Source organism: Coregonus lavaretus (assembly GCF_964263955.1).
Source record: "Coregonus lavaretus genome assembly, chromosome: 24".
Classification (NCBI taxonomy): Eukaryota; Metazoa; Chordata; class Actinopteri; order Salmoniformes; family Salmonidae; genus Coregonus; species Coregonus lavaretus.
The window spans coordinates 28,453,130-28,525,218 of record NC_140011.1 but is presented as its reverse complement, the minus strand read 5'-3'; the positions used below and the strand labels follow the sequence as shown (position 1 = coordinate 28,525,218).

General features: G+C 44.7%; 1 protein-coding gene across 1 annotated transcript; it reads left to right on the top strand.

Annotated features, from left to right (window-relative positions):
* Nucleotides 1–31,906: 31,906 nt before the first annotated feature.
* LOC311099814 (leucine-rich repeat transmembrane neuronal protein 4-like) lies at nucleotides 31,907–69,275 on the top strand (the record flags this gene model as incomplete). Its single annotated transcript, XM_084140561.1, has 3 exons — nucleotides 31,907–31,940; nucleotides 40,116–41,764; nucleotides 69,210–69,275. The coding sequence occupies 3 exons, from the start codon at nucleotides 31,907–31,909 to the stop codon at nucleotides 69,273–69,275; spliced, it is 1,749 nt and encodes a 582-aa protein (XP_083996687.1).
* Nucleotides 69,276–72,089: the final 2,814 nt, after the last annotated feature.

Here is a 72,089-nt window from a genome sequence, read left to right as displayed (position 1 = left end):
ACTGTGTTAACAAACCTCCAAACGAGCTTCAATGCCATACAGCACTCCTTCCGTAGCCTCCAACTGCTCTTAAACGCTAGTAAAACTAAATGCATGCTCTTAAATCGGACGCTGCTTGCACCCGCCCGCCCGACTAGAATCACTACTCTTGGCGGGTCTTACTTAGAATATGTGGACAACTACAAATACCTAGGTGTCTGGTTAGACCAAAAACTCTCCTTCCAGACTCACATTAAGCATCTCCAATCCAAAGTTAAATCTAGAATCGACTTCCTATTTCACAACAAAGCCTCCTTCACTCATGCTGCCAAACATGCCCTCGTAAAACTGAGTAGCCTACCGATCCTTGACTTCGGCGATGTCATTTACAAAATAGCCTCCAATCCCAGCCTTATTTTAGCTCATTGGTCACCATAGCAACATATGCACTCCAGTAGGTATATCTCACTGGTCATCCCCAAAGCCAACACCTCCTTTGGCCGCCATTCCTTCCAGTTCTCTGCTGGAGACTCTTATCTCCCTCACTAACTTTAAGGATCAGTTGTCAGAGCAGCTTACCGATCACTGCACCTGTACACAGCCCATCTGTAATTACCCCACCCAACTACCTCATCCCCATATAGTTATTTATTTTGCTCATTTGCACACCAGTATCTCTATTTGCACATCATCTTCTGCACATCTATCATTCCAGTGTTAATACTAAATTGTAATTGTTTTGCGCTATGGCCTATTTATTGCCTTACCTCCATAACTTACTACATTTGCACAAACTGTATATAGATTTTCTATTGTGTTATTGACTGTACATTTTGTTTATCCCATATGTAACTCTGTGTTTTTGTTGTTTCTATCTCACTGCTTTGCTTTATCTTGGCCAGGTCGCAGTTGTAAATGAGAACTTGTTCTCAACTGGCTTACCTGGTTAAATAAAGGTGAAATAAAAAATTAATAAAAATGTGAAATCCATAGATTAGGGCCTAATGAATTTATTTCAATTGACAGATTTCCTTATATGAACTGTAACTCAGCATAATCTTTGAAATTGTTGCTTGTTGCATTAATATTTTTGTTCAGTATATATAGAGTACCATTCAAAAGTTTGGACACACCTACTCATTCAAGTTTCTTTCGTTTTTTTATATATATTTTCTACGTTGTAGAATAATAGTGAAGACGTCAAAGTTATGAAATAACACATATGGAATCATGTAGTAACCCAAAAAGTGTTAAACAAATCAAAATATATTTGAGATTCTTCAAATAACCACCCTTGATGACAGCTATGCACACTCTTGGAATTATCTCAACCAGATTCACCTGGAATGCTTTTCCAACAGACTTGAAGGAGTTCCCACACATGCTGAGCACTCGTTGGCTGCTTTTCCTTCACTCTGCCGTCCGACTCATCCCAAACCATGGTCAAGGGAAGTGGATGATAAACTTCATCTCCTTTAGTGTTTGGCACCAGACAACTGCTCTGGGGAGCTGAAGTGCATCATGCTCAGTTAGACATTGGATTACATGCAGGATCTTGGTGAAAGGCCAAGATGCCCCAGAGGCACAGCAGCCACAACACCATAGCCAACATTTAGTTGACCATAATGCATATTGTGAGATCAAGCCGAAACATTCAATACAGTTTAGATTCAATGGCCATAATAGATTCATATGATATCATTAAAGGTATTTGACATGACAAGATGTATATTACTATATATACAGTATATGGTTATATAGGCAATAGACAGCATTGCACAAACCATTGCCAAGAGTGCATTAGACACACTCAGTGGTGGCTCCTCAGAGGAGGAAGGGGAGGACCATCCTCTCCAGTGAATTTCATAAAAATTAAAAATTAAAAACATTTTATAATTTATCCTTTTTAGATAAAACTACTAAATATATTCACATGTAACCAAATAATTGATTAAAACACACTGTTTTGCAATGAAGGTCTACAGTAGCCTCAACAGCACTCTGTAGGGTAGCAACATGGTGTAGCTGGAGGACAGCTAGCTTCCGTCCTCCTCTGGGTACATTGACTTCAAAATAAAACGTAGGAGGCTCATGGTTCTCACCCCCTTCCATAGACTTACACAGTAATTATGACAACATTCGGAGGACATCCTCCAACCTATCAGAGCTCTTGCAGCATGAACTGACATGTTGTCTACCCAATCAAAGGATCAGAGAATGAATCTAGTACTGAAAGCATAAGCTACAGCTAGTTAGCACCGCAGTGCATAAAATGTGGTGAGTGGTTGACACAAAGAGAGAGAAAGACAATAGTTGAACAGTTTTGAATAAATTATTTTTTTTCTAAAATGAAGGAGAAGCAAGAGAAAGTAGAGAGAAAGTTCACAATTTTTTTTCACTTTCAGTTTCACTTACTTAGCTAGCAAATGCAGCTAGCTAGTTTAGCCTACTCAAACACCCTACTCAAACAGAGGGATGCTATGTTAGCTAGCTGGCTATGACTATCCAACACAACACTGGAACTCTTCCAAGTCAAGGTAAGCTTTTGGTTTTACTAATTTATTGCCACCGGGCCGCCGGTGTAACTGCTAAACTGCTTACTGACTACACACTGTAACGTTACTGCATGATTGTAGCGGGTTTAGTAACGTGTTAGTTCTATTAGCTATGTTGACTATGACGTTACTTTAGCTAATGTAGGCCGTGTGCAGCGGTTATGATATGGTTTGGCTTGGAAAGGTTTTTTCGCCTGGTCACATACAGCTGATGTGTTGTGCATTGAAGTCCACAAACGAAGGGAAAAGGTGAGAGGAGGAGAGTGCATAGATGCAAGAAGGAATACAATGTGGCTGCTATGAAAGTGAACTGTGTTTACACATAATCAGGGGTGTATTCATTCTGCAAATTCAAAAATAAATAAATCGTAAACAGAAACAAACGGAACGAAACAGGGATAAACATACTTGAATTTCTCAAATAGAAACTCTCGTTTGCAACTGTTGGACTAATGATTACACCTTAGATCAGCTAGATGCAGGCAAGAGTGTGCAAGGCGGTACTGAATGTGTCACTGTCTGTCCATGTGTCACTGTCTGTCACCTCCAATTTTTCTATCGACCTGTGTGCACCAACATTGTAAACTTTAATTCATAGGCTTGGTTGTAGCAACCTCATGATGGGTATAGGGAAAATTTGAGTATCATGTAGTAGCCTAAACCTATCAATGTTACATTGAACTGGATAAATGGAATATGAATGACCAATATGCTGTAATAGAAATAAGGCCATGCTCATGAAAATAACAAAATCATCCTCCCTCATTTTAAACGGCACCGACCATCACTGGACGCACTCTAGCATTGTATCACTAGAAATAGCCTCATACAGCCTCCAGGCAGGAGGCAGTACACATGCAGTACCCTAATCCCTACTTATACCTGCAGTGGTACTGTAAATAACCCCATGCAATACAAACCTGTATTTATGTTCGACAGCCATATGTACTGTACCACTCCACAGTGGCTCATGTTGCCATGGGTACAATCTGCCGACCACTGGGATCCAATCCGCCCAGAAACAGAAGTGAATGCATGTGCAATTTAATTGTTTCTCAAATTATTCATGAAAGCAGGTGGTGATCTATACTGAAACAATGGGGAGGCCTATCTATGGCGATATGATGTACTCAGGAGATGGATATATACAGTGCTCTGAGACTGAGAATGCAGTCGCAGACTCTGGTATGGTTGAAACAAGTTCATGCTCTGACAGTCGAAAATAAGTGTCCTTTTCTTTTTAGGACCAGGTTGAGGTGGAATTGTCCAGAACATCTGTAAACAACAAGCAATTAGCAGCAAGCATGCACGGTTCAAACCCTCCAATCACAGATTATATGATTATATGATGTAACCAATCATTTTGCCACCCATATCCACCTTAGTCAACACCTCTTAGTAGGCCACCATCTGTAGTGAACACTTTCTGCAGGGTCTCTTCTACATCTCACAATGAAAATGAGTTCTGCAGCTCAACATCTGTTTGCCTAGGAGCAAGAGACAGAGGGCTGAGTAGAGTGTAGTTCAGGGTGTGGGGTCAGGTCAACCTGTTCTGTTTGTGTTGCACTGTGCTCTGTGCTATCAACACGCAATTCCCTTCCTTTTCGACGCACATATTCCCTTCGACAGCAGCAAGGTCAGGCTCCAACCCTGTTATCTCAGAGCATGATTCTGCTCTTAGCCATAGTCAAGGGCTGAGAAATCAATGCCGGCTACCCCTTGTCTCTTGTCTCTTGCTGTGTGTCTGACTGAAATGAATCCCCTTCGGATGTGTGCTGTGCTTCTCTCCTCAGATACCGAGGCAGGCAAGCAGACTGGATGTCAGAGCTACCAGGAGGATACCTCCCCCAGGGAGTCATTTAGCCCCTGCAACATCTCCCAGATGACGGGTCAGACTGGTTTCACTGCCATTCCCAGTCTTAATCTCATTCTGTAGAAGGAGACTTGGCTCTAAGGCACAAACACACACAGAGGATTTGCATGAAGGCAGTAGGGAGAAACAGGGATTACAGCATTGGTCCTGAGGACTGTAAGTACATTATGTATTGGGCAGGAACCGGGTCAGGGCGGAGCCTATGGGTCCTGATATTAATCAAATGCAATGTCTCTACACAAGGCTCCTTTACCAGTAATCAGTACAAATAGTTGAACAAGTCTAGTACTAATGTGCACACTTTAGGTTGTATTCACATTGCCATCAGTAAACCAAGGTATGAGCAAAGTGCACATACTGTACAAACACAGTCTGTCACTAATACACAGAATAAGACACATTTCCACAAATGATCCAGGCAGTAAGAGTCATACATGTATGACCTTAGGTCATCAAAGTTTACTCTGATGTGCTCATGTCAGCAATGTACAGTTAATAATTAGTCATTTAGCAGACTTATCCAGAGTGACTTACAGGAGCAATTAGGGCTGAGTGCCTTGCTCAAGGGCACATCGACAGATTTATCACCTAGTCGGCTCGGGGATTAGAACCAGCGACCTTTCGGTTACTGGCACAACACTCTTAACCACTAAACTACCTGCCACCAGTTGAAGTCGGAAGTTTACATACAACTTAGCCAAATACATTTAAACTCAGTTTTTCACAATTCATTACATTTAATCCTAGTACAAATTCACTGTCTTAGGTCAGTTAGGATCACCACTTTATTTTAAGAATGTGCAATGTTTCGGGTAGCCTTCCACAAGCTTCCCACAATAAGTTTAGTCATTTAGCAGACGCTCTTATCCAGAGCGACTTACAGTTAGTGAGTGCATACATTTTCATACTGGCCCCCGTGGGAATCAAACCCACAACCCTGGCGTTGCAAGCGCCATGCTCTACCAACTGAGCTACACAGGGTGTTCTTCGGCTTGCAAGCACTCCCTTTTTCCTCCAAACATAACGATGGTCATTATGGCCAAACAGTTCTATTTTTGCTTCATCAGAACAGAGGACATTTCTCCAAAAAGTACGATATTTGTCCCCATGTGCAGTTGCAAACCGTAATCTGGCTATTTTATGGCGGTTTTGGAGCAGTGGCTTCTTCCTTGCTGAGTGGCCTTTCAGGTTATGTCGATATAGGACTCGTTTTACTGTGGATATAGATACTTTTGTACCTGTTTCCTCCAGCATCTTCATAAGGTCCTTTGCTGTTGTTCTGGGATTGATTTGCACTTTTCGCACCAAAGTACGTTCATCTCTCGGAGACAGAACGCGTCTCTTTCCTGAGCGGTATGATGGCTGCGTGGTCCCATGGTGTTTATACTTGTGTACTATTGTTTGTACAGATGAATGTGGTACCTTCAGGCGTTTGGAAATTGCTCCCAAGGATGAACCAGTCTTATGGAGGTCTACAATTAGATTTTCTGAGGTCTTGGCTGATTTCTTTTGATTTTCCCATGATGTCAAGCAAAGAGGCACTGAGTTTGAAGGTAGGCCTTGAAATACATCCACAGGTTCACCTCCAACTGACTCAAATGATGTCAATTAGCCTATCAGAAGCATCTAAAGCCATGACATCATTTTCTGGAATTTTCCAAGCTGTTTAAAGGCACAGTCAACTTAGTGTATGTAAACTTCTGACCCACTGCAATTGTGATACAGTGAATTATAAGTGAAATAATCTGTCTGTAAACAATTGTTGGAAAAATTACTTGTGTCATGCACAAAGTAGATGTCATAACCGACTTGCCAAAGCTATAGTTTGTTAACAAGAAATTTGTGGAGTGGTTGAAAAATGAGTTTTAATGACTCCAACCTAAGTGTATGTAAACTTCCGACTTCAACTGTAGGCCATTTACTGTACTACAGTTAAGTGCTCTCCAACCAACACTATCCGGTGCCTCTGACCATGGCTTGACCAAAGAGGTTTTATGAATGTCAAGATGGACAGGCTAAGAGGGCCAGTAGATTCCCCTGTATCCTGTATCATTATGTTCCTTTTGTTAACTTCCCTGTATATCTCCTGTCCCTCAAGTATTTCTGGTGAAATTAAGAGCATAGCAGCAGTTATTACATTTGATTTGTTTTGCTCCTCGGTGAGTGAGTGCATGTGTACTAGAATCAGAGCAGGTGGTCAGTCCAGTTCAAGAGTTCAGCAGTCTGATGGCTTGTAGATAGAAACAGTCTCTGAGCCTGTTGGTATCAAACGGAGTAAACAGCTTGTGGCTGGGGTGTGTGAGGACCTTGATGATGCTGCGTGCCATCCTCATGCACCATTTCGAGTAGATGTCGTGGATGGGTGGGAGCACAGTCCCAGTGATGTACTGGGCCATCTTCATCACCCGCTGTGGGGCGTTGCGATCGTGGACGAAGCAATTCCCGTACCAGGTCGTGATGCAACCAGTCAGGATGCTCTCGGTGGCGCAGCAGTAGTATTTGGAGAGGACTCGGGGTGGCATGACACATTTCTTCAGCCGCCTTAGGAAGTAGAGACGCTGTTGAGCCCTCTTGACAAGAGTGGTGGTGTTGTTGGTCAATGACAAGTCCTCTGTGATGTGCACGCAGAGGAACTTCAAACTGCTGACTCTCTCTACTGCAGTCCCATTGATGTGAATCAGGCATGTTCCCTCCTCTGCTTCCTGGAGTCAACAGTCAACTCCTTTGTTTTGCTGACGTCGAGAGAGGGGTTGTTGTCCTGGCACCACAACGCCAGTTCACTTACCTCCTCCCTATAGGCTGACACGTCGTTGTTGGTTAGAGAGCCATGTTGTCAAGGAGACAGGAGAGATGTGTTAAATGGAATTACAGTACGTTTGCCTCCCTCTTTCTTTACTAATTCATGAGTTTACAAGGCCCATATAAGTCTGAACACCGTAGGGAGGTGTAAAACCATCAGACTCAGTGTAAAAGAAGTGAACGCATGAGAAACACACAGGCTCAGAGGAGAGAGAATCAGGGCCGTCCACAACAGAAGACATTGTTTACATTCCTCCTTCATCAACTTACCTTCATCTGAACTCCATCAATACAATCACACTGTAGCGCTGAACTTCAGCGATATGGATTGAATAGAGCTCTTAGATAATGTGCTCTGCTGCTGTGGGGGAACAGTAGAGCGATAGGTTGGCTGGCACACAGTGGTTTATTCATATCAAAAGTAATTATGCTCTACTCTCAATTAATAATAGATTAGTAAACAAACGTTTGACTACTTATTGTGTTCATCAGGACTCAATAATGTTCAGTCATTTTGAAACCATGGCATGTCAATAAACTACTAATTAGATTCAACAGCAGATGTACTGTTGCAATGCAGATAAACAGTGTACAGGATGTTGTTCAGTAAAGTACAGTACTGTGCCATAAGACAAACCAAATTAATTATTTTATGTTATTCTTTGCTGCAGAGATTTTGACCTTGAACAATAAGAGTGAGAAATTCAGGTGTAGGATCTTAATTTGATCACCCTTTTGTTGCTGAGAATTTTATGATGAAATGCAGATGAGCTTCGTGATTTACATAAATTCACTGAAAACACACACTAACAGACAGTTATATTAACAGTATTGCACTTTTCATTTTCTGCTTTAACTTTACAATTTTATGGGTAGTATCAACTCTTATCTATTATCGATTTAACTGTGACGTTCATGATTTCTAATCACAAAACTCTTCAGCAGAGAGAATAGTTCCTAAAGTCACACATCCAAATTCCGAAAGAAAGAAAGAAAGAAAGAAAGAAAGAAAGAAAGAAAGAAAGAAAGAAAGAAAGAAAGAAAGAAAGAAAGAAAGAAAGAAAGAAAGAAAGAAAGAAAGAAAGAAAGAAAGAAAGAAAGAAAGAAAGAAAGAAAGTTCACACACACATACACACATGGCACCGCTGAAGTTACTTTTCATGTTAGTCAGGAAAGTTTACTGAGAGGGGAACCCCTTGGGTCTGCTCTGACTTGAGAGCATCTGAACAGGTCACAGCTTCGCCTCTTATATGTAATGCGTTAATACATCATTAGCATTGTCTAGCATTAGTCTTTAATCATGCAAGCATCCAATCTGGCAACCTCGTGTGGAAGCTTCCAATCCGGCAACCCCATGTGGGCCCAAAAGATGTCTGGCTGTCTGACAGGTGATAGTTGTGGTCAGTAGTATTCTCTCATGTCTTCACTCTCATTCCAACCCAATCACCTAATCAATCTGATTCATTCATTGTGTCCTCTCAATCAATACAAAAACAACAGCCACAAGCTGCAATGAAGGAGGTTTTAAAGAACCTCTTATTTTTTCTGTGTGCTTAACAATCTCTTTTTTTGTTGAATATAGAGTGCGCTGACAGTGCCATTGAGGTTGTTGTGAAAAGTGAACATTAGCTGAGTTTCTGATGAAAGAGACTTTATTACATTGTAGAAGACACAAACCTTCTTCTAGCCTTCTCTATCAGTTGTTTCTAGTCATACTCTGTGAATGGTAAACGTCTATGATTTGATGTGCGTTATGCACTGCAAATTAACTATCCTTCAGAGACAGTTATTTGGAAATTAATTAAATTCAGTTGAAACGTATTACATTTCATTTCAGGACACTAGTTGCAGTTATTGCTGTAAATAACAATACATTGCAAGCATGTAAGTCTCCCGAGTGGCGCAGTGGTCTAAGGCACTGCATCGCAGTCCTAGCTGTGCCACTAGAGCTCCTGGTTCGAATCCAGGCTCTGTTGTAGCCGGCCGCGACCGGGAGACCCATGGGGCGGCGCACAATTGGCCCAGCGTCGTCTAGGGTAGGGGAGGGAATGGCCGGCAAGGGATGTAGCTCAGTTTGTAGAGCATGGCGTTTGCAACGCCAGGGTTGTGGGTTTGTTTCCCACGGGGGGTATAAAAAAATAAAATAATAATAATAATAATAATGTATGCACTAACTGTAAGTCGCTCTGGATAAGAGCGTCTGCTAAATGACTTAAATGTAAATGTAAGCATGCGTAAGTAAAGAAAGAAACAAACACTTTCTCCACAATACAACAGACAATATTTAAAGCCATCTCTTTCTCTGTGATGCTTTATGCTGAAATGTGAAAGTAAGGTGAAGAGTGGGAGTAAGCTGCCTGTTTCAGCAAACCTACTCAAAACAAAGCCTAGAGCTAATAATGCTCAATAATGAGAGAATAAGCTAATAACGGGAGACAAAAACCATTGTATTAGACTTCAGTTTTAATGGCTGTGGATAAACCCACTCTGAAGGAAATGGTTGGTGATGATAACAACTGCTAATTATGGTAATTATGACCTTTTGTGCTTGAATGATCCTTGCTCATGTCAAGAGTGTCAGAGAACCTAAGTGCCCATAGATTTACTTATGTAATATGCATGTGACATGTGCCATTTAGCCTCAAAAGTCAATCCTCAAACACAGGCGATTAACCTTTTACTGCAGTGGGCTAAATCAATGTCACACAGAGTGATTCTTGTAGACTTAAACAAATCTACTTTCAAACAAAAGTATACACCTCACACACATGGTTATGGGCTTAAAGAAAATAAGACCCCTGTATCATGGCAGATATAGAGTTGGAATGGATTGAATTTTGAGTTTTCATTCCAATGTTACACTTTATATATATATCACAGAAGTCTGAAATATAACAAAACTGTTTGACATATAACACCGGATTTTCGTTGTTTTATTTGTAGTAATCGTTATTAATTATGACATTTTGAAAAATATTAATAACATTCTCACCCATGAGGCCAAATAGGTCACTTTTGGTAATTGACTGCAGGAAAGGGCTACACCCTGCCTGGCCTGAAAGGAACCATCCACAAATACTGATAGTAAGCTCTCTGTGCACTGCAGTACTGGTACTGTACAGAATGTGATGTACGATGTAACAATGGCCTTGAGCTGAATCAGAGACACTTGAATCAAAGTGGTGTCCCTGTCCCTGATATAACACCTGTTCATGTATATATAGGTTTCGCTGCAGAGTGTTTTGGGAAGAGGAGATAGAAAGAAAAGGGGTGCATTAAACATAAATCTGAAACCATAAGCTGTAAAGGGCAGTTCTTTGACAGAGATATCTGCAGACGAAACTGTTGGTTCCACTGCTGCAGCTCTACCTGACACATACACACACACACACACACACACACACAATGTACAGGGACACCGACAAACTCAGGCGCGCGCGCAATCACGGGCGCACGCTCGCATCAGACTGCACACTACAATGCCAGCCCTGATTCCTCTGCTCTCCCTCAGAATTCGACGCTTTCTCTGGATGTTTGTGGCAAGACTGCTATGAAGGCATCATAAAAGGCTGGTCTTATTCTCTTAGCAAAACGTAGAGAGTTTTATTTAAACTTTTCATCTTGCCTTTAGCATTCTCTTTATTTTGTGTATTCCTGTTGTGGGTAAAACCACATACCACAAAAATAGAGTTCTGTGCGTCGGTCATTTTTTTCCTTAGGCTACCTCGAAAATAACCTAGATTCATGCCTAACTTGAACGAAATTCTGATTATGACTAAAAGTTAACACATCGTGGATAGCCTATGGTCATGGGGGTAAACTTGAATTTGGGGTATATAAACCAATAACGTTTGGATGAATTGTTTAGCATGAGAGCAGGTGAGCCAGTCTTCGTGTTTGTCTAGTGAGGCGACGTGCGCATTTCCCGCTGAAAGAACGAAGCGGAGTATTGGAGAACGGAGGAGAACGGCGCAGTGATCTGTGCTGGGGATTACGCCTCCGAACACCGCAGAAAAGCCAGCCGCACCGATATGGGTGAGTGGATACCGTCCGATTTCGAAACGATTGTGGGGGGGACCCGTTGGTAGCTTACTGTTCAATGTAATATATTAATAGTCAAGCACTATCTTTCAATCAAGAGCGGATGATATGAGTCAGTGCCATTTTTTTCTCTGAAGGGTAGAGTGGCTGCAGTCTGCACAGGTAACAGGAGACTGAGGGGTATGAGATTAATATTTTGTCATTATCAAGATTCGAAGCATAATGGATATAAAATGAACCTTTATACCACTGTTTAAAAAGGCACATGTGTCTCCTGCTTTTAATTGAAAGGCTATAAAAGGTGTGGTTCACTTGTTTACAGATCATTTGATTTTGCTAATTATTTAATGATGTATTTGTTTATATGCATAGGCTATGCACTAATGCGTTATGGACAGTTGTTGAGATATTCTAGTTTCGCCAAAGTGTTGCTTTGCTCTGCCCTGCTCTGTATGAGGATTCCACACTGGTAAGACGTCGGTATGGTCTCATTATTTTATTTTTTTATGAATATATTTAAAACAATTGACCTCTGCCCCCCTTAGTCATCCAGTGTTGACCTAGCTGATGAGCCATCCCTGCCGTGAGGCAGGACCCAACAGGTCAAAGGGGCAGTGCAGTCAAAAACGTGATTTTCTTGTGTTTTATATATATTTCCACACTATGAGGTTGGGATAATACTGTGAAATTGTAAAAATTATGATAATGCACTTTTAGTGTGAGAGTTGTTTGAAAAGACTGCCTGAAATTTCAGCTTCTTTGGCTGGGTGGCATCACCAGGCGGTATACACAAAACATTAGGAACACCTGCTCTTTCCATGACAAAGACTGACCAGGTGAATCCAGGTGAAAGCTATGATACCTTATTGATGACAACTGTTAAATCCACTTCAATCAGTGTAGATAAAGGGGAATAGACCGGTTAAGAAGGATTTTTAAGCCTTGAGACATGAATTGTGTACACTACCGTTCAAAAGTTTGGGGTCACTTAGAAATGTCCTTGTTTTCGAAAGAAAATCACATTTTTTGTCCATTAAAATAACATCTAATTGATCAGAAATACAGTGCAGAAATTGTTAATGTTGTAAATGGCTATTGTAGCTGGAAACGGCTGATTTTTTATGGAATATCTACAAAAGCGTACAGAGGCCCATTATCAGCAACCATCAGTCCTGTGTTCCAATGGCACGTTGTGTTTGCTAATCCAAGTTTATCATTTTAAAAGGATAATTGATCGTTAGAAAACCCTCATGCAATTATGTTAGCACAGCTGAAAACTGTTGTGCTGATTAAAGAAGCAATAAAACTGGCCTTCTTGAGACTAGTTGAGTATCTGGAGCATCAGCAATTGTGTGTTAAAAATATTTAAGTGCCTTTGAACGGGGTATGTTAGTATGTGTCAAGAACTGCAATGTTTTTTCACACTCAGCAGTTTCTCATGTGTATCAAGAATGGTCCACCAGCCAAAGGAGATCCAACTAACTTGCCACAACTGTGGGAAGCATTGGAGTCAGCATTGGCGGCAGAATCTCTGTAGAACGCTTTCGACACCTTGTAGACTCCATGCCCCGACAAATTCAGGCTGTTCTAAGGGCAAAAAGGGTGCAACTCAATATTAGGAAAGTGTTCCTAATGTTTGATATATGGTATACTCAGTGTAAGTTAATAGACGAATAACAAAGAGAGTTTGCCCTCCTCTCTGGTAGGTTAGCGTTTTTTGCTATGAATCCTGTTCTGGAGGCAGCTCTGTGGAGTGGTCACTAGCTAGCACAGCCACAAAGTCATAAAATCATATTTTAATCCTAAACCTAACCTTAACCCTAATCTTAGCCACACTGCTAACCCTAATGCCTAACCCTAACCTTAAATTAAGACCAAAAAGCACATTTTTGTTTTCATGAATTTGTACAATATAGCCAATTTTGACTTTGCAATTGGCCTATCTAAGAGGACATCGCTCAGTTCTGCCTCCAAGACAAGACTCATGACAATAAATGTCAACCTGCTGCCAATAACAGCTAGTTTTCAAGTTACACATCCCTCCCATTAGGCTCCTCCTTCTCTCAGACTACTCCCAGACACCAGACAGTCCTAGCAAATTTCTTGCTTGAGAAATCTTAATTTTCTATAGAGATAAAAGAAAACGGCTGCATTGAACCTTTAAACCCAATTACTGCTTCGCCTATCGACTCCTTTAATCAGTGGCTAGAGATAGATTCCTCATGGAGTTATCAGCTACTGCAGGCCACATCACTGCCCATTAAGTTCACTCTAACTCCTCAGTATGGATAGCAGGGGAGAGAGAGTCTGACAGTGGCTTTAGGCATACATTTCTACCTACCAATGCCATGGCTAGCTTCTCTGATGGGATATGCTATCCCTACTGACACCTGTGCATCAAAATGAAAGCTCCAGTGATCTGTCACTTTTGGAGATACACGCTTAAACGGTCATGCCCTGCCCCCGGTGCCCTGTCCCCCTTCCAGCCCAAATGTCAAGTGCTGGTAAGTTGCATGGCCGGAGGCGGGGGGGTGGGGTGGGGGGGTGGGGCTATTTCATATGACCTGATTTTGGCTGTTGAAGCCTGATCTTAGTACACCTGGCACCTCATGGCAGCACTGTAGTGTTGTGGAAGTCCTAGAAGTTAGGAATTCATGCTCTTTTACAATGGTGACATTTCACATGCCTCATGTGTCATAGCTCATGTGTCAGAGGAGAGTTGGACTGAAATCCAACCAACTAATTGGTTCTCACTAGTAGCACTGGGAAACTTTCATAAATATACTTGCTTTGCTTTGTATGAATTCTGAATGCTTCATACATCTAGGAACCTGCATCACAATGAGACAAATCAATACACACATGAATAACAGCTGATTTTATTTAACCTTTATTTAACCAGGAAGTTCCTTGAGATTAATAATCTTTAAATTTGAGACCTGTATATCAAGCCCTTTTACATTTAACTGTGATGGAACAAATGAAAACAGTTATACTACCTTCTACTTAAAATGTCTTCCCTCCCAATTAATGTACATATCCATTGATGCAGGTTCTGGCATGGTTCTGTCTCTCAAGAGCCTCTTAAGAATTGGTTTGGTGGGAAATTGACATTTAAGGGCTATTAACATTTCATTGGTGGCTCTTACCTACAAATGACTGTTGAACACCATCATAGAAGGATAGGTGATGGAGATCATTGGGGCTATAAGAAGGCATGGTCTAATCGTCAGCTGTCTTTGATGTAGAATGGTTCCTCTATGGCTTTATCTGTCTGCTGCCATGATCATTTACGTGTTCCTTGCTGATTGTGCTTGTTAAACAAAGTGTAGAGTGGATCCATGCTTAATCCCTTCCGCCTTGCATGTTTACTAAAACAAGACATGCAGTAACTGCTCTCAGCTTCATTGAGACCTGGGATCACATATGGCTTAATGTAGCCACCTACTTAATCTCCTCCTAGATAAAGATACTTACATATACTTTCTTTTATGGACATTTCTAACACACTTTGTGGTTGGCATTTCAAAGAAACAATGGAGAGGTCTATTTTTGATTTAGTTGCAATGTATTCCTAATTATTTATTCTAAAGCTTGGTTGAAAAAAGTCAATATGGCTGAACAGGCTATCAAACAGAGTTACTTCCATGGTTAGGCCTTATTTACAGGCTGCACCCGAGCGGTTCGCTGTCCATTGTAATGTGGTGCTGAATTTCAGAATTCTGATTATGTCACTGTCCATGGTGCTGAATCTCCTCCCGCTGCTATTACAGCTTGTTTCCTGTGACAAAGATGCCACACACTTAAAGCAAACAGGTAAAAGCATTATAATGTGGTTATAATGCATTGTAAAACTTGTCATAAGCATGTATGACCCCCTCATAGATGCTTATAACAAGTTATAGGCTTCATACCTGTCTGCTTTAAACAATTAAATAAAGTTGTTGGCTCAGCTGCAAGCCTGTTCATTGATAATGGGCAATGAAACCCTAGAATTATCTATACTCTTTTTATTATTGTGATTATATTAGCTAATCAGCACTTAATGCCCATAATTGTTCAGTTTAATCTTGGCATTAACTCTTAACCCTTGAGTTGTTATCTACTCAGTGTGAAATTCTGGAAAATATCGCTTTGCATACTTTAGAATAAATCATATGGCAAAATAGACCCACTACTATACCATTATATGATATGCACTGGAAAATACTAATAAGCACAGTTAAGGCATAGGAAAATACAAAGTTAAATGCAAGCTAGTTCCCCCCAAAGCCTATCGAAGAGAGCGCATAAGACAGCTCTTGCTCTTCTCTTGAGCCTTCCCCGATATGTTTTTTCTCAAATAATTTATTATGCTGTGCAAATCCCTCCCCCAGCCTCCCACTCTGATTCCAGGGATGTGTGTGTGTTGGCCTCTCTCCCTCAGTTCTGCTTCGGCAGGTCAGAGACGTACCAAATCTGCCTCATTCCAGCCACACAGAATCATTGAGGTTAAGGATGTTTGTCCTCATTTCATTTAAGGCTCTAATTTATGCACTGTAATCCAGGCTGAATTTCTCTCACAATTACTCTGTCTTAGTAACCAGCTCCTATACTATACGGCTACAGCTGTTGCTGTGCTATACACTCTTAGGAAAAAAGGTGCTACCGTATCTAGAACCTAAAATGGTTATTTGGCTGTCCCCATAAGAGAACCCTTTGAGGAACCCTTTTTGGTTCCATGTAGAACCCTTTTTGGTTCCAGGTAGAACCCTTTTGGGTTCCATGAAGAACATTTTCCACAGAGGGTTCTACATGGAACCCAAAAGGGTTCTACCTGGAACCAAAAAGGTCTCTCCCACGGGAACAGCCGAAGAACCCTTTTGGAACCCATTTTTCTAAGAGTGTAGCTTTAGCTCCTCTACCACTGCCTCACCTACCTCTGCCTCCACTACCACTACCTCCACTGCCTCTGCCTCCACTACCTCTACCTCCACTACCTCTGCCTCCACTACCTCTGCCTCCACTACCTCTGCCTCCACTACCTCTACCTCCACTACCTCTGCCTCCACTACCTCTGCCTCCACTACCTCTGCCTCCACTACCTCTGCCTCCTCTACCTCTGCCTCCACTACCTCTTCCTCCACTACCTCTGCCTCAACTACCACTGCCTCCTCTACCTCTTCCTCCACTACCACTGCCTCAACTACCACTGCCTCCTCTACCTCTGCCTCCACTACCACTGCCTCCACTACCTCTTCCTCCACTACCACTGACTCCACTACCTCTGCCTCCACTACCTCTGCCTCCACTACCTCTGCCTCCACTACCTCTGCCTCCACTACCTCTGCCTCCTCTACCTCTGCCTCCACTACCTCTGCCTCCTCTACCTCTGCCTCCACTACCTCTTCCTCCACTACCTCTGCCTCAACTACCACTGCCTCCTCTACCTCTTCCTCCACTACCACTGCCTCAACTACCACTGCCTCCTCTACCTCTGCCTCCACTACCACTGCCTCCACTACCTCTTCCTCCACTACCACTGACTCCACTACCTCTGCCTCCACTACCTCTGCCTCCACTACCTCTGCCTCCACTACCTCTGCCTCCACTACCTCTGCCTCCTCTACCTCTGCCTCCACTACCTCTGCCTCCTCTACCTCTGCCTCCACTACCTCTTCCTCCACTACCTCTGCCTCAACTACCACTGCCTCCTCTACCTCTTCCTCCACTACCACTGCCTCAACTACCACTGCCTCCTCTACCTCTGCCTCCACTACCACTGCCTCCACTACCTCTTCCTCCACTACCACTGACTCCACTACCTCTGCCTCCACTACCTCTGCCTCCACTACCTCTGCCTCCTCTACCTCTTCCTCCACTACCTCTGCCTCAACTACCACTGCCTCCTCTACCTCTTCCTCCACTACCACTGCCTCAACTACCACTGCCTCCTCTACCTCTGCCTCCACTACCACTGCCTCCACTACCTCTTCCTCCACTACCACTGACTCCACTACCTCTGCCTCCACTACCTCTGCCTCCACTACCTCTGCCTCCACTACCTCTGCCTCCACTACCTCTGCCTCCTCTACCTCTGCCTCCACTACCTCTGCCTCCTCTACCTCTGCCTCCACTACCTCTTCCTCCACTACCTCTGCCTCAACTACCACTGCCTCCTCTACCTCTTCCTCCACTACCACTGCCTCAACTACCACTGCCTCCTCTACCTCTGCCTCCACTACCACTGCCTCCACTACCTCTTCCTCCACTACCACTGACTCCACTACCTCTGCCTCCACTACCTCTGCCTCCACTACCTCTGCCTCCTCTACCTCTGCCTCAACTACCACTGCCTCAACTACCACTGCCTCCTCTACCTCTGCCTCCACTACCACTGCCTCCACTACCTCTTCCTCCACTACCACTGACTCCACTACCTCTGCCTCCACTACCTCTGCCTCCACTACCTCTGCCTCCTCTACCTCTGCCTCCTCTACCTCTGCCTCAACTACCACTGCCTCAACTACCACTGCCTCCTCTACCTCTGCCTCCACTACCACTGCCTCCACTACCTCTTCCTCCACTACCACTGCCTCCACTACCTCTGCCTCCACTACCTCTGCCTCCACTACCTCTTCCTCCACTACCACTGCCTCCACTACCTCTGCCTCCACTACCACTACCTCCACTACCACTGCCTCCTCTGCCTCTGCCTCCACTACCACTGCCTCCTCTACCTCTGCCTCCACTACCTCTGCCTCCACTACCGCTGCCTCCACTACCACTGCCTTTGCTGCTACGCTTCTGCTAGCTCTACCTATAAAATATGTTTTATCATAAATCAGTTGATTTTATACTGCTCCCTTGTTCTACTGTGAACTGGAATTACAGCTCTCTCCAATTTCTAAATTAATGGGTGTAAAATAATGGGTTTAAAGTGTGTAAGGGTACTTCATTTCAATATTGCAATTTAAGTTTGACCAATTAATCTGTGTTGCATGATGGCAGTCCTGCATCGGTAATATGTCCCAGACTTATGTGGCCTGAAAGTCTTTTTTTAATTGTATGTGTCTTAAATCTGAGTGAACACACTCACTATTACAGTATATCACATAGTGCTACTAAGCCAGAGCTTGGCTCAGCACTAGTGTTGTCATGATACCTACATTTTGACTTCGATACAGATACTAGGTTTAGTATTACGATACTCGATGCCGAAACAATATCACAGCAAAAAATAAAAGAAAGCTTATTAGCTAAAGTCACAGATTGTTTAAAAAAATTAACATTGCACAATATGTTGATAACTAGTAGAACAACTAAAATAACAAATATAATATATTCTATTCTATATTCAATTTATTTAAAAAATAAAACACCATATTAAATAATAGAACAATATATTACATTTTCCTTATGCAAAACCATATCTGGGACTCAGAGCATACAAAGTATATATATTTTTACATCTAAACTGTTTTAAAATGTTATTTGATACATATCAGGGATAATTTGCTCATCTATGGCCATAATATTGGGTCAAATTACAATTATTAGACCTAAGATTCATTATTCATTACAGCTAAATAATTGTATGTATTAAATGAATAGTTTAGTTCCAAAACAACATAAAAAAAACACTTTGAAGCTAATTTCTGAAGCTTCAATATTGCAATAGTTTACTGTGCAACACTACTCAGCTGTCACGCCCTGACTCTTAGGACTTGTATTTGTTGAGTCAGGGTGTGTATTTTCTGTGTTTGCTATGTCGATGTTCTATGTTTAAGATCTAGAATGTGTAGATCTATGTTGGCCTGTGTGGTTCCCAATCAGAGGCAGCTGTTGCTCGTTGTCTCTGATTGGGGACCATACTTAGGCAGCCTTTTGGCACCTGTTAGTTGTGGGATCTTGTTCCGTGTAAGGTATGTTGTGTGTATGCTACCTTGGACACTTTGTCATGGTTTTTATTCGTTAAATAAACATGTATGCTTATCACGCTGCGCCTTGGTCCTTCTCGTTCGTAAACGATCGTGACAGAAGACCAAGCAGCGTGTTCAGGAGCAAACACTGGGAATTAAACAGGAGGTTACGTTAGTAGATGTCCTCCTCGGTTGGGGGAGAATCACGGAGGAGGCCGTCCGTTACCGGAGGGCGATGAATGAGGATGCCCAGGTAGGAGAGGAGAAACGGCGCCAACAGTGCCGACGACGGAGACCCGAGAGGCAACCCCAATCATTTTTTGGGGGGGCACACGGTGTGGACGACGAGGCAGCAGGAGGCAGCGACAGGGCGAATCTGCAGGTTAGGAGAGGAGGCCACCAGGTTACGGGGGCTATTGGTCCAGAGGGAGCAGGAGTTATTTGGTCAGAGGGAGGAGCTACAGCAGGCTATAAAGGAGAAGGAGAGTGTAGAGGCACGGCGAGAGGAGCTGGTTAGGCAGCAGAAGGAAGTGGTGCGTGTCGCCAGTCCGGTCCGGCCCATTCCTGAGCCCCGCACTAAGCCAGTGGTGCGTGTTCCCAGTACGGCCCGACCCATTCCTGCTTCCCGCACAAGACCAGTGGTGTGTGTTCCCAGTACGGTCCGGCCCGTTCCTGCTCCCCGCACTAAGCCAGTGGTGCGTGTTCCCAGTACGGCCCGACCCATTCCTGCTTCCCGCACAAGGCCAGTGGTGTGTGTTCCCAGTACGGTCCGGCCCGTTCCTGCTCCCCGCACTAAGCCAGTGGTGTGTGTTCCCAGTATGGTCCGGCCCGTTCCTGCTCCTCGCATCAAGCCAGTGGTGCGCGTCGCCAGCCCGGCCCGGCCCGTTCCTGTCCCTCGCACCAAACCAGTGGTGCGCGTCGCCAGCCCGGCCCGGCTTGTTCCTGCCCCTCGCACCAAGCCAGTGGTGCGCGTCACCAGCCCGGTCCGGCCTGTTCCTGTCCCTCGCACCAAGCCAGTGGTGCGCGTCGCCAGCCCGGCCCGGCCTGTTCATGCCCCTCGCACCAAACTAGTGGTGCGCGTCACCAGCCTGGTCCGGCCTGTTCCTGTCCCTCGCACCAAGTCAGTGGTGCGCGTCGCCAGCCCGGTCCGGCCTGTTCCTGTCCCTCGCACCAAGCCAGTGGTGCGCGTCTCCAGCCCGGTCCAGCCTGTTCCTGTCCCTCGCACCAAGCCAGTGGTGCGCGTCGCCAGCCCGGTCCGGCCTGTTCCTGTCCCTCGCACCAAGCCAGTGGTGCGCGTCTCCAGCCCGGTCCGGCCTGTTCCTGCCCCTCGCACCAAGCCAGTGGTGCGCGTCTCCAGCCCGGTCCAGCCTGTTCCTGTCCCTCGCACCAAGCCAGTGGTGCGCGTTGCCAGCCCGGACCGGCCTGTTCCTGCCCCTCGCACCAAACCAGTGGTGCGCGTCGCCAGCCCGGCCTGGCCTGTTCCTGCCCCTCGCACCAAGCCTGTGGTGCGCGTCGCCAGCCCGGCCCGGCCCGGCCTGTTCCTGCCCCTCGTACCAAGCCAGTGGTGCGCGTCGCCAGCCCGGCCCGGCATGTACCTGCCCCTCGCACCAAGCCAGTGGTGCGCGTCGCCAGCCCGGTCCGGCCTGTTCCTGTCCCTCGCACCAAGCCAGTGGGTCCAGTCCGGCACGGCCCGTGCCTGTTCCACCGGTGCCTGGTCCGGCACCGGTCAGCTGCTCCACTCCGGAGCCAGAGCAATCCGCTCCACCGGGGTCTAGTCCAGCTCCGGTCAGCGGCTCCACTCCAGAGCCAGAGCAATCCGCTCCACCGGTGCCTGATCCAGCTCCAGTCAGCGGTTCCAGTCCAGACCCAGACGTCTGCCCCTCTCCAGGTTCGGGGTCTCCCACACCAGGGTCCAGACAGGGCTTGGTACGTCGTGGGAGGAAGGAGAGGGGAAGCTGCGCGCCGAGGTCCAGACCAGACCAGGGGCGCAACAGGGAGGTGGAGAGTAAGTGGTGGTCATGCCCGGAGCCGGATCCGCCTCCGAGGCGGAGTGCCCACCCGGCCCCTACCCTGTTATGTTTATGTGGCGCGGTCGGAGTCCGCACCTTTGGGGGGGGGGTACTGTCACGCCCTGACTCTTAGGACTTGTATTTGTTGAGTCAGGGTGTGTATTTTCTGTGTTGTGTTTGCTATGTCGATGTTCTATGTTTAAGATCTAGAATGTGTAGATCTATGTTGGCCTGTGTGGTCCCCAATCAGGGGCAGCTGTTGCTCGTTGTCTCTGATTGGGGACCATACTTAGGCAGCCTTTTGGCACCTGTTAGTTGTGGGATCTTGTTCCGTGTAAGGTATGTTGTGTGTATGCTACCTTGGACTTCACGTTTCGTTTGTTGTTTTGTCGTGGTGTTTATTCGTTAAATAAACATGTATGCTTATCACGCTGCGCCTTGGTCCTTCTCGTTCGTAAACGATCGTGACATCAACACTAATACATACTTTAAGCTGTCTGCTCCTGTGTCGCAAGGAGACACTAACAATGGTCAGAGTCTAGACTATGGATTCTCTTGCGTCTATCACTTTCCTTATCCACTCACTCACCTTAACACCAGAGACCTTGAGTTAGCCTGGGGTAATGTACTATAAAGGAAGTGTTTGATCTTGCCATTTTATCTTTACAAGGAGGGGGTCAGTCCTCCATTTTGTTCTTCTTTGAAGCCCTTAACCCCTGTAACCCCTGGTAACTACCCACTATAGAGGAGAGCATGTTTCTATGTAGGCAGCAGCTCAGAGTAGAATACCAGAGATGTTCTACTTAAGCAATAAGGCCCAAGGATGTATGGTCTATGGCCAATATACCACAGCAAGGGCTGTTCTTAAGCACGACGCAATACGTAGTGCCTGGAAATAGCCCTTAGCCGTGGTATATTAGCCATATACCACCAACCCCCGAGGTGCCTTATTGCTATTATAAACTGGTTACCAATGTAATTAGAGCAATACAAATAAATGTTTTGTTGTACCCATGGTATACGGTCTGATATACCACGGCTGTCCGCCAATCAGCATTCAGAGCTCGAACCACCCAGTTGATAATGTCTGATATAACACTGCTTTCAGCCAATCAGCATCCAGGACCCAAACTACCCTGTTTATAATCACTGACATTTAAGTGTTTTACGGAGCTCTGACATACTCGAGTTGTATCTTCTTCTTCTTCATTTCAAATACACATTAGAAATAAACAATTTTGAGCCATGTTATCTTAAGACCACATTTTCTTTCCCCATTGCTAGTAGTTCAACGTCCATATTGATTTATACTTATCCAGGAAATCTATTACTGAGTGTGATTGAATAGGATTTTTTTTTACACATCCTATACCGTATCTGACCCATGCTATATGTAATATTTTTTGGTTCTCTGAAGTGCTCCATGGTGCAGCTCTCACGGTGCTGGCCACTCTACTCACATGGGCACTCTGGGAAATAGCCTTTGTGTCAGTGCACAACAAGAGGACTGTGCATTCAAATGAAATATCAACTTGTCGCCCCGCCAAGGAAGACGACAGCTGACTCTGCCATGGCTGCCAGAATCCAACTCAGTCTTATGAAAGAGCCAACCTCTGTTTTAGATGATTTTAAATGAGTTGCTTTTAAATGAACTAACCTTGGAGGAGCTCGGTGCCATCAATGTACAGTATTTTAGTATTTATTATTTTTGAATAGCTTTTTATTTGCAGCTGTCACGATCGTCGGATATAGAGGACCAAGGCGCAGCGTGGAAGGTGAACATACTTATTTATTAAATGATACACGAACAAAACAACAAATCGATACGTGACGTCCACAGGTGCAAAACACAAACCAACACGGAACAAGATCCCACAAACACTGTGGGAAAACCACCTGACTAAATATGGTTCCCAATCAGAGACAACCAGCAACAGCTGATACTCGTTGCCTCTGATTGAGAACCACTCTGGCCAACATAGATATACAAAACTAGACTAGACACAACGAGCACAAAACATAAACTCTACACACCCTGGCTCAACTTAAAAGAGTCCCTAGAGCCAGGGCGTGACAGTACCCCCCCCCTAAAGGCGCGGACTGCGACCGCGCCTAAACATCACCGAACAGGGGAGGGCTGGGTGGGCATTCCTCCTCGGAGGCGGTTCCGGCTCCGGGCTTGACCACCACCCTCTACTAACCCCCCCGTAGTGCCCCTGGTCTGGTCTAGCCCCACTGGCAGGAGCTGGACTGGACTTCGGTGGAGCGGATTGCTCAGGCTCCGGTGTGGAGCAGCTGACCGGTACCTGACCAGGCACCGGTGAAACGGGCACGGGCTGGGGATGCGCACCACAGGTTTGGTGCGGGGAGCAGGAACAGGCCGGACCAGGCTGGCGACGCGCACCATTGGCTTGGTGCGGGGAGCAGGAACAGGCCGGACCGGGCTGGCGACGCGCACCATAGGCTTGGTGCGAGGGGCAGGAACAGGCCGGGCCGGGCTGGCGACGCGCACCATGGGCTTGGCGCGATGGACAGGAACAGGCCGGACCGTACTGGGAACACACACCACTGGCCTTACACGGGGATCAGGAACGGGCCGGACCGGACTGGCAACACACTTCAGTACCTCTCGCCGTGCCTCTACATTTTCCTTCCCTCTATACACCAATGGCTCCCGTAACCCGGTGGCCTTCTCTCCTCGTCCACCAACTCGCCCCTTATCTGCCTCCAGTGGCCCCGTCGTCCCTGCCATGTGCCCCCCCCTAAAAATTTATTGGGGGTGCCCCTCGCCTGTCCGACGACTGCCCGGTTGGCGCCGCTTCTCCTCTCCTGCCTGGGCATGCTGCTTGGTCCTGTATTGGTGGGATCTTCTGTCACGAATCGTCGGATATAGAGGACCAAGGCGCAGCGTGGAAGGTGAACATACTTATTTATTAAATGATACACGAACAAAACAACAAATCGATACGTGACGTCCACAGGTGCAAAACACAAACCAACACGGAACAAGATCCCACAAACACTGTGGGAAAACCACCTGACTAAATATGGTTCCCAATCAGAGACAACCAGCAACAGCTGATACTCGTTGCCTCTGATTGAGAACCACTCTGGCCAACATAGATATACAAAACTAGACTAGACACAACGAGCACAAAACATAAACTCTACACACCCTGGCTCAACTTAAAAGAGTCCCTAGAGCCAGGGCGTGACAGCAGCGCAACCCTGAGGTGGTAGCTATGCTTACACCAGAAGCTCGTTTCATGCCTTTGACTTTGTAAAGAAGGTTCTGTGGAATGTACTAACATTCTGCCACGACCTTAAAGTAGAATGTTGCAAATGAAAATGGCATTAGAATAAATTGAGCTGCCAGTGTTCATCCTTTTATGAGATGTTCCTCTCACTGATGATTGTAGCAGAAGTAGAGCATTGGGAGGCACAAGCTCAATGTGTTCATCCTAAAATGAGATGGAAAAGTAGCCGTAGTCTTTAAGTGTAGCATTACATCATTGGATAGAGAGGGTGCCAGATAAAAACCTGGCTGGGGCTATTTTATGTCATGGTAATGTTAGCTAAGCATTGTGTGTGTGTGCGTGTGTGTGTGCGTGCGTGCGTGTGAGTGCGTGCGTGTCTCTGTGTCTGTAAGTCCTTTGTCATTGCATCTCTCATGTTCTTTCTTAATTCCCCTTGGTATGCCTACAGAGGCAGGCTGGGGCATAACAATTTGTTTTACTCTATTTTATCTAATAGGCTTGTTGATTAATCTCTGTCATGCAAGTGGTTTCTAGAGAGCATTAGCCCCACCTTGGGAAGGCGGACTCCTGGCAGGCCCTATATTATGTCAGATCCATGTGATAAGGGAAAATCAGGTTACGGCTGAACAGGATGTCACGTTTAATGACCAGTAATGACCTGATGATTAATCAGAGACGTCTTTCTGCCTGGCGCTCTTTAAAAGCCCCAGAGGGAGCCCGATAAAGTCACATCCAATGGGTTTTATCGCTCCACGTCCGTTCATAGGTCTATGTTGAGCCGACGTGTGCTAATTAGCGTAGCCGTCATGCGGAGATTTCAATGAGCCTGAAGCATGGGGAAATTATATGTTACATCTGGGGAATTTTCCCGGATGTCCAGGTGTGTCTATTGATTTCCCCACTATGGAGTGGCACATGTTCTCATGCAAGCCACCAAATGGTGTGTAAGTGATCTAAAAGAAGAGAGGGTTCTCTGTAGGCTCACTGGAATGACCGTTTAGGTAAAAGTGATGAGTCTGTAAATTGCAGTGGATGCTTGGCCAGCTCTGTCGGTGCACTCTTAATGAAGGTGAGGGCGGTGGCTATGCATACTGTATTGGTTTAATGACCTCAGGGCTTCATTTACACATAGCAGCTTGAATCATCCTTTCCAATACACAGTTTGAATCATCATTTCATAAACTGGAGGCTGCATGATTTTCTCTCACAGAGGAGTTTTTCCTCCAACTATGAGCCAGAGAATCATGGGAAAAGAGATTATATGAGGAAATTGCCTCTCCTGTAATGGATTTCATTTTGATGCCTTAGAATATCAGGATTATTCGGGGCTGCAATGGGTGACTGATAAAATGCAGCCTCAAATTGGATACTGATCATTTTGTGACCATACTTGTTAGTCAGAGTTTAAACAAGTTTACACGGATGAAAGGCAGCTTAAAGCCAGAACCAAAGGACTGTGAGATGAAAGATAAAACAAGGCATCAGCACATTTATTCATCCAAGACCAAGCAAGAACTCTGAACAGAGTGGTAACATGCTACTAACAGGTTTCTGTTTCTTCATGTCTAGTGCATGTCCAGTTCTGTTACTAACACCACTGGACACGAAGAAACAGAAATAACTTAATAGACACTAAAGCCAATGTACGGCAATAGTCTGGGCTCTCAAACCACCAAGGTCAGAACATGATCAAATACTGAGGGGCCACAGAATGTAAATGCAATTCAAAGGCCAGACACGTACTGCATTTTTAAAAAACATTATTAAATCATGAAAACCATACGTCTTTTCATGAGTGAGCTGTGGCTTTACCAAATAGGTTAGGACATTTTAAATGAGAGATTGATATTCCATTGGAAAAAGGAAAACCTGCACTTACTGGAAATAGTCTTTAGAAGTTTTATTTTCTTAAACAGCAGCAAAGGTTGATATTTCATCGCATGATTTAGGAAAAGAAACGTACTATGACTGTGATATGTGGTTGTCTCACCTAGCTACCTTAATATGAATGCACTAACTGTAAGTTGCTCTGCATAAAAGTGTCCTTTATGTCCTCACGGATATCGAGTGAGAACACTTCCCTAGAGAATTGGCTGCTCTGATCAGGGCCCCCATTAGGCTTGTCATACCTTCATACTGACCTTGTGCCATCTTGCGATATTCAGTAATACCGGCACTGAACACAAGGAATGCTATTTTCAAACCCCACTGAGCCTCTGTAATCTGAAGATTAGCAACGCTAACAAGTACATGTAAAATCTCATAGCGAATGCTAGCTAAATGCTAAAGAGCGCATTGCAAAAATGTTATACAATCTCTGACAAACTCTTTGCAGGACAGACATCCCAGCTCCTAAAGTTATACAAGTAACAAAAAAATGCTGCTCACAGTTTGCTGCACACACAAAAACAAATATTAGACAGCAAGGCTCTTGATCCAGGAGGGGATTCCCTGATGTTACCAAGAGAAGCTTGATTTTGCAAGAAGCTAACCACTTAGCTAGATAACTAGCTACTAAATTAGCAAACCAAATGCAGAACTGCAGAGCATTTAGCACATTTTAGACAGTTAACTTAATACTTATAAGATATATAGCTGGCAAACATTTTGTTGTGAATTCCATACTACAGTGAAGTGACTCAGAAGGATCTGGTCTCTAGTCCTTGTGTGCTTGTAAACAAACACCATGTGACTGGGATTCTAAAGGTAAGCTTCATAATGAAAAAAAAATGTGACAGGTGAAATGAAGAACACGATCTGCTTTATCTCCTAACATATTGCACAAGTTGACTGTAGGAATTTACTTTAAAAGTAGCTACAAATATTCAAATGTATTACATTTTTTTCAAAGAAATAGTTTCAATAGTATATTTTTTAATTTTTTAATTTCACCTTTATTTAACCAGGTAAGCCAGTTGAGAACAAGTTCTCATTTACAACTGCGACCTGGCCAAGATAAAGCAAAGCAGTGCGATAAAAACAACAACACAGAGTTACATATGGGGTAAAACAAAACATAAAGTCAAAAATACAACAGAAAATATATATACAGTGTGTGCAAATGTAGCAAGTTATGGAGGTAAGGCAATAAATAGGCTATAGTGCAAAATAATTACAATTAGTATTAACACTGGAATGATAGATGTGCAAGAGATGATGTGCAAATAGAGATACTGGGGTACAAATGAGCAAAATAAATAACAATATAGGGATGAGGTAGTTGGGCGGGCTAATTTCAGATGGGCTGTGTACAGGTGCAGTGATCGGTAAGGTGCTCTGACAACTGATGCTTAAAGTTAGTGAGGGAGATAAGTGTCTCCAGCTTCAGAGATTTTTGCAATTTGTTCCAGTCATTGGCAGCAGAGAACTGGAAGGAATGGCGGCCAAAGGAGGTATTGGCTTTGGGGATGACCAGTGAGATATACCTGCTGGAGCGCATACTACGGGTGGGTGTTGCTATGGTGACCAATGAGCTAAGATAAGGCGGGGATTTGCCTAGCAGTGATTTATAGATGGCCTGGAGCCAGTGGGTTTGGCGACGAATATGTAGTGAGGACCAGCCAACAAGAGCGTACAGGTCACAGTGGTGGGTAGTATATGGGGCTTTGGAGACAAAACGGATGGCACTGTGATAGACTACATCCAATTTGCTGAGTAGAGTGTTGGAGGCTATTTTGTAAATGACATCGCCAAAGTCAAGGATCGGTAGGATAGTCAGTTTTACGAGGGCATGTTTGGCAGCATGAGTGAAGGAGGCTTTGTTGCGAAATAGGAAACCGATTCTAGATTTAACTTTGGATTGGAGATTCTTAATGTGAGTCTGGAAGGAGAGTTTACAGTCTAACCAGACACCTAGGTATTTGTAGTTGTCCACATACTCTAGGTCAGACCCGTCGAGAGTAGTGATTCTAGTCGGGTGGGCGGGTGCAAGCAGCGTTCGGTTGAAGAGCATGCATTTAGTTTTACTAGTGTTTAAGAGCAGTTGGAGGCTACTGAAGGAGTGTTGTATGGCATTGAAGCTCGTTTGGAGGTTTGTTAACACAGTGTCCAATGAAGGGCCAGATGTATACAAAATGGTGTCGTCTGCATAGAGGTGGATCTGAGAGTCACCAGCAGCAAGAGCGACATCATTGATATACACAGAGAAAAGAGTCGGCCCAAGAATTGAACCCTGTGGCACGCCCATAGAGACTTCCATAGGTCCAGACAACAGGCCCTCCGATTTGACACATTGAACTCTATCTGAGAAGTTATTGGTGAACCAGGCGAGGCAGTCATTTGAGAAACCAAGGCTATTTAGTCTGCCAATAAGAATGCGGTGGTTGACAGAGTCGAAAGCCTTGGCCAGGTCGATGAAGACAGCTGCACAGTACTGTCTATTATCGATCGCGTTTATAATATCGTTTAGGACCTTGAGCGTGGCTGAAGTGCACCCATGACCAGCTCGGAAACCGGATTGCATAGCGGAGAAGGTACGGTGGGATTCGAAATGGTCGGTGATCTGTTTGTTAACTTGGCTTTCAAAAACTTTCGAAAGGCAGGGCAGGATGGATATGGGTCTGTAACAGTTTGGATCTAGAGTGTCACCCCCTTTGAAGAGGGGGATGACCGCGGCAGCTTTCCAATCTCTGGGAATCTCAGACGTTACAAAAGAGAGGTTGAACAGGCTAGTAATAGGGGTTGCGACAATTTCGGCGGCTAGTTTTAGAAAGAAAGGGTCCAGATTGTCTAGCCCAGATGATTTGTAAGGGTCCAGATTTTGCAGCTCTTTCAGAACATCAGCTGTCTGGATTTGTGTGAAGGAGAAGCGGGGGGGGGGGGGGGCATGGGCAAGTTGCAGCGGAGGGTGCAGAGCTGGTGGCCGGGGTAGTGGTAGCCAGGTGGAAAGCATGGCCAGCCGTAGCAAAATGCTTTTTGAAATTCTCGATTATTGTAGATTTATCGGTGGTGATAGTGTTTCCTAGCCTCAGTGCAGTGGGAAGCTGGGAGGAAGTCCATGGACTTTACAGTGTCCCAAAACTTTTTGGAGTTAGTGCTACAGGATGCAAATTTCTGTTTGAAAAAGTTAGCCTTTGCTTTCCTAACTGCTTCTGTATATTGGTTCCTAACTTCCCTGAAAAGTTGCATATCGCGGGGGCTATTTGATGCTAATGCAGTACGCCACAGGATGTTTTTGTGCTGGTCAAGGGCAGTCAAGTCTGAGGAGAACCAGGGGCTATATCTGTTCTTAGTTCTGTATTTTTTGAATGGGGCATGTTTATTTAAGATTGAGAGGAAATTACTTTTAAAGAACAACCAGGCATCCTCTACTGACGGAATGAGATCTATATCCATCCAGGATACCTGGGCCAGGTCAATTACGAAGGCCTGCTCGCTGAAGTGTTTTAGGGAGCGTTTGACAGTGATGAGGGGTGGTCGTTTGACCGCGGACCCGTTACGGACGCAGGCAATAAGGCAGTGATCGCTGAGATCCTGGTTGAAGACAGCAGAGGTGTATTTAGAGGGTAAGTTAGTCAGGATGATATCTATGAGGGTACCCATGTTTACGGATTTAGGGTTGTACCTGGTAGGTTCGTTGATAATTTGTGTGAGATTGAGGGCATCTAGCTTAGATTGTAGGACGGCCGGGGTGTTAAGCATATCCCAATTCAGGTCACCAAGCAGTACGAACTCTGAGGATAGATGGGGGGCAATCAATTCACATATGGTGTCCAGGGCACAGCTGGGGGCTGAGGGGGGTCTGTAGCAAGCAGCAACAGTGAGAGATTTATTTCTGGAAAGGTGGATTTTTAGAAGGTATAGAAAACGGTATAGAAGGTATAGAAAACGGTATAGAAAAACCATCCCATTGCTATTTCCAAATGCACCGCTATACAGTATATACAGTATACTGCCCAAGCCTAGGCACCATGTCAATGTACTGTATGGAGCATCTGATCTACACACAGTCATCCATCCGTAGCCTACAGACCTCCTTGATAACTGAAGAAGCAATCCAGCTGAAGGGGCCACTTCATGGACACACATCAGTGCTCAAGGGAATCCAATGACTTATCTGAGGTCAGGAGGTCAGGAGTCTCCTGGTTTACATTTAAAGCTAGAATTCTTAATTTAATCACAAAACGGGCACCCCGCCTCTGTTTTGGTATAAAGCTGAAGGATGGGCCTAGAGAAATGTAACGACTTTCAAATTCATAGACAGAGCTATGGATGCAAGAACTGTAATATCACAAGATGGTGCTGACAGACACAGTTGCCATGTTTCTAGCTCCTAGACAACTGCAGGATTTATGTGTGTGTTTTTCCTACATTATTTGCTCAGAACGTTTCTTGTATTATTACCTACAGCTGAAAATAACTTTGGGATATTCGATCGGTGGTCACGCACCAGAAATTCGAGCAGAAATTTGCCCTACTTCTTCTTCCCGAGGCAGATATATTAATCCCGGGGCCTGCAACAAAATCTGACGCCGGAGAAGAGGAAGAAGAAGTAGGGCCCTAGTCAGACTCAAGTTGCGTGCATACCATCCACCGCTTCTAAGTATATTACTCGCTAACATTCAGTCCCTGGACACTAAAGTAGATGAGCTCAGGGCGAGGATCTCCTTACAGAGAGACAGACATCAGGGACTGTAACATAATCTGTTTTACGGAATCATGGCTCTCTCCAGATATAATGTCCCCGGGAACAGGAAGAAACAACATTCTGGGATAAAGAAAGGAAGAGGGGTTTGTTTCATTATATACAACTCATGGTGTGATTTTGGTAACGTTCAGGAACTCAAGTCCTTTTGTTCTCCTGATTTGGAATACTACCATCAAATGCAGACCGCGTTACCTCCCAAGATCATTTTCTTTGGTCATCGTCACTGCCGTATGTATTCCTCCCCAAGCCGAAACCGCAATGGCTCTAAAGGAACTACACTGGACTGTGCAAACTGGAAACCAGTCACATTTATTGTAGCTTGGGACTTTTATAAATGAAATCTGAGGAAAACGCTACCGAAATTCTATAACATTTACATTTACATTTACGTCATTTAGCAGAAGCTCTTATCCAGAGCGACTTACAAATATCAAGACATGTCCTGTCCTTACGCGCATCACGGACTGGATCATTGCTACTCTCCCTTCCGGGATGGCTACAAGGCCCTCCCCCTGCCCTGCCTTTGGCAAATTAGATCACGCCTCCATTCTGCTCCTCCTCATCTATAGGCAGAAACTTAAGCAGGAAGCACCTAAAGTAAGGAATGTTCAACATTGGTCTGACCAATCGGAATCTATGCTTCAAGATTGTTTTGATCAAGTGGACTGGGAAATATTCCATGTCGCCTCTGAGAATAGTATCGACGTAAACACTGACTCGGTGACTGGATTCATCACTGTGATGATTAGAACTTATCGAAACCAAAAACCGTGGATAGATGGCAGCATTCACACAAAACTGAAAGTGTGAACCACCACATTCAACCACGGCAAGGTGACTGGGAACATGGACGTGTACAAACAGACCATCTATGACCTCTGTAAGGCAATCAAAGAGGCAAACGACAGTACAGGGACAAAGTAGAGTCGCAATTCAACGACTCAGACATTACATTTACATTTACATTTACGTCATTTAGCAGACGCTCTGGGAGAACAAGTATTTGATACACTGCCGATTTTGCAGGTTTTCCTACTTACAAAGCATGTAGAGGTCTGTAATTTTTATCATAGGTACACTTCAACTGTGAGAGACGGAATCTAAAACAAAAATCCAGAAAATCACATTGTATGATTTTTAAGTAATTAATTTGCATTTTATTGCATGACATAAGTATTTAATACATTAGAAAAGCCGAACTTAATATTTGCTACAGAAACCTTTGTTTGCAATTACAGAGATCCTACGTTTCCTGTAGGTCTTGACCAGATTTGCACACACTGCAGCAGGGATTTTGGCCCACTCCTCCATACAGACCTTCTCCAGATCCTTCAGGTTTCGGGGCTGTCACTGGGCAATACGGACTTTCAGCTCCCTCCAAAGATGTTCTATTTGGTTCAGGTCTGGAGACTGGCTAGGCCACTCCAGGACCTTGAGATGCTTCTTATGGAGCCACTCCTTAGTTGCCCTGGCTGTGTGTTTCGAGTCGTTGTCATGCTGGAAGACCCAGCCACGACCCATCTTCAATGCTCTTACTGAGGGAAGGAGGTTGTTGGCCAAGATCTCACGATACATGGCCCCATCCATGCTCCCCTCAATACGGTGCAGTTGTCCTGTCCCCTTTGTAGAAAAGCATCCCCAAAGAATGATGTTTCCACCTCCATGCTTCACGGTTGGGATGGTGTTCTTGAGGTTGTACTCATCCTTCTTCTTCCTCCAAACACGGCGAGTGGAGTTTAGACCAAAAAGCTCTATTTTTGTCTCATCAGACCACATGACCTTCTCCCATTCCTCCTCTGGATCATCCAGATGGTCATTGGCAAACTTCAGACGGGCCTGGACATGCGCTGGCTTGAGCAGGGGGACCTTGCGTGCACTGCAGGATTTTAATCCATGACTGCCGTGTGTATTCCTCCCCAAGCCGAAACCGCAATGGCTCTAAAGGAACTGTGGTCCCAGCTCTCTTCAGGTCATTGACCAGGTCCTGCCGTGTAGTTCTGGGCTGATCCCTCACCTTCCTCATGATCATTGATGCCCCACAAGGTGAGATCTTGCATGGAGCCCCATACTGAGGGTGATTGACCGTCATCTTGAACTTCTTCCATTTTCTAATAATTGCGCCAACAGTTGTTGCCTTCTCACCAAGCTGCTTGCCTATTGTCCTGTAGCCCATCCCAGCCTTGTGCAGGTCTACAATTTTATCCCTGATGTCCTTACACAGCTCTCTGGTCTTGGCCATTGTGGAGAGGTTGGAGTCTGTTTGATTGAGTGTGTGGACAGGGGTCTTTTATACAGGTAACGAGTTCAAACAGGTGCAGTTAATACAGGTAATGAGTGGAGAACAGGAGGGCTTCTTAAAGAAAAACTAACAGGTCTGTGAGAGACGGAATTCTTACTGGTTGGTAGGTGATCAAATACTTATGTCATGCAATAAAATGCAAATTAATTACTTAAAAATCATACAATGTGATTTTCTGGATTTTTGTGATAAAATTACAGACCTCTACATGCTTTGTAAGTAGGAAAACCTGCAAAATCGGCAGTGTATCAAATACTTGTTCTCCCCACTGTATGTGGCAGGGACTCCAGACAATCATGGATTATAAAGGGAAAGCCAGCCACTTCAGACACCGTCGCATCGCACCCGGACAAGCTTAACACCTTCAAGGAAAACTAAATTGAGCTGCTGACGCAGGCCCCATTGCTTACAAGGACTATGTGCTCTCGTTCTCCATGGCCAACGTGAGTAAGTCATTTAATCGTGTTAACCCTCGCGAAGCTGCCGGCCTAGACTGCATCCCCAGCCGCGTCCTCAGAGCATGCTCAGACCAGATGCCTGGAGTGTTTACGGACATATTAAATCGCTCCGTATCCCAGTCTGTTGTCCTCACTTGCTTTAATATGTCCACCAGTGTTCCTGTACCCAAGAAAGCAAAGGTAACTGAGCTAAATTACTATCGCCCCATAGCACTCACTTCTGTCATCATGAAGTGCTTTAAGAGGCTAGTTAAGGACCATATCACCTCCACCTTACCCGACACCTTAGACCCACTACAATTCACATACCACCCCAACAGATCCATGGACGTCGCAATCGCCATTGCACTGCACACTGCCCTATCCCATCTGTACAACAGAAATACCTATGTAAGAATGCTGTTCATCAAATACAGCTCAGCATTCAAGCCCATCACTAAACTCAGGGCCCTGGGTCTGAACCCCTCCCTGTGCAACAGGGTCCTGGGCTTCCTGACGGGCCGACCCCAAGTGAGGAAGGTAGGCAACAACACCTCTGCTACGCTGATCCTCAACACGGGGGCCCCACAGGGGTGCGTGCTCAGCCCCCTCCTGTACTCCATGTTCACCCATGACTGCGTGGCCACGCACGTCTCCAACTCAATCATCAGGTTTGCTGACAACACAACAGTGGTAGGCCTGATTACCAACAATGACGAGACAGCCTACAGGGAGGAGGGGAGAGCCCTGGCGGATTGGTGCCAGGAAAATAACCTCTCCCTCGACATCAACAAAACGAAGGAGCTGATCGTGGACTGCAAGAAAAAGCAGAGAGAGCACGCCTCCATCCACATTGACAGGGCCGCAGTGGAGAGGAAGCGCTACCATCTAGAAGGCAGAGACAGTACAGATGCATCAAAGCTGGGACCAAGAGACTGATAAACAGCTTCTATCTCCAGGCCATCAGACTGGTAAACAGTCACCATTAGCTGGCATCCGCCCAGTACCCTGCCCTAAACCTTAGTCACTGTTACTAGCCGGCTACCATCCGGTACTCTACCCTGCACCTTAGAGACTGATGCCCTATGTGCATAGACACTGGTCACTTTAATAATGTGTACATACTGTTTTACCCACTTCATGTATATACTGTATTCTAGTCATGGCTTATTCTATATAACTACTGCTGTACACACCTTTTCTGTACTGTCCATACTGTCTATACACACCATTATATATATATATAGATATATATATATTCCAGACTCTGACTTTTTACATTTGGATTATGTGTGTATTGTTTTGGATTGCTAGGTTGGATCGAGAAACACAAGCATTTCGCTGCACCTGCGATAACATCTGCAAATCTGTTTACGCGACCAGTAAACTTTGATTTGATTTGACCATCCATGATATCAAAATGATCGTTTTAACCATGTTTTGAGGCTATGTAGGGTTTGTTTACATTTACATTGTTTACAAACATTGGGGTAAAATAAGCTTATATTTTGGGTTATCAAGGTGTATGACAGTTGAACTAAACTCATGAGGCATTTATAAGTTATATTCTTCAACAATCAATGGGTATATATCATTATACCCCCTATTCTCCCTAGTAAGTTGTTCCTTCCACTGTCAAACCAGCCCAGAGTACCCCCGCCCCCATATGCTCCCTAGTACGTTTTTAGCGGAGGGTGCAGAGCTGGTGGCCGGGGTAGGGGTAGCCAGGTGGAAAGCATGGCCAGCCGTAGCAAAATCCTTATTGAAATTCTCGATTATCGTAGATTTATCGGTGGTGACAGTGTTTCCTAGCCTAAGTGCAGTGGGCAGCTGGGAGGAGGTGCTCTTATTCTCCATGGACTTTCCAGTGTCCCAAACGTTTTTAGAGTTAGTGCTACAGGATGCAAATTTCTGTTTGAAAAAGCTAGCCTTTGCTTTCCTAACTGATTGTGTATATTTGTTCCTGACTTACATATTTTTTTACATTATAGTCATTTAGCAGACGCTCTTATCCAGAGCGACTTCCAATTAGTGAGTGCATACATTTTTCATACTGCCCCCCCATGGGAATCGAACCCACAACCCTTGCGTTGCAAGCGCCATGCTCTACCAACTGAGCTACAGGAGGGCTGAAAAGTTGCATATCGCGGGGGCTGTTCGATGCTAATGCAGAATGCCACAGGATGTTTTTGTGCTGGTCAAGGGCAGTCAAGTCTGGGGTGAACCAGGGGCTACAGTGGGGAAAAAAAGTATTTAGTCAGCCACCAATTGTGCAAGTTCTCCCACTTAAAAAGATGAGAGAGGCCTGTAATTTTCATCATAGGTACACGTCAACTATGACAGACAAATTGAGGAAAAAAAATCCAGAAAATCCCATTGTAGGATTTTTTATGAATTTATTTGCAAATTATGGTGGAAAATAAGTATTTGGTCACCTACAAACAAGCAAGATTTCTGGCTCTCACAGACCTGTAACAACTTCTTTCAGAGGCTCCTCTGTCCTCCACTCGTTACCTGTATTAATGGCGCCTGTTTGAACTTGTTATCAGTATAAAATACACCTGTCCACAACCTCAAACAGTCACACTCCAAACTTCACAATGGCCAAGACCAAAGAGCTGTCAAAGGACACCAAAAACAAAATTGTAGACCTGCACCAGGCTGGGAAGACTGAATCTGCAATAGGTAAGCAGCTTGGTTTGAAGAAATCAACTGTGGGAGCAATTATTAGGAAACGGAAGACATACAAGACCACTGATAATCTCCCTCGATCTGGGGCTCCACGCAAGATCTCACCCCGTGGGGTCAAAATGATCACAAGAACGGTGAGCAAAAATCCCAGAACCACACGGGGGGACCTAGTGAATGACCTGCAGAGAGCTGGGACCAAAGTAACAAAGCCAACCATCAGTAACACACTACGCCGCCAGGGACTCAAATCCTGCAGTGCGAGACTTGTCCCCCTGCTTAAGCCAGTACATGTCCAGGCCCGTCTGAAGTGCATTTGGATGATCCAGAAGAGGATTGGGAGAATGTCATATGGTCAGATGAAACCAAAATATAACTTTTTGGTAAAAACTCAACTCGTCGTGTTTGGAGGACAAAGAATGCTGAGTTGCATCCAAAGAACACCATACCTACTGTGAAGCATGGGGTTGGAAACATCATGCTTTGGGGCTGTTTTTCTGCAAAGGGACCAGGACGACTGATCCGTGTAAAGGAAAGAATGAATGGGGCCATGTATCGTGAGATTTTGAGTGAAACCCTCCTTCCATCAGCAAGGGCATTGAAGATGAAACGTGGCTGGGTCTTTCAGCATGACAATGATCCCAAACACACCGCCCGGGCAACGAAGGAGTGGCTTCGTAAGAAGCATTTCAAGGTCCTGGAGTGGCCTAGCCAGTCTCCAGATCTCAACCCCATAGAAAATCTTTGTAGGGAGTTGAAAGTCTGTGTTGCCCAGCGACAGCCCCAAAACATCACTGCTCTAGAGGAGATCTGCATGGAGGAATGGGCCAAAATACCAGCAACAGTGTGTGAAAACCTTGTGAAGACTTACAGAAAACGTTTGACCTGTGTCATTGCCAACAAAGGGTATATAACAAAGTATTGAGAAACTTTTTTTATTGACCAAATACTTATTTTCCACCATCATATGCCAATAAATTCATTAAAAATCCTACAATGTGATTTTCTGGAATTTTTTTTCTCATTTTGTCTGTCATAGTTGACGTGTACCTATGATGAAAATTACAGGCCTCTCTCATCTTTTTAAGTGGGAGAACTTGCACAATTGGTGGCTGACTAAATACTTTTTTTCCCCACTGTATATCTGTTGTTAGTTCTGACTTTTTTGAATGGGGCATGCTTATTTAAGATGGAGAGGAAAGCACTTTTAAAGAACAACCAGGCATCCTCTACTGACAGAATGAGGTCAATATCCATCCAGAATACCCGGGCCAGGTTAATTAGAAAGGCCTGCTCGCTGAAGTGTTTTAGGGAGCGTTTGACAGTGATGAAGGGTGGTCGTTTGACCGCGGACCCATTACGGACGCAGGCAATGAGGCAGTGATCACTGAGATCCTGGTTGAAGAAAGCGGAGGTGTATTTAGAGGGTAAATTAGTCAGGATGATATCTATGAGGGTGCCCATGTTTACGGATTTAGGGTTGTACCTGGTAGGTTCCTTGATAATTTGTGTGAGATTGAGGACATCTAGTTTAGATTGTAGGACGGCCGGGGTGTTAAGCATATCCCAGTTTAGGTCACCAAGCAGTACGAACTCTGAGGATAGATGGGGGGCAATCAATTCACATATGGTGTCCAGGGCACAGCTGGGGGCTGAGGGGGGTCTGTAGCAAGCGGCAACAGTGAGAGATTTATTTCTGGAAAGGTGGATTTTTAGAAGTAGAAGCTCAAACTGTTTGGGCACAGACCTGGATAGTATGATAGAGCTCTGCAGGCTATCTCTACAGTAGATTGCAACTCCGACCCCTTTGGCAGTTCTATCTAGACAGAACATTTTGTAGTTGGGGATGGACATTTCAGAGTTTTTGGTGGCCTTCCTAAGCCAGGATTCAGACACTGCTAGAACATCAGGGTTGGCGGAGTGTGCTAACGCAGTCCGGGAGCAGTTTGATGGCTGCTACGGCACAGGCGAGCAGGAGGCACGGTTGTTGATTGCGTGTGCTAGCGGGCCGGGCTAGCAGATGGATCTTCGTGGTCGTCGCAACGGGAAGCCTGTTGAAACCACATCAGGCGATTACATCGGCAGACCAGTCGTGATGGATCGGCGGGGTTCTGTGTCGACACTAGGAGGTCCCGTCCGGTTGACAGAGAGGTATATAGTCGGGAGATGGGCCTGGCTCGAGGCTAGCTCAAGGCTAACTGGTGCTAGCTTCAGGACAGTGGTGATTAGCCAACAACAACATCCATTCGGTTGCAGCTAGCTAGTTGCGATGATCCGGTGTTAAAGGTCCAGTGATTCAGTGATTCCGGCAGAAAATCCGATATGTTCTGAGTCGATAGCGTGCTGTGCAGACTGGCCGATAATTGTCCAGGCTGGCTGGTAGGTAGTGCAGGCCACGGCTAACGGTGGCTAATAGCAAGTAGCTAGCAAGTAGCTAGTTAGCTGGCTAGCTGGCTAGTTTCAGCCGGTTCTAGATAAAAAGGTATAAGAAATAATAGAATCCGTTCCACATTGGGTGAGGCGGGTTGCAGGAAAGTATATTTAGTTGATGGATGAAAAGTGAGATTGAGAAATATATACGAAAAAGACAAATAAACAGGAACGAGCACACTACAGAATACACGACCACACTGCTACGCCATCTTGGATATCAGTGGTTCCTTCCACTGTCAATCCAGCCCAGAGTACCCCCCCCCCCCCCCCCCCCCATTCTCCCTAGTAAGTGGTTCCTTCCACTGTCAAACCAACCCAGCCAGAGACTAGCATAAGAGAATAAGAGGCTGTCAGGTCAGAGTGTGTCTAAGGAGAGAGCTCAGCTGAACAGCCCCATCCTGTTGCTACCTCAGCCTGCCTGCACAGCCGTTTTGCTCACAGTCACGTCACGCTGTCTTTGTGTGCAAAGGGAGGACATCACACAGCAGGCAGCAATGTGTCTCAATTAGAGCTAAATCTACGGGTGTTCTTGTTTCCCAGCAAATTGTTTAAAATGGGGACAAGCCGTTACTGTCTGCTGCACAAGAGAACAAAGCAAAGAAAGAATAGGATCAAAGCGTTGAATCACAGAGGGGTTGAGAGGAGTGTTATGTGTCAAGAGAAGTAGGGTCTTGTCTCCTGTTTATCAGGGCATATGCTTAGTTTGTGTGCTGTCTGCTTCAGCATTAGAAATGCAAAAAGCTCTAACACAAGACAATGAGCCCTGCACAGGTTCACTGGGGTGAAAAGAGAGCACACCAATTACCCAAAACAAACATTGTGTGTGTGCACTTTGTCATAGCAAATGAAGTAGGCATGTTTTTTCACTGCTGTCTAGCAACATACCTTGAAAGTATGGGATTCATAATGTAGTAATTTCTTGTACATCAATTTAAAATTGATTACAACGAGAATATAAAAACATGATGTATAAGTGTTTACTTACAGTATGTGTATTCATTTCAATCAAATATCTTTCAGAATGTCCTTTTACAATGTACGGAGCTTTCTTGAATGTGGCAATGATGAACGTACTCTAATTTAACTATACGATTATGAGTATTTATCATTTTATGGGTATTTACATGGATCTGCCTTAGTAAGAATTCCTCTCTAACATGCCTGCTTCTTCTCTCTCTCTCGGTCTCTCTATCTGTAGGTTCCAGGCTGTGTGATGTACGACCGGTGCACCTCCCCCCCATCCTCCTCCTGCTCCTCGTCCTCCAGGCCATGCTGCCGCTCTGCTCTGGTGAACGCACCTGCCCTCACAGCTGCCGTTGTGAGGGGAAGATAGTCCACTGCGAGTCAGCTGGCTTCTTGGACGTCCCTGAGAACATCTCAGTGGGCTGCCAGGGCCTCTCTCTTCGCTACAACGACCTGCACACGCTGCTCCCCTACCAGTTTGCCCACCTTAACCAGCTCCTCTGGCTCTACATGGACCACAACCAGATCTCTTCTCTAGACAGTCGGGCCTTCCAGGGGGTCCGCAGGCTTAAAGAGCTGATCCTCAGCTCCAACAAGATCTCTCAGCTCCACAATGCCACCTTCCATGGGGTGCCCAACCTCCGCAGCCTGGACCTGTCCTACAACAAGCTGCAGGTGCTTCAGCCGGGGCAGTTCCACGGCCTGAGGAAGCTTCAGAACCTCCACCTGCGCTCCAACGGCCTCACCAACGTCCCCATCCGGGCCTTCCTGGAATGCCGCAGCCTGGAGTTTCTGGACCTGGGCTACAACCGTCTCCGGGCCCTCACCAGGACCACCTTCCTGGGGCTGCAGAGGCTCATGGAGCTTCACCTGGAGCACAACCAGTTCTCCCGGATCAACTTCTTTCTGTTCCCACGTCTTGCTAACCTGCGGGCACTCTACCTGCAGTGGAACCGCATCCGAGCAGTCAACCAGGGCCTGCCCTGGACCTGGCACACGCTGCAGAAACTGGATCTGTCTGGCAATGAAATCCAGACCCTGGACCCTGCCGTGTTCCACTGCTTGCCCAACCTCCAGACCCTCAACCTGGAGTCCAACAAGCTGTCCAACGTGTCCCAGGAGGCAGTGTCTGCCTGGATCTCCCTGAACTCTATCAGCCTGGCGGGTAACGTGTGGGACTGTGGGACAGGCATCTGCCCCCTGGTGGCCTGGCTGAGGAACTTTCGTGGCACTAAAGACACCACCATGATATGCAGCAGCCCAAAGCAGCTCCAGGGAGAGAAGATCATGGAGGCTACGAGGAACAATGGAATTTGTGAGGAAACAGATTACTTCCAGACAGAAACCCCTTCACCGACCCCAGATTTAATTGAGACGACACCCGACGCAACCCCCGCACCCACCAGCCCCCCTCCACCCCTGCCTCCACCTACCACCCTGGCCCCCCTACCCCCACCTCGGCCTCAGTCCCCCCCCCGGCCCACTTTCCCCAGCCGGGTAAGGATTGACCCCAGAGACTCCCCTCCCCAGGCCCCGCCCTCCCTCCGCAGCCTGGTGGTGACTCAGCCCCCAGAGCTGGAGCACATGTCCTTCCACAAGGTGGTGGTTGGCAGCGTGGCGCTCTTCTTCTCCATGTCGCTCATCCTGACAGTCATCTACGTGTTGTGGAGGCGCTACCCGAATGCGGCACGGCTCCTGCAGCAGCGCTCCGTGGTGGGCCGCAAGCGGCGGAAAAAAAGCCCAGAGCCTGAGCAAAACCTGAGCTCCCAGCTGCAGGAGTATTACATGAGCTACAACCCGGCCGCCACCCCTGAGGGCTTGGAGGTACTGGGCAACGGGACTGGCTCCTGCACCTGCACCATCTCCGGCTCCAGAGAATGCGAGGTATGACCCGTCGCATCAGCCTTTTAAAAACAAAACCCAAAAAGCAAAAACACAAAGGCTCAAGAGAGAGAGAGGTAAATCCTTTATCAGGCATGCACTGTTTAGAGAAACTTTGGATCAGGGCTAAGCACCCTTGACTCTTGGTTCATAACACGCTCGACTTAGAACCTTGAAGGTTTCCAATTATTTCTGCAGTTTTCATTCATAAATCGAACCGGACACTGGAAACATGAAAATGACATTTAGAACCAGGAGGCAACGGTAACCTAGCTCAGGTTCAGAGAACTGCATTATTACACGTGTCATGTTTGGCTCGCTGGCTTTAATGCACTTTGTTCACTTTATCGTTTGTATAGTTTATTTGCCAATCAGCTTATTTTTGTTCAGCGTTGCACTTCAACAGAGTTTTGAGGCACAATTCTTAATCATACACACACTTTTTGCATGGCTCCAGTGACAGATCCTGGATACTTGCACACTGTTCCTGCTTCAAGGTCTCACACAAGTCATTGCTACGATATCATGGCATGGCTCACTGGATGCTTTGATATACACTACCGGTCAAAAGTTTTAGAACACCTACTCATTCAAGGGTTTTTCTTAATTTTTACTATTTTCTACATTGTAGAATAATAGTGAAGACATCAAAACTTTGAAATAACACATATGGAATCATGTAGTAACCAAAAAAGTGTTAAACAAATCAAAATATATTTTATATTTGAGATTCTTCAAATAGCCACCCTTTGCCTTGATGACAGCTTTGCACACTCTTGGCATTCTCTCAAGCAGCTTCATGAGGTAGTCACCTGGAATGCATTTCAATTAACAGGTGTGCCTTCTTAAAAGTTAATTTGTGGAATTTATTTCCTTCTTAATGCGTTTGAGCCAACCAGTTGTGTTGTGACAAGGTTGGGGGAGGTATACAGAAGTTAGCCCTATTTGGTAAAAGACCAAGTCCATATTATGGCAAGAACAGCTCTAAGCAAAGAGAAACGACAGTCCATCATTACTTCAAGAACTTTGAAAGTTTCTTCAAGTGCAGTCGCAAAAACCATCAAGCGCTATGATGAAACTGGCTCTCATGAGGACCGCCACAGGAATGGAAGACCCAGAGTTACCTCTGCTGCAGAGGAGAAGTTCATTATAGTTACCAGCCTCAGAAATTGCAGCCCATATAAATGCTTCACAGAGTTCAAGTAACAGACACATCTCAACATCAACTGTTCAGTGGAGACTGTGTGAATCAGGCCTTCATGGTCGAATTGCTGCAAAGAAACCACTACTAAAGGACACCAATATGAAGAAGAGACTTGCTCGGGCCAAGAAACACGAGCAATGGACATTAGACCGGTGGAAATGTGTCCTTTGGTCTGGATTCCAAATTGGAGATTGATGGTTCCAACTGCAGTGTCTTTGTGAGACGCGGTGTGGGTGAACGGATGATCTCTGCATGTGTATTTCCCACTGTAAAGCATGGAGGAGGAGGTGTTATGGGGTGGGGGTGCTTTGCTGGTGACACTGTCTGTGATTGATTTAGAATTCAAGGCACACTTAACCAGCATAGCTACCACAGCATTGTGCAGCGATATGCCATCCCATCTGGTTTGGGCTTAGTGGGACTATCATTTGTTTTTCAACAGGACAATTACCCAAAATACCTCCAGGCTGTATAAGGGCTATTTTACCAAGAAGGAAAGTGATGGAGTCCTGCATCAGATGAGCTGGCCTCCACAATCCCCCGACCTCAACCAAATTGAGATGGTTTGGGATGAGTCGGACCGCAGAGTGAAGGAAAAGCAGCCAACAAGTGCTCAGCATATGTGGGAACAACTTCAAGACCGTTAAAAAGCATTCCAGGTGAAGCTGGTTGAGAGAATGCCAAGAGTGTGCAAAGCTGTCATCAAGGCAACAGCTGGCTACTTTGAAGAATCTAAAATCTAAAATATGTTTTGATTTGTTTAACACTTTTTTGGTTACTACATGATTCCATATGTGTTATTTCATAGTTGTGATGTCTTCACTATTATTCTACAATGTAGAAAATAGTAACAAGAAAGAAAAACCCTTGAATGAGTAGGTGTTCAAAAACCTTTGACTGGTAGTGTATGTGTGTGTGTTTGTGCATAAGAGTGTATAAGAGTTATTTTAATATGTGTAGTACATTCAGAGTATGTGAGTAAGTTAATGTTTTGTGTGTGTGTGTGTGTGTGTGTGTGTGTGTGTGTGTGTGTGTGTGTGTGTGTGTGTGTGTGTGTGTGTGCGTGTGCGTGTGCGTGTGCGTGTTTCATCTATAGGGGCCTTTCTTTCAAGGCCAAAATGAAAAACAGGGCAGGGGTTAGCTTAGGGCCACTAGCTTACCCCGTCTTGACCAAACTGAAAATGTTCGTTCTCCACCTCATGAGATGCCAAAAAAACAAACTCCAAATCGATTCAAGCCAAATCACAACATGGATTAATGAGGTATTGATCAGCATCAGTTGGATGCCCCATAACGACTGGACCTCCCTGTCCTCTAATGTGGCAGAGTAGACACAGAAGAGATCCCAGTCCGCATGGCTGCATGCCTCTACAGCCACTTAACTCAACAGTGTGTTTAGTAAAATAGCAGAGGGCATAGTGTAAGGGGCATTCGCTTAGCTCCAGCCTGTTTTGGGAAGATTTATGGTAATCTCAAAAGAGCCATAGCGATATGTGTAATCCCAAATCTTATGATATGGCTCTTTAATGCGGATGGATCCCCCCGGCCTGCTAAGATGAGGCACCTATTTATACCCAATACCAGGGTAATTACAATCACCAGCCATTGCACCACGTCTGCGTTTGATCTCAGGAAGCATGTTTTCCTGCACAGATGCGCTGTTTTATGAAAAGATACTCACCTGAAGTGATTTCGTAAAAGGGGATTATTTATGTTCAGAGAGGAACTGTTTTGGAAGGAGGAGAGAAAAAAGTGACAGAAAGTAATATGTTTATTACACTCCACTGGAAGGAACCAAAGATCACAGGAAGCGAAAACTAAAACCCTGTAAATGTTTTGTTTGTATAATGAGGAAATTAATTGACTCACTCATGTGTTTACAGGTTGAATTAATGATTCTATGACAGTGCTGCAAAACAAAACAAGTCCACAGAACCCATGTTATCCATATGAATGATCACTTTCAACATGATCCTTTCTGCTGACTGCAGTTTGCTCAATGTTTTATCATTAATAGTAATGAAGGAATAAGGCATTTATTTAATATCAGAACTCCCATGGCACCGATGTCAAATTTCTATTCTGCTCAAAACCTTTTCTAATAATTTTTATATGCTTAACCTTTCGTGAGTAATTTTAGAAATATGACATGAAGTACCTATAGGCACCAATCTACCAAGCCATTCATTATAATTCTATGAAAAGGAGAGCTGTTGCATAACTAATTATTTTTGCACTCTGTCAACGCGTTATGCCCTTAATCCATGGAGATAGAGAGACCTCTTATTACCTGCAATGTGATTAACTCAACTTTAAAGGCTGGCATATTATTTCTGATTGGAACTTCATTTAATTCAATCTGAGTTTCTCTCAGACAATGCATATATTTTTCCATAAGTGGATCCCAAGGCCTGTACTTTCTTTTTTTTCATGGAAACATGGCAGTGAAATGAAGTACAAATGTGTTTTATCCCAATTACAGTGACAATGTGAATCTCATCCCCTCAAACACAGACACTCTTCTCCCTGTCCTCTGCAATGTACTAAAGTGGGTCTGCAGCAGTTTTTTTTCTATGTTATTTTGTTGCTCATTTAGGTGAACGTTTAATAATTGAGGAGCAGGCATCAGCTCGGTTTAACTTGATGAAAGAGCCATATTGCCGGGCAGCACAGCTGGCTGTGCCTTTCATTATGGCTCAGTGCAGTGCAAGCAATCCCAACGGAAAACGGTGAGAAAGACTGGGAGCTGCGGCACGCTCTCAACTGTGCCTGTGATGAAATAAGAAACAGTCAGGATGAGAGAGGAATGCTTGCTGCATGCCGGGTCAAAGCCCAATTAAAGCACCAGAGAGAAAGGATCAGCCTAAAAAAAATACCAAAATATAATTTTTGAGTGGATTTTCCCTTCAAAAAGGAATAGTTTCACCATAATTTACATTAAATCTGACAATTTAGTCATTTAGCAAACGCTCTTATCCAGAGCGACTTACAGTTAGTGCATTCATCTTAAGATAGCTAGCTGGGACAACCACATATCACAGGCATATTAAGTACACTTTTCCTCAATAAAGTGGTTATCAGCAAAGTCAGAGCTAGACAGTGGGGGGGGGGGGGGGGGGGGGGTTGTGAGTCAAGTGTTGGTTCAGGATTTTATGTTTTATTTTTATTTTTAAACAAGAGTTCAGTTCACGTAACAGGGTTGACCTTAAAATGAGGGCTAGGTTTTTTTTCAACCTTACAATTAATCACTAACCACATTAACCACAAATTATAGTCTTCAGAAATGACTATGTCAAAGCAACAAAATAACTAGGGCTTTACAATGATGGTGAAAACTTTGAGAAATGTTGAGGTTAAGTGGGTTAAACTCTTCAAAGAAGTCACAGAGAGTGCACAGAGGAACATGTTAAAATGCTGAATTTCAGAACTTTAGCAAGTCTTTATTCATATAGAAAATCAGATTGATTGAATTGTTCATGTGGTCTATATTAAAGGGTACTTAATTTAATATAACAGGCTTTTAAAATCCAATTTCTACTTAAAATATCAAAGGGACACAAAAGGGACTCATTTTGTGCAACGACCCTTGTAGAGAGGTATATCTCTCGCGTACTAAATCAGACTTAAGTCTTCTTCCTTCTAAAAACTCTGATAATTGAGAAGAAGTCGGCCATGCTTTTTGCCCCTCTGAGCTCAATTAGAAGAGATTTACATTCAGGTAGCTCCAAAACACTATCATTTGTATTTAATTACCTGTATAATGCCTCCCTCTGACATTTCCTTACAAATAGAGAGAAATAGTGTTTTCTTGGCAGTGGTAATGGAAAAAAAGCACTGAGACATACAGTACCACACTGAGAGCATAGTCACAATACCTTTTCATATGGTAGAAGTCATAACAGAGATTTTATTTGAACTTATTGGCTGAAACACAATGAACCACTCAGGAAATAACAGACATGGTTTTATGATGAAAAAGAGCGGTTAGGTGCAATTAATGGAATAATTTTACATTGAAGAGTGCTTATCATGATAAGCATTCAATCAGCTTGACGGTTTGAGCATTAGTATGGTGCATAGCTTCAATTGAGTGAGCCACTTTTCCTCATCAGGAAATTATGAGCCACACTCCGCTCACCGCTACTGGGTAGAACTATTTCAATCAGCTGTTAAGTGATTGAACATTGTCTGCTTCCTCCATGGATATGGTCAGAATAGGACGTTTAAAGGCGCTTAACAGTTTTATGTTCCCTTTCATCTGAAACCTAAATTGAACTGGCCAACCTTAAAAATGCACTGTAAGGGTATTCTATATACACTACATGGCAAAAAGTATGTGGACACCCCTTCAAATTAGTGGATTCGGCTAATTCAGCCACACCCGTTGCTGACAGGTGTATAAAATCAAGCACACAGCCATGCAATCTCCATAGACAAACTGAGGAGCTCAGTAACTTTCAATGTGCCACCGTCATAGTTCGTCAAATTTCTGCCCTGCTGGAGCTGCAGTCAACTGTAAATGCTGTTATTGTGAAGTGGAAACAACAGCTCAGCCGCAAAGTGGTAGGCCACACAAGCTCGCAGAATGGGACCTCTGAGTGCTGAAGCGCATAGCGCATAAAAATTATCTGCCCTCGGTTGCAACACTCACTACTAGTTCCAAACTACCTCTGGAAGCAACGTCAGCACAATAACTGTTCGTCGGGAGCTTCATGAAATGGGTTTCCATGCCCGAGCAGCCGCACACAAGCCTAAGATCACCATGCGCAATGCCAAGCGTCGGCTGGAGTGGTGTAAAGCTCAATGCCATTGGACTCTGGAGCAGTGGAAACGTGTTCTCTGGAGTGATGAATCATGCTTCACCATCTGGCAGTCCGACGGATTAATCTGGGTTTGGTGGATGCCAGGAGAACGCTACATGCCAACTTTAAAGTTTGGTGGAGGAGGAATAATGGTCTGGGGCTGTTTTTCATGGTTCAGGCTCTTAGTTCCAGTGAAGGCAAACCTTAACGCAACAGCATACAATTACATTTTAGACGATTCTGTGCTTCCAAATTTGTGGCAACAGTTTGGGGAAGGCTCTTTCCTGTTTCAGCATGACAATGCCCCCGTGCACAAAGCGAGGTCCATACAGAAATGGTTTGTCGAGATCGATGTGGAAGAACTCGACCTCAACCCCATCGAACACCTTTGGGATGAATTGGAATGCCGACTGCGAGCCAGGCCTAATCGCCCAACATCAGCTCCCGTCCTCACTAATGCTCTTGTGGCTGAATGGAAGCAATTTTCCAACATCTAGCGGAAAGCCTTCCCAGAAGAGTGGAGGCTGTTATAGCAGCAAAGGGGGGACCAACTCCATATTAATGCCCATGATTTTGGAATGAGATGTTCGACAAGCAGGTGTCCACATACTTTTGGTCATGTAGTGTACATTATTAATAATGACCTGAAAATTAATAGCACATTTGGTTTGAAAGTTATTATGGTAATAGAAATCACAAAGTATTCAAATCAACATTTCATGCTATTCCACCCATGCAAACTTCAGTTTGGACACTCCGGGGCTCTTGGACTTTAACTAAAGGAAGGTTTAGAGTATACCATGTCATAACCATGTATACATGGCCAAGGGAAGTGGATGATAAACATAATCTCCTTTAGTGTTTGGCACCTGACAACTGCTGTGGGGAGCTGAAGTGCCTCATGCTCAGTTCGACATTGGATTCCATGCAGGATCGTGGTGTAAGGTGTCCACATTCTTTTGGCCATGTAGTGTAGCTGATTTCTGGGGTAATCCCGACCAGGTTGGGGGAAGCAATGGGTCGGGTTCTTCAGGTCGTCCAACGCCTGGAGAGAAGAGGAACCGATCCGTCGAGACCAGCTGGCCAACCAGATCAAGCCACCTACGTCACAGCACCCGGAGGGATCCAGATATCTCAACCACGGGCGTTCGATGGGACGCCGGATGCATGTTAGGGATTCCTTCTCCAACTGGAGCTGTACTGCTCCAGTGTCAGGCCGGCGCCATCAGATCGAGAACAGGTGTCCGTCCTCATTTCCTGCCTCTCGGGGAAAGCCCTGGAGTGGGCCAACGCGGTTTGGAGAGATGGAGGAGCTGCGTTGGAGGACTACAGGGAGTTCACCCGCCTATTTCAGGCAGTTTTCGATCACCCGCCCGAGTGTTGAGAGGCGGGTGAGCAGCTGGTCCACTTGAGGCAGGGGACGAGGACAGTACAGGAGTTTGCGCTGGAGTTCCGTATTCTGGCAGCAGGATCCGGGTGGAACGAGCGGGCTCTGATCAACCAGTTCCGGTGCCATCTACGGGAGGACGTCCGACGGGAGCTAGCCTGCCGTGACACCAGTTTGTCTTTTACCAAACTGGTGGACATGGCCATTCATCTGGATAACCTGCTGGCAACCAGAAGACGTCCTGGAGGAGGTCTGCCCATTCCCGCCCCGACCATCGCGGATCCAGAGCTCATGGAGCTGGGTGGTACCGCGCACCGAGAGAGCGGAAGACGACAGTGCCAGTGCCAATCGGATGGCTCGAAGGTACATTCCACCACACGTTATCGTCAGCGCTGTTTTGGGTCAGGAGGCGGCCGGCAGGGCACTCTCGCATCACCCCAGGTATTGAGCACCCACACTTGTTCAGAGCCCTCTGCGCACTGTACCATACCCATATACTTCCCTGATTACATGAGAGTTCCCAAGTGTAAGGCCCTAGTAGATTCTGGCGCAGCTGGGAACTTTATGGATAAAACTTTTACACGCCGCCAGGGCATTTAATTAATTCCCCTCTCCATTCCACGCCCCATCAGAGCACTTGATAGTCGACCATTAGGGTTCGGGTTGATAAAGGAAGTCACGGTACCAGTCACCACGATCACACAGGAGACGTATTGTGAGCAGATCACTTTTTCCATAATTGAGTCTCCTGCTTTCCCTGTGGTGTTAGGTATTCCGTGGCTAGCACTCCACAACCCCACTTTCTCATGGCCGCAGAGGGTTCTCACAGGGTGGTCGCGAGAGTGTCAGGGTAGGTGGCTGGGTGTTTCCGTTGGTGCAACCACGGTGGAAAGTCCAGACGGTGCCTCCACCGTGCGCATTCCCCCAGAATACCATGATCTGGCACAAATAGTCTCCAAGAATAAAGCAACTAAATTTCCACTTCATCGGGCGGGGTATTGCGCAATAAACCCTCGGTTAGACGCTGTACCTCCCAGGAGTCATGTGTATCCTCTGTCGCAGGTGGAGAGGGAGGCTATGGAGACATACGTCACCGAGTCCCTGCACCAGGGGTACATACGTCCCTCCACTTCACCCGCCTCCTCAAGTTTCTTTTTTGTGAAGAAGAAAGACGGCAGTCTGCGCCCGTGCATTGACTATCGACCACTGAACAAGGAGACGATTAGATCTAGTTATCCTCTCCCCCTCATTCCGTCAGTGGTTGAGTCATTGCATGGAGTGTGCTTCTTCACTAAATTCAGCACAACCACGGGGCATTATGAATACCTGGTGATGCCCTATGGTTTGATGAATGCTCCCTCAGTCTTCCAGTCCTTTGTGAACGAGGTGTTTCGGGACATGCTTGGTCGCGGTGTAGTGATCTACATCACATCTTGGTGTATTCCGCTACGCGCGCCGAGCATGTGTCCCTGGTTCGCAAAGTACTGGCCTGACTGTTGGAAAATGACCTTCATGCTAAGGCAGAAAAGTGTATGTTTTTCCAGCAGTCTGTCTCCTTCCTCGGATACCACATTTCCTCCACAGGTGTGGAGATGGAGGGCGACCGCATTGCAGCAGCGCGTAATTGGCCGAATCCAACCACGGTAAAGGAGGTGCAGCTCTTCCTTGGCTTCGCCAACTATTATCGGCGGTTTATCCGGGGCTTTGGCAAGGTCGCAGCTTCCATTACATCTCTGTTGAAGGGTGGGCCGTCCCGGCTCCGCTGGTCTGCTGAGGCTGACAGGGCCTTCAGTAACCTGAGGGAACTTTTCACCTCGGCCCCGGTACAAGTCCACTACGATCCATTACTACCGTTCGTAGTGGAGGTGGATGCGTCTGAGGTTGGGATGGGAGCAGTCCTATCTCAACGCTCGGGCACGCCACCCAGGCGCCGCCCCTGTGCGTTCTTCTCAAAGAAGCTCAGCCCGGCGGAGCAGAACTACGGCGTTGGTGATCGGGAGCTGTTGGCTGTTGTCCGAGCTCTGAACGTGTGGAGACATTGGCTCGAGGGGGCGAAACACCCTTTCCTCGTCTGGACGGACCACACGTAAGCTGGAGTACATCCGGGCAGCGAGGAGGCTGAACCCTCGCCAGGCCAGGTGGGCCCTATTCTTCACCCGGTTTGATTTCACTCTATCATACATTCCGGGTACGAAGAACGTGAAGGCAGACGCACTGTCCCGGCTGTATGATACAGAGGAGAGGCCCAGAGACAATACCCCCATACTGCCAGACTCATGCATTGTGGCGCCGGTAGTATGGGCGATGCACGCGGCTATAGCGCAGGCATTATGCTCAGATCCATCTCCACCGCAGTGTCCAGCTGGGCTGCAGTAGGTGGCTGCACTTATCCGTGATCGTCTGATCTACTGGGCACACACGTCACCCTCCTCTGGTCACCCAGGTATCGGTCGTACAGTGCACTGCCTGACCGAGAAGTACTGGTGGCCTACCTTGGCTAAGGACGTGCGGGTGTATGTTTCCTCCTGCTCAGTGTGCGCCCAGAGTAAGGCACCTCCCCAGCAGGTAAGTTCAAACCTTTACCAGTTCCACAACGACCATGGTCTCATTTGAGTGTTGATTTTTTAAACTGATCTGCCTCTCTTTCAAGGGAACACCACCATCCTGGTCGTTGTGGACCGCTTTTCGAAGGCCTGCCGCCTCCTTCCTCTGCCCGGTCTCCCCACGGCTCTGCAAACTGCGGAGGCCCTGTTTACACACGTCTTCCAGCACTACGGGGTACCAGAGGATATAGTGTCTGACCGAGGTCCCCAGTTCACGTCAAAAGTATGGAAGGCGTTCATGGAACGTCTGGGAGTCTCGGTCAGCCTGACCTATGGGTTCCACCCTGAGAGTAATGGGCAGGTGGAACGGGTAAATCAGGATGTGGGTAGGTTCCTGAGGTCCTATTGCCAGGACCGGCCGGGGGAGTGGTCGGTGTTCCTGCCATGGGCAGAATATGCCCAGAACTCTCTCCGCCACTCCTCTACGAACCTAACGCCATTTCAGTGTGTTTTAGGTTATCAACCGGTTCTGGCACCGTGGCACCAGAGCCAGACCGAAGCTCCTGTGGTGGATGACTAGTTTCGGCGCGCGGAGGAGACGTGAAACACTGCCCATGTTCACCTCCAATGCGCCGTGCATCGTCAGAAGGCCAATGCTGACCGTCACCGCAGTGAGGCCCCCGTCTTTGTACCGGGGGATCGGGTCTGGCCCTCGACCTGGAATCTGTCCCCCCACCTGCCCTGCCGGAAGCTGAGCCAGCGGTTTGTAGGGCCGTTCAAAGTCCTGAGGAGAATCAACGAGGTCACATAGGTTATTACTCCCCCCTGATTACCGTATTAACCCCTCGTTTCATGTCTTTCCTCAGGCCAGTGGTGGCTGGTCCGCTCCAGGAGTCTGAGGTGCGGGAGGTCCCTCCACCTCCTTTGGACATCGAGGGGGCGCCGGCGTACTCTGTCCGTTCTATACTGGATTCGAGGCGCTGGGTGGGGGGCCTTCAGTACCTTGTGGAGTGGGAAGGGTACGGTGCTGGGTCCCAGTGAGGGATATACTCGATCCCTCTCTGTTGATGGACTTCCATCGACGCCATCCGACTCGCCCTGCTCCTCGTCCTCCTGGCCGTCCCCGAGGCCGGTGTTCGTGCGCTGCTGGAGCTGCGCGTCAAGGGGGGGGGGGGGGGGGGGGGGGGTACTGTCTCCTCCTTGCTCAGGCAGGTTTCGGCGTTCATCGTCACCGGCTTACTAGCCACTACCGCTCCATTTATCATCATTCCATTTGTCTTGTCTTGTCTTGTCAATCACACACACCTGGTACTCATTCCCTCATTAGTCTGTGTATAAGTGTTCCCTCTGCCCCTTGTCCTTTGTGAGTGATTGTTCATTGTGAGAGTGAGTAGCTCGGTTTCCCTTGTGCTAGTTTCGTTTTGACGCTTGCTGCACTTTATTCATGTACACTGAATAAACTCTGGATTTCGGTGTTTTACCACCTGCGCCTGACTCCGTCATTCACACATCATCACACGTATACCAAGTCCCTCACATGTACACGCCTTTCTGATGGCCTCACGGGCACCATCCCACTTCTTACACCAATGTAGCGAATTTGTGGGGTAGCCCAAAGGTGTTGGCTTGACACTGCTAGGCGTTGGGTTAAGGTCGCTACACTATGTTTATTAGTGTGATATCTTGTTTGTTATGATTATGAACATCTTGCTACATATGAGTGCTAGGAACAGGTTACTGGCTACCCCAATGGCTGTGGAAAGTCAAACTGAAAAAGAAATGTACAGTATTAGGATTTTTGTGTAAGATATTTCCATGTCATAAGATTTCAAGTCAGGTATAACTAACTACCTTTTTGATCTGCTTCTCTACTCAAAAAGAGCTGCCCCCTATTCAAAGACCTCTACATATGTAAGAAGCTAAAATGTTATTTAATTTCAAATAAACTATAATCTTGTTTTCATACCCTGGATATTTATCTAGATTATAGATATTGCTGCTGACATGATCTTGTACAGTATATCGGAATCTTCGCATTGTGCTCCACGTTCCATTATAATATAATTACATCATAATAAAAATCAGTGTCAAATGAGTGCCGCTATCGATGTATTGTTCATGTCTATCTTGTGTTAGGGGAAAGAAATGTGTCCTCCATTGTGTCACCTTTCATACCGGGTCTACCCTGCAGCACAGAGTTACTTTCAGAGATACCCCTCCTCCCCTCAAACAGCTTTGAAGACTGGGGGCATGTCACGCAGCCCGACACAGGCCTCCGTTTTCATGTCCCCTGGCTAATTTCCCCTCAAGTCCCGTTCCACTTGACAGGCGTTCCTCTAAACACCATTTACAGAATGCTTTCATTCTCCACTGCCTCTCCCGCTCTCTCTCCCCACTTTCTCTCTCGCTCTCTCTGCCTCATCGGCTTTAAGTAGCCATTAAGTGCTTAAACGCACACATTCCACTGAGGCTTCTTAATGAATATCCAATAGGTTCTGGTTTGATATTTTGTCCCCATTTTTCAAATCATGTCTCATCCCTCTTAACATGATCTATGGTCTGCAAGAGAGCTGCTTAATGTGTGCGTCATCTGATCTTTTCACTTTAATTATGAATTAACTGATTAATTAATTGATTCAGTGATCAGGTCAATATTGTCTCCGTAAAGAATAGGGGTGTGAGGTAGTCTCACGGTTAGGTGGAGGGTTTAGGTGGAGGATGATGAACTAGTCCCTGAACACTCTCTCCATCCTCTAGCTCCACAACATCACACTGCCATTGACTCTCTAAAGGAGAGTCTAAATCTGTCTATAAAAGGCAGTGACTGACAGAAACGAGACTAAATAGCATTGAGCCCCGTGAGGCAAACACATGATGCACCTGATGGTTCTTACATGCCAATGTTGTTATCCCAAGCTTGAACTCATCAACTCTGTGTCTCAGGAGCAGGACTTTATTCCTCCTTGCCTATATTGCAGACATGACCTGAAATTGGTGCCAGTGTGCAGTAGCTCCTCAGGACGCCCAGTGTGAAGACTGTGGCTGGATGGATAGGATACCCCGGGCCCATACAGGCTATTCCCTCCTCCCAATCCACCCACACTACAAACCCTACTGAGCTGTTTATTAATAGTTGCAGCTGGCACCACAACGGGCCCTGAAGCTAAGACAAATAGGGAGAGCAAGTAGGCCTGTTTTATAGCAAATCTGAGACTAAGACAGTGAGGGGAGAGATTCTAAGACTGATCTGCTGCTGTGACACCGGAAGGAAACAAACGCAGTGGCAGTGTGGCACCTTATATCAAAGAGCTACCCCCTCCGTTGCCTTAAATTGAATTTTGTAATCTTCTACCTGCTCCTGTTTCCTTTTGCCGCCGGCGCTGGCAGACACGTTGTACTGCGTCCACAGATAACAGTAACACCCACCCACCTTCCAGCTCACCCACACACACTGCTATAGTCTATATACTGCAACACAGAGTTGAAGACACACACACACACACATACACATGTGTGTGCGCAGGCTAGCACTCAAGCGCACGAACACACACACATACACACACACAATATCCAATCACATACAGCAGGTGATTGAGAGTGTGTTATTCTTTCAAACAGACAAAAGCTACTTTACAGTATTGTCCAAGTGACTCCACGCAGGTCTTCAGTGTCAAGCCATTTGTCTTATTAGAAACCTCATCTCCATTTATTTTGCTGCCTTCCCCTCCCCACTTCCTTATAGCCCTCTGGTCCATAAGCAAGGAAAGGTCAATTAAATGGGCTGAGGGACAGAGGGAAAAAAGCCTGCAGGGATTCAGCTGCGATTGAAAGCAAAGAATGAGCAGCTCCTGCACTCCAGGCTCTATTTATATCAAGATGAGGTGGGAGGATAATGTGCCATCAGTTAGGAGATGGCATTAAATCAACTTTGATCAGGGAAACATGGATCCAGCTCCTGAGAGAGTCTTAAGACAGTCCTACAGCTCAGTAGGACTGTCTTAAGGGTAAAGAGGGAGATATGGATCTGCGTCTAGGCACGCCTGGTCTACAGGACAGTGAACCTAACCAGTTAACACTGGGAACCACAAAGGACTTTCATCTGACAAGCAAATACAACATGTCACATATGCCAGTTTCTAAAACATGATTTTGCTTTTCACCTATTGGCTGAAAAGTCAAAGTAAGGTATTTTCGTAAATACACATACCACATTTCCTTTCAGAGTATTGTCTGAAAAGTTACATTTTGGCATCTTCACAGTGTGGTTCTATTAATTGTAGAGCCCTAAGCTAAGGAGTCCAGAGCCCCAAGGTCTCATAGAGACAATATCATTTGATAAGGAGATTCTAAAGTGCATTGAATATCTGCACTGTTGAGACATTGCATCCTATCTTTTTTCATATCAAGACAAATCAATGCAAACCATCAAAAAAAGCATAAAGCAACAGCGTTTTTGTCGATTCCCCCTCCTAGCCACTCTAACTGTACATCACATCATTTTACTTTACCATTCCTAGGGTTGCTTGAGTGGAGGCATATTAGAGGGCTTCAATGCCCTGTGTCACCTCTGTCATCTCCTCCTGAAGATGAATACATTAATAGAGATCTTGAAAGACTGTCAATTAAATCCAGATCAACAGCACCATCAGGCATCAACACAACTAACTTCTGCTTTGAAGATACAAATGTTTTATATCAGGGACTATTTTTTGCCCATAAAGTTTTTACAGAACGTATTTGCAGTTTTGTTCTCTTGTCACATTAATTTTAATTCACAAAGACTTTGGCTCTCTTTCTCAGCAAATGTTTGAATTATTAAAGGGTGGTTTTCAGAGGGGAATGGAGACATTTGTCGAGATCCACATATTTTTTAAACGTGCCCTATAGGCATATACGTTCACTCAGTGCCTGTGTTCAGCTGCAGTCACTATCACAGTGAGAACACAACCCACACTTCCTGTGTTCTCTACTTATTTTCGCCAGTTTTCCAACAAAGCCACTTTTCTACTTAGTGGTATTACACAAGCTTCTTTGTGTACAAATTAATGATGCCCCTTGAATAATAATGGTGAGAGGAGATAGCCTTGTTTGCCCTAATTTAACCACTGAATTACGGCTAAAGAAGGCTGATTTCTTTGTTAGATATTCAAGGTGGAGAGCTTATCCTGTTTAGGTAGTTTTATAAACCATGAATAAATTGATAAATACGTGGATTAAAGAGGTAAAGTGCCTTGCAAAAGTATTCATCCCCCTTGGCGTTTTTCCTAATTTGTTGCATTCCAACCTGAAATTTAAATGGATTTTATTTGGATTTCATGTAATGGACATACACAAAATAGTCCAAATTGGTGAAATGAAAAAAAATTACTTGTTTTAAAAAAATCTAAAAAATAAACTACGGAAAGGTGGCTGCATATGTATTCACCCCCTTTGCTATGAAGCCCCTAAATAAGATCTGCTGCAACCAATTACCTTCAGAAGTCACATAATTAGTTAAATAAAGTCCACCTATGTGTAATCTAAGTGTCACATGATCTGTCACATGATCTGAGTATATATACACCTGTTCTGAAAGGCCCCAGAGTCTGCAACACCACTAAACAAGGGGCACCACCAAGCAAGCAACACCATGAAGACCAAGGAGCTCTCCAAACAGGTCAGAGACAAAGTTGTGGAGAAGTACAGATCAGGGTTGGGTTCCAAAAATATCCAAAACTTTGAACATCCCACGGAGCACCATTGAATCCATTATTAATAGTTAGTTATGCACGCTCAAGTTTTCTGTTTTCTTGTCTTATTTCTTGTTTGTTACACAATAACAAATATTTTGCATCTTCAAAGTGATAGGCATGTTGTGTAAATCAAATGATACAAACCCCCCAAAAATCCATTTTAATTCCAGGTTGTAAGGCAACAAAATAGGAATACTTTCGCAAGGCACTGTACACTCAGTCAGAGATGGAAAATTATGTTAACATCTTTGTAAAATCCTTTTAATATCCTTTTTTTGTTGGGATGGAGAGTTTGTTGGATTTTTTATGATATTTGTTTGTGTGTGTATGTGTCTGAGAGAGAGAAAGAGGGAGCGAGGGATAGAGTGAGATTGTGTTGGAAGGAAGCTGCCGCTCCTAATGTCGTCGTCCATCACTGTCATAAATCAAAATCATAAATCATAACACACACATACGCAGGCACACACACACACACAATTTCATTGGGACATGTTTGGTTGGATCCTCTACAAGTAAATTGCATCACATTTCCTTTGAGAGATCCTTGAGCCACCAACATTCCTAAAGCATGGCTTATGTGTCTTTTCTCTACTCTCTGCAATGCATGTACAGTACATACATACACAATCATTCTCTACCGCCCCCAGAATCTTATCGCTATTCTATCACATACTTAGTGACTGCAGCAGTCCGTAGTTAAATCCTATATATGATAATTTGTTCCAATAGATCTCAGCCACTGCCTGTGCTGGCTGCCTGCCTACCTTTGTAAGGCTCCTGGAGATTTGTGCACCCTGTCACACTGAAGTTTGCGTTCCAGTTTGAGTCATGATACGCGTCTCCGGGCAAAACATTACTCTTGCTGTCAAGATTTATATATTCATGCATTCATGCTTTCAGCACTACAATTAATCTGTGCTTTTATTATTTTCTTCTTAAGGAAGAGGGGAAAGGAGGGGGGAAATGGTATACATTCAAAATAAGATAATAATTAAACACTATGTTTAGACATTGTATGATGTTATCACATTGTCATGAAATAGCACAGTATATTGGGTGGAAGGTAGGGACCTCCATGAGAAGGACTCTGATCAAATGTGTTCCTGTAAACATCAAATTTGCCTCCAGTATAGTTTCCGATGGTTGATACTCCATTTAGCTTGTTTGTTTTTAGAGCTACCGATGTCAGATCCGAATTTGACCCGTTTCGTCGCAGGAGGAAAATAATCCTGCAGCAGGAGGATTTGAATATCTGAATAAATATTTAGAATTGCCGCCAGGGAGTAGCTGAAAGGTTGTTTACCTAAAATGATCAATCCTATATTGGTCTTTCACAGGCAGGCCAACCAAAGCTCTATTGTGAACGTAGGCTAATAGTAGGCCTACTATTGAAACAGATAAATGAGGCTGTTAACTGAGTCAGAAATTCACAGGTTTCTGGTTTTTCCTCTTTCTTTTCAGGTATTTGCTCACTTTTTTATTATTATAGGAAAACAACAAAAGTGGTTGTTTTAAGTCCATGACAATGCTTAAACCACATCAGGATATCTCTTTTGAGGTTTGGGAAAAATCTAAGAAATTCAGATTTCTTTGTCTAGTTACCCTTTAATTCAAGTGCACAGGTACTGTACCTAGCACTGTTTTTTGGTTAGCTGTGTTTCAGTAGCCTAGCACATGAGATGGAGTTTACAAAACAAATGGCCACCGGATTGATGCAAATAATCATGATATCATTCTGACAGGTAGGCATAGGCTACTTTGTAGCTAGTTAACATTTAATTGAGATAGTTTGTGGGAAAGCCTTTCCATCTACCAGAAGACCTCCACTACAATACTTTGATGCGCATCGTGGGGACTAAGAAGTGAGTATACGCAATGCACACTGAAAAACGTGTTGTTATACATATACCTGCGTATACCCTTCACTACACTGGAAATAAAGTATTTCATCATTTACCACTACTGTGGTAATTTACCCAACACTTTGTATGAACGGAAACTAATGTTGGTGTAGGTTATTGTTTTTATTTTATTTGTTTCCAATTTATTTTATCCAAAAGTGTCTGGCATGATAATTTCTTATGAAGATCGGGGGTAAAATATCCCTGGACTGTCCATATTTGAAATGTGTAAATAAATAAAGTTAAATGCCAGAAGGGCGTGGGCCGGATTCGAACCCACGCCAACAGGGTAGGTCTATACTGTCTGTGCACGGCTGTGCTGAAGGCAGTGCCCTTACCGCTAGAATACCCCAGGCCAAGTTTTAACTCAATTATGACCATAACATACACTTGACACTGTATTTCGTAGCCTAGTGGAGACCAATATCTATCTTGTGTTATTAAGATATATAAAATGACGGTTGTTGATGTGTAAGGCTGCATTTCAGATACATTGTTGTACGTTTGAATGTTGCAGTAATAGGACCTAGGCCTAGCATTTGAGCAAGCGAGAGAGAAAGTTATTTTGATAGCAAGCCCTAATCCCAATTACTCGACTGCCCCCGTATTGAGAGAAAGAGATCTGCTCTTTTTCAGGGACTCAAGAGGCTCATTTGAATTTTCTGAAGCAGCAGCAAATTTCTCGGTGACAAAAGAGTGATCAAGTTAGGATCCGACATCTATATCTACCCTCTCACTTTAATGAAAAAAATTGATTAATTTATTGTAGCTTTGTACAATAAATTAGTCAGAACGTATTAGTCAGATTGAGATTTTTGGTGCAGGCCTATGTTTCCCTGCAGGTTTCATGAAAGATGAACAGAAATTGTTTTGAGCCCCTTTGTCTTTGCCTTGTGTTGACCACTATTTACTTGGAAGTAACCAGCAAACATAAAACATTGCTGCCAGAGCAATGTGCCCCGTTATGCACAGCACGTCTTCATTATTAAAGTCACAAACATTCTGTGATATGTTTACTAAGGACGATACAGCAGGATAATTACTGAGGTTTATGAGGCTGGGAACTTTCATCGAGCTATTTGCATGTGAAGACATACAAGTCTACACAAATATGTGAAGGACCTTTATAAATTATATGACCGACCAGCTCGATTCGGTCCTATGTAGCAACATTTGAAATTGTGTTTTTTACATTGGATAAAAGTAGAGACTCAGAGCTAGAAAATGGTGTATCATACACTGCAGTTGAGGAACAATGGGATTGTAATTCTACTTTGAAATTTGATCAACTTTAACCCCACTTTTGAGAAAATTGCCCTTGAATGTGTTGATACGCCTACTGGAGAGCTCTTCTTTGTCTACACCCATTCAGCATCTTTCACACCCTCTTAAGCCTTAGCCCCACCCATCTCTTTAAGGATTCACATGGGAGGCCATGTGCTTGTAGTAAACAACCAAAGATTTCAAGATTAAAGTGGTGAAAGTAGTAGCAAAAATGATAGGATACAGGATACAGAAGGTGTAAACAGTACAGTGAAATGGTTACTTGCATATTTGCATAATAGCAATATCCAAAAAAGAAAGTGTCCAGATAAATATTTTATAATTATTTGATGACTCTTACCCAGACACACTTGTCTAAATTGATGGGTCATGTGAAGGAAATGCTATAACCACCCCCCAGCAATATCTAGCTAAGTGGATGGGTCACTATTGTCTAGACATGTACACATGTTCATTAAATACAATAGATGGCTGTAATCACCCCCAGACACACCTGGCTAACTTGATGGGTCATGTAATCATCTGGCGAAGTGGAGTCTTTTGTTTAGACATCTAGCTAACTAGCTAGCTAGCTAAACAATGAACCTAATGGTGCTTTCAAGACAACTGGGAATTTGTATAAATACGAGGTCAAATCATGCTGTCAGTGATCTTCAGGTCAGAAAGGCGGGGCTCTAGAAAGAGAGTTGGAATTCCTAGTTGGATGACCATTCAAAATAATTTTTCAACGTCGGAGCTAGTTTTTTTCTAAGTTCCCAGTTGTCTTGAACGCACTGAAGTCGGAGAATTCCGAGTTCCCAGTTGTTTTGAACGTGGCAATAATACCAACCCATAGTACTAGCAATACAAACTGATTGTCATAGCTAGCCACCATACATGAATCTGCAGGTAACTAAAGCTAACCAACTACACTATATATACACAAGTATGTGGACCCCTTCAAATGAGTGGATTCGGCTATTTCAGCCACACCCGTTGCTGACAGGTGTATAAAATCAAGCACACAGCCATGCAATCTCCATAGACAAACATTGGCAGTAGAATGGCCTTACTGAAGAGCTCAGTGACTTCCAACGTGGCACCGTCATAGCATGCCACCTTTCCAACAAGTCAGTTAGTCAAATTTCTGCCCAGCTAGAGCTGCCCCGGTCAACTGTAAACGCTGTTATTGTGAAGTGGAAACGTCTAGGAGGAAAAGCAGCTCAGATGCGAAGTGGTAGGCCACACAAGCTCGCAGAACGTGACCACCGAGTGCTGAAGTGCATAGAGCGTGAAAATCGTCTGTCCTTGGTTGCAACACTCTCTACCGAGTTCCAAACTGCCTCTGGAAGCAACGTCAGCACAATACATTTTTGTTGGGAGCTTCATGAAATGGGTTTCCATGGCCGAGCAGCCGCATACAAGCCTAAGATCACCATGCGAAATGCCAAGCGCTGCTGGAGTGGTGTAAACTCGCCGCCATTGGACTCTGGAGCAGTGGAAATGTGTTCTCTGTAGTGATGAATCATGCTTCACCATCTGGCAGTCCGACGGACAAATCTAGGTTTGGCGGATGCCAGGAGAACAGTACCTGCCCGAATGCATAGTGCCAACTGTAAAGTTTTGTGGAGGAGGAATAATGGTCTAGGTCTGTTTTTCATGGTTCGGACTAGGCCCCTTAGTTCCATTGGAGGGAAATCTTAACACTACAGCATACAATGACATTCTAGATGATTCTGTGATTCCAACTTTGTGGGAACAGTTTGGGGAAGGCCCTTTCCTATTTCAGCATGACTATGCCCCGTGCACAAAGCGAGGTCCATTAAGAAATGGTTTGTCGAGATCGGTGTGGAAAAACTTGACTGGCCTGCACAGAGCCCTGACCTCAACCCTATCAAACACCTTTGGGATGAATTGAAGCGCCGACTGCAAGCCAGGCCTAATTGCCGAACATCAGTGCCCGACCTCACTAATGCTCTTGTGGCTGAATAGAAGCTAGTCCCCGCAGCAATGTTCCAACATCTAGTGGAAAGCCTTCCCAGAAGAGTTGAGGCTGTTATAGCAGCAAAGGGTTGACCAACTCCATATTAATGCCAATGATTTTGGAATGAGATGTTCGACGATCAGATGTCCACATACAGTGCATTCTATTAGTATTCAGACCACTTCCCTTTTTCCACATTTTGTTACATTACAGCCTTATTCTAAAATTGATTAAAAAATATAATAATCTTAGCAATCTACCCACAAAAATCCATAATGACAAAGTGAAAACAGGTTTTTAGAAATGTTGGCAAATGTATTAAAATTAAAAAACAGAAATACCTTATTTACATAAGTATACAGACCCTTTGCTATGACACTCAATTGAGCTCAGGTGCATCTTGTTTCCACTGATCATCCTTGAGATATTTCTACAACTTGATTGGAGTCCACCTGCAGTAAAGTCAATTGATTGGGCATTATATGGAAAGGCACACACCTGTCTATATAAGGTCCCACAGTTGACAGTGGATGTCAGAGCAAAAACCAAGCCATGAGGTCAAAGGAATTGTCCGTAGAGCTCCGAGACAGGATTGTGTCGAGGCACATATCTGGGGAAGGGTACCAAAACATTTCTGCAGCATTGAAGGTCCCCAAGAACTCAGTGGCCTCCATCATTATTAAATGGAAGAAGTTTGAAACCACCAAAACTCTTCCTAGAGCTGGCCGCCTGGCCAAACTGAGCAATCGGGGGAGAAGGGCCTTGGTCAGGGAGGTGACCAAGAACCCGATGGTCACTCTGACAGAGCTCCAGAGTTCCTCTGTGGATATGGGAGAACCTTCCAGAAGGACAACCATCTCTGCAGCGCTCCACCAATCAGGCCTTTATGGTAGAGTGGCCAAACGGAAGCCACTCCTCAGTAAAAGGCACATGACAGCCCAGTTGGAGTTTGCCACAAGGCACAGAAAGGACTCTCAGACCATGAGAAACAAGATTCTCTGGTCTGATGAAACCAAGATTGAACTCTTTGGCCTGAATGCCAAGCGTCACATCTGGAGGAAACCTGGCACCATCCCTATGGTGAAGCATGTTGGTGGAAGCATCATACTGTGGGGATGTTTTTCAGCGGCAGGGACTGGGAGACTAGTCAGGATCGAGGGAAAGATGAACGGAGCAAAGTACAGAGAGATCCTTGATGAAAACCTGCTCCAGAGCGCTCAGGACCTCAGACTGGGGTGAAGGTTCACCTTCCTACAGGACAACGACCTTAAGCAGACAGCCAAGACAACGCAGGAGTGGCTTCGGGACAAGTCTCTGTATGTCCTTGAGTGGCCCAGCCAGAGCCCGGACATGAACCCGATCGAACATCTCTGGAGAGACCTGAAAATAGCTGTGCAGCGACGCTCCCCATCCAACCTGTCAGAGCTTGAGAGGATCTGCTGAGAAGAATGGGAGAAGCTCCACAAATACAGGTGTGCCAAGCTTGTAGTGTCATACCCAAGAAGAATCGAAGCTGTAATCGCTGACAAAGGTGCTTCAACAAAGTACTGAGTAAAGGGTCTGAATACTTATGTAAATGTGATATTTCAGTTTATTTTAAAAATGGATAAAAACCTGTTTTTGCTTTATCATTATGGGGTATTGTGTGTGGATTGATTAGGGGGAAAACAGTTTAATCCATTTTAGAATAAGGCTGTAACGTAACAAAATGTGGAAAAAGTCAAGGGGTCTGAATACTTTTCGAATGCACTGTACTTTTGGTCATGTATTGTAGGTTCAATGTTAGCTAGCTAGCTAACAATAGGCTATAATTAGCATAATATTACAACACAGATCATACACGTAACGTTAGCTAGCGAGCCCGCCAGCTAACGTTAGCTAGCTATCTAACAGTACACTTTAACTTACAATGAAAAGGACTTTCTGACAAAATTTGAAACTTATAATATCTGAAAATGTAGCTAGCTAGTCTCTTTCCCATATACATGGATGAATACTTCTCCCTCACTGTTGTGGATACCATGGTTGCCCTTAGTTTGTAGATGTAATCCGGAGACAGGTGTTTTTTACAACAGCCTTCTGTGTTCTCTTTTCGACTCCCTCTGCATATTTGCAATCAAACACCAGAATTGTGTCCATCTCCTTATCTATCATACTCTGCTTCCACCGGGCATCCCACTGATTTTAAAACTTGGTAAACTTATTCCGTGACAACAATACTGTTGATCGCCATTTCTTCCCCATCACTGTCATCAAAAGATGCTACAATGTCTGGTTCAATTAAAATGTTTAACCTAAATCAGGGATTTCCTCATCGTCTGATTTATTTTCAGAGTCAGCATGGCACGATCGTCCTCCAGAAAGTGGAGAGCAAGACTTTTGCGGTTCTTCATGATATCTTTCAAAAAAGCCACAGTAGAAAGCATTATCTACACATACTGAGCAGCTCATGTTATAGACAGGAGCATGTTAAATGGCAGACCAATTCGAACTAATCTCTCGGCATGTCCAGCCCATCCATTATCTCAGCCAATCATGGCTAGTAGGAAGGTTCCTGTCTTTTTCGTGGCTAAACCAACTAGGCTTGTAATTTAACAATTGCATTCGTATTTACAGATGGCATACAAGTTTGTTATTAAGGCTCATGAAAGTTCACATGTTCCAGAAGGCATTTCTGCCAACTGTAAATTGCTCTGGATAAGAGTGTCTGCTAAATGACTAAAATGTAAATATTTGATAATTCCCAAAAAAAGGTGTAAAGCAAAAGAGAGAGGGAGAAAGAGAGAGAGCGATACAGAGAGATAGCGTTAAAAAACATATGAGGTTAATAGCTCCAGAGTTTTACAGTATATTAATATATGACCAGCAGGATGTAACATTAACAATGTGCTATCCTCTACACAGAGACAGGCAGAGGGAAGGAGATAGAGAAGCTCAGCTTTGCTCCCCTTTCATCCCTCTCTCTTTTGTCCTTTTCTGGTGAGAAGATTAGAGCTGCCACATGTCCATAATGATCTCATTTGTTGGCAGGGGGGTGAATCACACAGTCCCCAGTGTTCTTCCTCACACTCACCTCCTCCCCAGTCCTAGCAGACCTTGTTAATCACATGCCCTACAAAGACCTAGCAAGGGCCGTGTTCATCCACTGCCACCGCAACCCGCTCCACGATCCATGCACAGGTCACTGAAGCATCATTTAGCTCAACTAATTTATTCTGCTTGCTGTTTCGTCTCATGTCAAATAGGAGAGGAGTGAAAGCTTCAGTAAAATAAGTAAAAGATATTGCTGGCTAATTGGAGCCCAGGGTGGAGGGAGAGAGAGGGAGAGAGGACCCTGTGCTCCCAGAAAGAGGGCCTGGCATTTGTCTTTGTTAGCTCCCACTACCCTGGCACAGAGCAAACTAATTACCTCATGTTTATATCATCCTAATTAGTGCACACTCTAACAGGCTAATTACAAGAGTGTCGCAAACTCTCTGAATGTTTCCTGAAAAGTAGAAGACTGTCTGAGAAGTGTGGACATTTTGGAGTGAGGAATCTCTAGACTTTGTTTGAGATGCATATGTCTTTGTGCTCTGTTTTATCTCTTACATCATAGCTACAGGTGTAGGATCTTAATTTGAGCCAGATTGCTACAGCAGGAAAATAATCACGCAGCAACAGGAAATGTGAATTATTATGTGGATTATAATGAATGGGCATTTTTGTAGGGGTTGATACATTTTTCGTAAGGGAAAAATTCTGAAATTTCAAAGTGTAAATGACAAATTTTAGAAGCCTTTTTAAACCTCAAATACACACAAATATGAAATGTCCTGCATTGCAGGAAAGTTATCCTGCAACAGGGTGATCAAATTAAGATCCTATATCTGTAACACAGCTAATACCCATGGCAGGGTATGTAGAGCTGTTACTGTAGGCACATCCATAATAGAAACACTTACATAGTCATACTGAACAAAAATATAAATGCAACAATTTCAACGATTTTACTGAGTTATAAGGAAATAAGTCAATTGAAATAAATAAATTAGGCCCTAATCTCTGAAATTCTCATGACTTGGCAGGGGGCGCAGCCATGGGTGTGCCTGGGAGGGCATAGGCCCACCCACTGCGGAGCCAGGCCCAGCCAATCAGAATGAGTTTTTCCCCACAAAAGGGATTTATTACAGACAGAAATACTCCTGTCCGGGTGGCTGGTCTCAGACGATCCCCCAGGTGAAGAAGCCGGATGTGGAGGTCCTGGTCTGGAGTGGTTACACGTGGTCTGCGGTTGTGAGGCCGGTTGGACGTACTGCCAAATTCTCTAAAACGACGTTGGAGGTGGCTTATGTAGAGAAACTAACGTTACATTCTCTGTCAACAGCTCTGGTAGACATTCCTGCAGTCAGAATGCCAATTGCACGCTCCCTCAAAACCTGAGACACCTGTGGCATTGTGTCACGATCGTCAAACAGAGATGAGGACCAAGGCGCAGCGTTGCAGGCAAACATACTCTTTAATTAGAGACACGATCAAAAACAACAAACGATACGTGACAGTTCACGGTCTAACATAAACAGACTTGAAACAAGATCCCACAAACACAAATGGGAAACAGACAGTTTAAATATGGCTCCCAATCAGAGACAACCAACGACAGCTGACACTCGTTGCCTCTGATTGGGAGCCACTCAGGCCAACATAGAAATACACATACTAGATAAACAAATGAAATGCACACCCTGGCTCAACATACAAGTGTCCCCAGAGCCAGGGCGTGACACATTGTGTGACAAAACTGCACATTTTAGAGTGGCCTTTTATTGTCCCCAGCACAAGGTGCACCTGTATAATGATCATGCCGTTTAATCAGCTTCTTGATATGCCACACCTGTCAGGTGGATGGATTATCTTGGCAAAGGAGAAATGCTCACTAACAGGGATGTAAACAAATTTGTGCACAACATTTTAGAGTAATACACTTTTTGTGCGTATGGAAAATTTCTGGGATATTTTATTTCAGCTCATGAAACATGGGACCAACACTTTACATGTTGCGTTTATATTTTTGTTCAGCACACATCTATTTTTATATGGTACCTATGTTCCAGTGTTGTCTGCTAAAGAAGTGCAGGTAGCCACAAGGAGGCTTATGTTACCAGAACGATGTCTGAATTCAATAGTGGAAAGGCTATTTTACAAGAAACCCCATTGGGTTATCTGTCTCTGTTGCATAAGTAACATTTCTGTAAAATGTTTGCTTCAGTGAATTCATTTGTTATAGTGTCCTGAGGTAAAGGTTGTCTCTGTGAACGTCTGTAGTCAAAGTCTGTGTGTGTGTCCCCCTGGCTGTATGAGCTGTGTTAAAATTGAATTTGCATGAAGTTCTAAGATTAACTCAGTGCACCATTAGCTCCCCCACCTGAGAGACTCAAATGGCATATATTATATTATTATATTCAGCGAGAGATGATTGAGTTGTGTCTGGCTGTTTGATAACTGGCTGAATCAAAGTTGGGCTCAGGGCATCCTAGATGTAGCCTTACGTCAGAGGGAAACAGGATCTGACACTCACACACAGTTATCTAAGCTGTGGCACCAGAACGCTTCGCCTTCATAATTCCATGCAGATTCTGAGAGGTCCAGAAATTGCTTAGGACTGCAAAATCCAAAGTATTTCAGAACATCTACATTATTAAGACTGGATTTACATGGAGCCAAGACCCAAAATAAGCTTTTTTAAAGGTTAAAATGCAAACTAGGGGTTTTAAGGAGGGAAAGGCAAAGAGGCAACCTTGGTAAGGCAGAGACTGAGTCTATCCCTGCCGCTGTTCGGGTTTAAGATTAATTCACAGCTTGTGGCTCTGGAGTTAAAATAAGTGTGGAGATTCCATTGCTTAAATACAAGCTGGAGTGGAGCTCAGTGACTTTAATTGACATTCAAAACACTCCAGGAGGAATGAAGACCTTTTTTTTTTTACCAGGTTAATGGACATTTAACCCATGTGGTTTAGGGGAAAAAACACATCTGTGGTGTGGAGGAGCAACATAGGTTAATACATTCCCATATCTGCAGAGAGGAAAACTGCTAGCTGAGATGTGTCATGTAAATACGAATGTCTTTCAAAGGGGGAAACATTATGTAGCCTAATAGGTCAGCACCAGAGCGATATTTTAGATTCAGGCCTTTATCGAACTAGAGGGTAATTGAGATAACGATCATTGCGCACAATACACATTACTATTAGTATTCAGAAAGGATTAAAACAATTTGTTTAAGATACAATTTAAGCAAGGTCAATTGAACAGAATAGAACAATTTGATTTAAATTCCGAAACGTGAATTAACATTTTCTAAAATTAACACGGATGACGAGTCAGAATTTTAATTTTGTGGAGTCTCATCGTTCTGTCTCTATCATTAAGCGAAGCCACTCCATTTCAAACTTCTAAACTGTTCAAGCGGTAGCATTTCATTGTCTGCTTAATTGCTTATCCTAATTTGCTTTTCTTGCATTGTCATGGCTCCAGGGTGCCATGATCAGATTAACCAGGAACTGTACTTAACTTTATGTTGTAACCACCACCAATGTACCACACTCACAGACTGCTAGATTGTTTTAACTTTGCTATCTTTATTTTCCCCTCAGAGTGAATACACATGTCCCCGTCCACTACCTGGAGCTTGGCTTGGAGATGTACCCACCATTCACTAGAAGACGTACGTTTTACCAGCCAGTTGCTAACAAGCAGAGGAATCAGGCCCTACAACACTACAGCTACCCCATTACTGTCTGTCCTGACCTTACGGTGGCACTCTCTAAACATCTGATACAGACAGATGTCAAACTATACCTCAACAGGCCCATTGACAATCTAATTTGGAAGCAAGAATGACTTTCAGGATTTCTACCACTGAATATTTCTCCATAATCTTTCTGTATCTTGGTTCTCAGCTGCCCTATGACAGTGTTCATCCAACTATGACTAAGGTTGCTGTTAAAGCCTTGGCCATGTTAACCCTTTGATTGAGGGGGTTTGGAACAATTCACGTCTGCAACACCTCTCTGACCGTTGCCACAATGGGTAGTGTCACCCTGTCACTCTGCTGGAGGCTGGCGAAGTGAAAATGGTCTGTGGAGCATACGGACCATTACAGCTAATGGAGGTGACAAGTGGACAGGGCGGTGGCCGTCCAGACGCAGATTGTCCCTTCTTTCCCGGCAAGAAACCACAGGTGTCAGCCCAGCAACGACCTGATGATGTGCACTGAACAAGTAGCTCTGACTGCCTGGCAAAATTGAAATGTGCAAACTCTGCTGTGTGTAATTTAAAATACATTTCCATGTTTTTTCTTTGCTGTTGAACAACCCATTATTTGCAGCTGTGGTTTAGAAAAAGATCAATAATTTCTATTCTGCCAAGATGGCTTCAAAAAAAGCTATGCTCTCGTTTGCAGCTCAGAAGTGTTCATGTGGATTTTGTTTGCTTTATAAGTTTACAGCGTGTACCTGTCTCTTGAGTAATATTTGAGTAAAGCTCTCATTGTTCATCTAGTCCCCTGGGGAGAGCTGCAGTCAATAGCTGGAGGTACTTTTCTGAGAAGTCTGAGGATCTGGTCTGGAGAACAACTGATCTTCCTGCCAATCACATCTAGTAGTAGAGGAACTCAATCTATTCCCAGACACACAGACAGCTGTAATTACACATCATGGCCCATAATCAGGAAAGAAAAGAAAGAGACTCAAACTTCTCAACTGTATATGACTATTTACAGTATTATTTGTTGCTACCATCTTTCTCCGACACCAAAGGCCTTTAGGGGTGGGTGTTTTGGATCTCTCTGTCTCGTGGGCACTGGGGAGAACTCTAGCTTTGGTGGTTCTGTCTCATTAAAAGGACCAGAGGATTTCACAACAGAACCATTTCAAAGCGGAGTTGCCTCGGTGGGAATTCTCACTGATATGAGACTAGTGCCATAGGGTGAACGCACTACAGAGATGGATGTTCTGTATGAGCCATTTTATCTGTGTGTGCGTGTGCGTGTGCGTGTGTGTGTGTGTGTGTGTGTGTGTTGGAATGATGAACGTTCCAGAGAGGATTCCTTGAATTTCTCTGGAACCTTTGAAGATGGATGAAGCCTCAACGCTCCCCCGTTCTTATAGTACTACAGTGCTCTTCTGCCAAATCAACATGCATGTCTGTGTGGGTGTGTGTATGTGTGTGTAGCGTGTAGCGTGTTTGACTTCATTCATGAGTGTGCTTGCATTGCTTGACAGTGTATTTGAACGAGAGATTATGTATGTGTGTCACAAATACGGTTCATGCCACTGCTAACAAATTGTGAGTAACGCTGAATACATGCTGTGTCTACATCAAAATCTCCTTAAAAGGATATGTCAAATCCCCTTTAAACGGATGTGTTGAATTTGTGTGTGTGTGGGTGAGTGGGTGGGTGGGTGTGTGGTTTAACTTTACCAATCCTCACAAGGATAGAAAAAAAAAAAGGTGGGACATTTCGCAGGTCCCCAAAAGGAACATTTTTATTTTAGGCTTAGGGGTTAGGTTTAGGGTTAGAATTAGGGTTAGGGTTGGAATTAGGGTTAAGGGTTAGGATTAGGAATTAGGGTTAGGTTTTGTTTTAGGGTTTGGGGTTTGGGGTTAAGGTTAAGGTTAGGGTTAGGGTTAGGGGTAAGGGAAAATAGGATTTTGAATGGGAATACATTTTTCGGTGCCCACTTGGATAGTAAAACCAACGTGTGTGCGTGTGTGTGGAGAGAGGAATGGGGACTCATATTCACCGCTTTCATTCTTCATAATTGTTCAAATGGGGTTGAGCTCAGAGGCGTTTGCCTCATCTCAAAACAGTATCAATGGATTTCTATATTAAAAAGATAACTATTTTGTACTGTATATTTCTGCTATCTCCCCATAAAGGTATTGAACATTTTATAATTAACTGTATTATTTGTTCACTGAAAAATGTTCTGTTTTATAATGTAAATAACTGAATCAATGGTGAGCAATAGAAATTGGTCAAATAGAAATGGTCATTCATCCTTTTTTTCTACCATACTTTAATGGAAACAATATACATTTGTTACAAAGCTGTTCTCCAGCATATGGACTTTCAGGGTGTACACCATTTAATAAAATCAAAGGAAACGTGAGCATGAGCATGAGCACACCAACTTGAGAAAGTATAAATCGTGTTTGAATGAGCTTGTTAGTGCCCTACTTGAGTCTGTGTGTGTGTGGGTGGGTGAGTGTGTGTGTGTGTGTGTGTGTCTGCCTGTGTGTATGTCCATATGCAGTTATTAAACATGTGTGAAATTGTATGATGAACTCAATGTACCTGCTAGCTACCAACAAACTTATTGTATGGGACACCTTTAAATGTGCCTTTAGAGGCCATGCAATTCAGTACTCATCTCGAAAACAAAAGCAATTTAGGTCAAAAGAGTTTATACTAAGAAAGGAAATAGAAAGTCTAACAGAACAGATAGATGGCAATAAAAACTGTAACATAG